The sequence below is a fragment of the Nomascus leucogenys genome, chromosome 9 (genome assembly GCF_006542625.1).
Source record: "Nomascus leucogenys isolate Asia chromosome 9, Asia_NLE_v1, whole genome shotgun sequence".
Lineage (NCBI taxonomy): Eukaryota > Metazoa > Chordata > Mammalia > Primates > Hylobatidae > Nomascus > Nomascus leucogenys.
The window spans coordinates 67,037,927-67,110,015 of NC_044389.1; the positions used below are offsets into that span (position 1 = coordinate 67,037,927).

Sequence of the window (72,089 nt, forward strand, 5' to 3'; positions counted from 1 at the left end):
ATGTATTTGTTTATGAATTTATTTACTTGTTTATTGTTCATGGCCCATTTGTTTAAAAAAAATTTACAATGAAAAGGGCAGACTTTGGATCCTAAGGGACATTTGGTATTTACATATCTACAGCTAGGAGCAAGGCACTTAAACTTCTGAGCCTTTGTTTCCTCCTCTGTGAAAAAAAATAGAGAGAAACACATCTCTCATATTAGGTTGTTGAGTGTATGATCTCATTTAATCACAGAAAGATGTCAGTTCCAATAGATAGATAATAGGTCCTTCTTCTTTGTCATTCTCTTTGGAATCTCAAATTCAAGCACATCGCCAAGTTCTTCTGATAAAATCAGCCTCCACGAGGGGTGACATGTCTCTGTATGGTGTTCTGGGTATGGGAAACCTTTGGGGGAGGACGCTTAAGGGAGCAGGAGATGACACAGTGGTAGATGGGCATAACTGGTATTGGGTGGTATCACCTCTACCTCAACCTGTGGCCTGCCCCACCCCAATATCGCAGAAACATTATCAGGCCCCGGCAGGTCCATGTGCATCCTGCCTGAGATCCATGTGAAGAGACAAAGTACAGTGAGAGATATTCAAACCTCTCCATACAAAAGTGAAACAAGAAATGCTAGGAGAGTGTTCAATTCAGATGCCAAAAATAAAAATGCACACCTAAAGAACTTTTTGAGGTTTACTCAAACTCTATTTTTTCTCTTCTTTCATCCTTTCTGTTTTTTCCTTTTCATTTTCTTACTGTAGCTTTCTAAAATCATAAGGGTGAAATTTGTAAACTTCTAAAGTCATAAATAGAGGAAATTCATTGGTAGAAGCTAAAACAATTCACCCTGACTCCCTTTAGTTTTCAATTACCCAAGAAAATCTAGTTTTCAATGAATAAAGGCTACACTTTCAACCAATTTGGGGTGTCTCCAGAGCAAGGAATTGTGCCGATCATCACCACAAAAATGCACAGGCAGAGGGCAGACAGGCAGATCGCTTTTTGGGGGCTCACAGACAAAGGAGGTGTTATGTGTAGTACAACCATTCACTGCAAAGGGATTGTTTAAGTGGAGATGACCAGTCGACACTCACACAAGAGGGAGCCTTCATACGTAAATAAAGGCTGGCTGCCACAGAAACCCCTCCATCTGTTGCTGCCTATTGCCCGACTTCCAAGGCTCTGGCTGCACTAATTGAAAACATGGATGAATTTGTGTCCCACATGTTCGCTTTTAGGAATCACTGAGAGTGTTTTCGGGTAGGACCAGCTCCAGGCTGACTCTCTGCTCTGCTAAGCCAAAGAGGTATCTATTCGGAGGCTTTGGGGCTTCTGTTCTCTTTGTATCATTGATTCCTGATACTTTTCCTCACTGTTACTCTCTCCTCATTTGGATGCTCTAGTCATCAACATGGCTAGGGATGTGTTAAGCAGCTAAGCCTCTTTCACTTTGGAGCCCAGTTCAAGGCAGGGCTTGAGTAGAACAGTTTCCTCTGCAGAGAGAACAAAAAACCCAAAAGCATGCATGGATGTGTGCACTGGAGAGGATACTGTTTTGGCATTTGCAGGGCATGCCCTTACTATCTTCTGAAGGGGTTAATGTGTTGCAAGTTTCAGAAAGTAATCAGAGAGGAGCAAAAGGTACTCAGCAATGGCAAACCATCTGCACGCAATGCTACTGGCCCCCATTTACATTTTCTTCTCCTTCCAAGCTGAGGCCAAACATGCAAGTGTCAAATCAGAGGCGGATGCAGAACATAAGCACTGTCATCTGAGTGTACACAGAAATAGATCTTGAATTGAACATTGTTGATGAGTTGGCTTTACTTCTCCTCTCCGTCTGATAGAGATAAGGCAAGTACAGTTGTCAGTTCCATTTTGCACCTAAAGGACACTGAGGTGCCAATATGTGAAATAACACATAGTCTCAAAAAGAATGACCTATGTACTCAGTTCCTGACTAATAACTTGGAGCTCTCTCTGTTAGATCACACAAGCTTTAAAATAGCCAACTGGCTTTACCAAAGAACTCTTGCATCCCCTATAAGACAATGAAATGGTGGGAGTGGGAGAGAATCTGAATTCATGTTTAAGCTGCATAATGCTGAGTCACATTCGGGATGTTTTGTGTTCGTGAATGGAGGTTTTTCTACTTATTTGCTGGAGGGTAACAGTGTGTTACAGAAGTTGTGTAAAGCTAAATCCAGAAATCAAAACTTTTTTTCTGCAGTATCCCTTCATGTTTTTGGTCAGGCCACCTGAACACATTCTTTCTTATATGAAATGTAAAGAATAAACTGCCGTTTGCACAAAAAGACTTTTGAAAATTAGTAAGATTTGTATAGAAAACAGAGCTAATTGGTTTAAAATACTAAAGGGTCTATTATTTAGCATCTGCTTATTCAGGCAATGATATTTATTGAACAATAAATCTAGGAACTTTTGCCACATTGGATGCATTCTAGAACACCTGGCCTTTTTTGCATGGCTGGATGAACTGACTTAGGCCACAGCCAGCTATCTTCTAAAAACTTCTAAATGAAAGCCAAAAAAGAATTAACAGGAATGTCGCAAGTCACATGCACGCAGCTGAAGAAAGCGTATTGTTTTGATTCAACTTGAAATCTACGCTAACTTAGCAATAAGAAGCTGAGCAGCAACACCTCATTTCTTAAAACATCAATGGTTTTAGGTTTTATTACAGCACTATTCACTTTTGTGGGACTTAAAAAATTGAAAACATTTTAAGCTTGCCCTCTAAACATGCTTATAGATTCAGAAGATATATTCCTTAATATTTAGTATGTTTGGCTCACATTCTATTTCCTGGGTAGACTTGCTTGTATATTTATTTTATCAATTGTTGACACCCATATTATAAGCTGAGAGCTGTTTTGAACATTTGTTTTTAATCCACCAATAACTTCGTAGACCCTTTAGTGTTTAAAGTATAACATACAGATGATATTGGAATAGTTTTTGGGTCCTAAAGCTTTTCAGGGGTTCCAGATCAGGATTTACATAATGGATTTTGGTTTTGTTAAAGGTACTCATAACTCTTGTTAAATTTCTGCATGTTTTTTCTTTAATTCAAGTTTACCAAAGATAGGGAATGGGGCTAATCCAAAGCTAAAAGTAGGAACAAAGTGAATAAAGTGTTTCTCTATTTTGATAAGGGCACTGGGTTAACATGTGAATGTTGGTGTTGATGTCAACATCCCAAGTCAAAGATAAACATGACTGGGCTGCTCTTACTTCAGATTTGGGTGACATTTTTCCTGGTTAATGAATATTTCTTTTCCTGCAAAAGAAAGGTTTTGTCTTAAGTTCCGTGGCTTCGGGCCAAAAGAGATCTTTTCTTCTATCTTTGCCTTTACCCTTTAACAAAAACAATGAAATTCCTTCTTTTTCATACTTATCTTTGTATTTTTGTTAATGTGTCCTTTTACTTTCATTTTATTATGAGTTTTGTACCTCCAACTTTTGTGGAGAAAAAATAGATTCACTTAAATTAATGTTTATTTTAGCCCTTTCTCTTAAAACATTTAAGTGAGTTTGTTATTGTAAAAGGTACCAGGTTCCTTGGGTCTGATGTTGTTAAGTGAGTGTAGCTTCATGTCTATGTCGCTATGGACATTGAAATTTGTTTTCTTTTGTTTGGCTGAGGTTTACTTTACCGCTGCCTGGTTGTTATGAGTGAAATAAATCCAGTCATTTGTTTCTGAAAAAATGTGGTTATTATCCATATTCTTGGACTTTAACACCACATTAATAAAAAATGGCTGAGTACACCAGAGTCCTTGCAATCATACTTGGATCTGGGTTCATACAGAATACTTTGCTGACTCCCTTCTTCCTACCAAGAGAAACTTAGGTGGTGTGAGAGATTCTCTTCGTTTTTAGCAGTGGGAGAAATTGGTCCTAGCTCAAGTTGTACGATGGAGCCATAGAGTAAGTACTAATTACCTGATGGAGCCAGGTACTATGCTAAGGACAGAGTCAGAGTGACCCAGAGTGTATAGCAAGAAAAGCTAAGGTTATGCATAAGACAAAACTATGGGGAACTGAAATTAGGAACCTGCAAAGAAGCAAGTTTGCAGAGATGAAGTTGGAAATAACATTGCATAGAAAAGCAGAGTAAGAGAGCTAGAGAGTGGCTGCCTGATGATTTCCACCTTTCCTGAGCCCTACCTTCATTTTCTACAATGTACTGTTCCCACTATTCTTTTAATAAAATCCCCCTTCGCTTGAGCTTTTTTGTGTGGGGCTTGCTTCCTTGCCAACAAATGTGCCCTGACTAAGACTGGCACTATCGTTAATTTTTAAGGTAACCCTGAAACATTTCTTTTTGCCTGAAAAGTAGAAATGTCTTAGAAATGTCTGAAGGCCAAAAGCATTCATGTTAGTGACCCAATTCTATGGGGAAAGAGAAGCTTTTCTTCTCCCTCCCACCAGTGACGCGGTCCCCCAACTTCTCACCCTGGAGAGTGCGTGAATGGTTGGGGGAGCAGGTTAGCATATCATTTCCCTGGGTCCCAACAAGAGAAGGAAATGGGGCTAACTAGCAAGTGACCCAGCTGATGAATTCCATTTCTGTGCAAACACGTCTCCTCTGGCACAGACAGATTCTGATTTTATTTAAATCCTGCTCAGAATTAAATCCCTGCAACATCAAGCTGAAAAGGAGAGCCAGTGTGAGATACAGAGGGAAGCGGGTTCCTAACTTGATAAGTCCTACTGAAATGGTGTGGAGTGAGATGACTGTTAAGTGTCTGTGAGAGGATGTGGCAGAGAGCAGCCCAGACGGGGCTGCAGGAACCTAAGGAGAGAAGTCAGAAGGGGTGGGGATTTTATTGTATTTGCTTTTCTTTCTGATCACACCTGTATTTGAGTCACCTGCCAGTGTAATTAGGCCAGGAAGCAGATTTTGTAAAGAAAGAAAGTCATAACCACTTCAGAAGGCGTGAAGGATTTTGAGTGAGTGTGGTCAAAATGTTCCTCTGGGCTGATTTGTCAATAGGCCCTCAAAAGCTATTGGATTGGAGTTAAAAACCATAAGAACTGGAGAGCAGGCTTTAAAATTGCCTGCTTAGTCTTAGCACCTTTTCATTCCTGGCCCTTTGCTTGTTCCCCTTCCTAGAGGTATTTCCTGTTTTTAAAAGGCTTCCAGGATACTTACGAAATCACACATCCATCCCCCTGATAAAATTCAGGGATGTGTCCAAAAAGTCATTCATATCTAGGCAGAAAGAACTGAGGCTACAGGTGAAAACACTCTGAGAAATATGCATTTTAACCTAAGACAAAAGTGACTAGAGAATAAATCTCCAGTTACAAGGATTCGAGCATCAGCAGGTTGCAGGAAGATATGTAAAGGGCAGGAGGACCCTCCTGAAGTTAATTTGAGGAGCTGTACCTCATCCAGTGAGGCTGCACCTGAGCAAACATTTGACTAAACTGGAGCTCATCTAACCCTGAGAATGATAGTGACCAAGAATCACAGGGACTGATCCCCCGATATTCACTCCTTCCTTACGAGGAAAAGAGACACACAGCTCCCACGTTGCCCATCATAGTGGCTACTCCTCAGAACGCCCAGTAATCGCTAAAGGAAGAAACAAAATCTCTAAGAACTTCACTATCAGACAAGCTCTAGGAAAATCACTAACTTAAATTCAGAATGCTGAACAAAGCCAGAGTACTATTAAAATATTTTATTGATATTCTTCAATTGGAAAAGATGTCAAAGACCATTGATTTTGAATAATGGGAAGTTCTTGGCCACACCTGGTCTTCTTGTCCATGCTACCAGTGATCCCATCTCCCCCAGAATTTCCCCCATTGTATTAGTCTGTTTTCACACTCTGTGAAGAACTGCCCAAGACTGGGTAATTAAAGGAAAAAGGTTTCATTGACTCACAGTTCCGCATGGCTGGGAAGGCCTCAGGAAACTTACAATCATAGCGGAAGGTGAAGAGGAAGCAAGGCACCTTCTTCACAAGGTGGCAGGAAAGAGGAGTGCTGAGCAAAAGGAGAAGAGCCTCTTATAAAATCATCAGATCTTAGGCCGGGCGCGGTGGCTCACACTTGTAATCCCAGCACTTTGGGAGGTCGAGGTGGGCAGATCACGAGGTTAGGAGATCAAGACCATGGTGAAACCCTGTCTCTACTAAAAATACAAAAAATCAGCCGGGCGTGGTGGCGGGCGCCTGTAGTCCCAGCTACTCGGAGAGGCTGAGGCAGGAGAATGGCGTGAACCCGGGAGGCAGAGCTTGCAGTGAGCCGAGATTGCACCACTGCACTCCAGCCTGGGAGACAGAGTGAGACTCCGTCTCAAGAAAAAAAAAAAAAAAAAAATCATCAGATCTTGTGAGAACTCACTCACTATCACGAGAACAGCATGGGGGAAACCATCCCCATGATTCAATTTCCTCCACCTGGCCTCTCCCTTGACACATGGAAATTATGGGAATTATGGGGAATATAATTAAAGATGAGATTTGAATGGGGACACAAAGCCTAACCGTATCACCCATCCATACCTACACTGCCATCACTTCCGCCCCACCACCCTAGCAATACACATCAGTGTCCTTATACCAAAATCAGAGTCACCATATTGCTAAAAGTCCATTTGAGGCTTGAAGTTAGGATGAGGCAAGGAGCCAAAGACCACGGCAAAGAAAAAAAACGAGCTAGTAATTAACACATATAATTACAAGAATGATTAACAAAAGAGTTACTATGCTTGCTAGTTTATTTTTGTCTTTGTTTCTCTTGACTCATGAGAGCAGAATCTGTTTGTTTCTGATGCAGAATAAGCCAGGTCTTCACAATATATGCTTTCTCCCTTATGACAAGTGTTCAAAAATTAATTTAAATCAATTAAATTAAGTGTGCAAAACTTAAAAATCTGTCACTGTAGTTTATGTTCCCAGTAGGAGGTTCAGCTTCATTGTTCAGGGACATATAGAATAATCCTCCATGTCATGATACCTCCAAAAGAGATTTGCTCTAATGCACTTTACACGTACTTCAGTATTCAATGGCATTCTGCTCAGAGAGGTTTACTTCCTCTTTAAAGATGAGGTGAATTTCTATGGTGCAAGGACAGGAAGAGTTTCCAAGGATAGGAAATTACTGGTTTCAGAAAGGAACAGACATCTCAGGGAGAATCAATATCAAGTCAAGGATATTTGGGCCTTGCTGTTAATTTGCATGATGTCTAGTACTGACAACCTCACAGTTTCACCCTTGTTCTTCCTATGTAAAATAAGGATACTTGGAGTTTTGTATGTATGTGTGATAGACTTTGCTGCCCCTACTTTCTCTGCTCATAAGCTAAAGGCAAAACGAGACCACTAAATACCTTTGACACAAAGTGTGGTTTGTTTCTGATGCCTCCTTTACCTCCGGATGGACACACGTTCTATCCAGCTCACATGACGTCAGCTACTTCCTACAAACATGATTTCCTGCATTTTGGCCATCATAATCACCAGACGATTTTATTCTCTTTACCTCCATATCCCTCATTGTTCAGATTGTTCCTACAAGAAAAACCTACACAACAAAGAAGGGAAAATCTGATACCAGCACGTTTAGCACCACAACTAGTAACCCCTGCAAAACCCATTCATAAAAAGGCTATTATTCCGCTTATAATCTGCTTTCATGATTGCTTTTAACTAACTCGAGGAGACGATGCACTAAGGTAGAAAGGTTTGTGATCCATCTGTTGAGTGTATAATTTCCTTTTCATTGGCTAGCACAGTCCAATAAAAAAATATTATTAGGTGCACTAACTCAATCAGCAAACAAATGACAGGCAGATGGCCTTCAAAAACAATACTGCCCATGAATGCCACAGAGCCACAATGTGGGCCCCAGCTTTTAGGCAGCCTTTGTCTGAAAACACTCCACTGGGTTAAGTGATGCAAAATACGACAGAAAGAGAGAGAAGCTGTGTGTAAATGAGGTAGAAGTTAACGGCCTCTGAAGCGCTCCATGAAAGGCTATGATAATTTTATTGGGAACAGAAAAAAATAAATAAAAGCACCCCACTTAAATAATACAGCCCTGTGATAGTGCTGAAATCAAATACATCACGTTTAGGTAATCTTTCTGTTCTAAAGCCTCATTTGGTCAGATTTTTTTTTCTCTAGAGGGACTTTATCTGACAGAATTTTCTCAAGGTTTGTTTCAGCTGAGTAATGCAATTTGGCGAGTAGAAGCTTTTGTATGAGATAATTTCACTGGTTGAATACGAGAAAAGAAGAAAAGAAGGGAGGAAGGAAGAAGGAAGGGAGAGAAGGAAAGGAGAGGAAAAAAGACAAGAGAGACAAGGGAAGACTTTTAAAAGATTTTGGAAAATTAATGAGGTCAGAGACTGGCATGGGTAAATTTAAAGTCACGAGGATACATATAACCAATACAGGTTGAGCATCCCAAATCCAAAAACCCAAAACCTATAATGCCCCTAAATCCAAAACTTTTTGATCACCAACATGAAACTCAAGGGAAATGCTGACCGGAGGATTTCAAATTTAGGATTTTCAGATTTGGGATGCTCAACCAGTACAATGCAAATATTCCAAACTCTGAAAATACGTGAAGCCCAAAACACTTCTGGTCCTAAATATTTTGGATAAGGGATGCTCAGCCTGTATAACCTTTGATGCTTGATAATCATGAACAGGTAATTAGCTTATATCCTGGACAATCCACCTATCATTCTTAGGGTATGAGCTTTGGCTTGTTTGGTCAATAATGGTAGTGGATATAGGTTGAATAATCCACACATCTCCCTGATGAGTGGTGGTGGTATGCATGGCTCCATGATAAATTGGGATCTACCATGGAATCTATGATAAATTCAATCTAAGTCCTTGACCTCAGAAGCAACTTAATTTGATCAGCACAACTATGTAGTTATATACGCCTCTTATAACCTCTAGACTGACATCTATTCTGGCTTTTAGAAGAAAAAAGAGAAAAAAGCAAATCATACCTGGTTGACATTTTAAAAGTTTTTCTCCTTGTAAAAATAATGCAAGCTTTGTCAAAAAATGAAAAATAAAGAAAAATCATCGATGAACAACTCCGTTAATAATGTGCAGTGTGTGCTGCCTGTATTTTTTCTTTGCATTTTTGCACATTTGAGAATATATTATTTTGCATTCTTTTTAAAAACAATTTTATATCAAAGTTTTTATAAATATTATTTCAAACAGCTGCATAATATTTCATTGTTTGTGTAGAACAGAATCTTCTTAACATCTTTAAGAGAACTATGTTGACCTGTATGTCTTGCTACTTGCTAGCTTTGTAAATTTAGGAAATTAATATTACCTTCTGACATCAATGTTGTGAAGACTGAATTAAATAATCCGTGTAAAGAGTTTAGTACATTGCCTGGTACATAGCAAGAATTCGATGATAGTAACTTGTCCATAAGAATTCTTGTTCCCATTTCTGATAATTGCCTTATGAAAGATTCTTAGATATGAAGGGCAAAAGATCTAAACGCAGTTAAGATTCTTAATGAATACTATAAAACTCTTCTATGTATATAATAATAATTTATGTTACACCGTAATGGAGGAGTGTCTTACCAAGCCCTTGACTACAATCAGAATCTTTTTTTTTTAACTTTAGCTTATTTAGTAGGTTAAAATATGATGATATCTCAGGCCAGGCATGGTGGCTAACACCTGTAATCCCAGCATTTTAGGAAGCCAAGGCGGTGGATCGCCTGAGCTCAGGAGATTGAGACCAGCCTGGGAAACATGGCAAAACCATGTCTCCACAAAAAATACCAAAAAATTAGCTGGGCATGGTTGCTCGCGTCTGTAGTCCCAAATACTCAAGAGGCTGAGGTGCGAGGATCAATTGAGGCTGTGAGTTCAAGGCTGCAGTGAGCTGTGATCATGCCACTGCACTCCAGCCCAAGCGACAGAGTGACACCCTATCTCAATTATTTTTTAAAAATAATAATAAATAAATAACACCACACACATACACACACACACACACACACACACACAATATTTTATTACTTGTTAAATTGGGTTTTTTTAATTTTTCAAAGAATAGTAAACATTACATTTTCTTTCTTTTTTGTGTGTAAATTGGTGAATTTTTTATTAGTATCTTTTGCTGTCTGAGTCACTTTAATTCCTTATTCAAAATCATCCAGAGCCACATCTATAGTATCTCTTTAGTGCCATCTCACACCCCACATTCCACCCCCTACGATGGCTCAAATATCCCTTTCCACCTACTCAGTCAATTTCTCTCTCTCTCTCTCTCTCTGTCCCTGCCCACCCCCCACCTCCCTCTCCCTTTCTCCATTAGATAGAGCTAAGCTCGCTAAGGCAATGTTGCTCAATCTTGACTAACCTAGAGAATCTTATTAAAATGTAGATTCTGCATTTCTAATAAAAACTCTAATAACACTGATGCTGTTAACTTTCAACTTACTCTGTATGAATCACTGCAAGTATCTTATAGTTGATCCAAGCTATTGAAGCCCATGAAAAGCACCTCCCTTCAAGATTTTCAATTTTTGAAGGAAAAAGCTGCAGATGAGATTTCTCCAAGGGAAAACTAGCTGATCTCCAAGAGTCCTCACAGAGTATAAATGCCCATGGTCCAAGGTCCAATGGTGAGGTCTGTAATTTCCCATTCTAGTGGCCGATATCAGGATTTTGATCACAAGTTATCAATTAGTTTTGATTTTAAAAGTTCATTGACACCCTAGCATCTAACGCCTTATCTGCCATGATCTATTTGCCACCACAGACCTCTGTGGGTTCTGGTATCTTGCTAGCCACTCTGATCTTACTGCCTGTTAGGATAAATGACCGTGACTAAGATGATTAAATGTTATCATCTGGCTTCTGCCATTCTGGAATCCTGGAAGCTGGAATTCCAGGAGCTCCATTTCATGGTAGCATCTTTTATTGTCAAGAAAGCCTGTAAATAAAGTTACAACTCAGCTTCTCAAAGATGTTATAGGCCCTCTCACCAGTGAATTCCACACTACCTCAGGGAAGGTAATATCCTCCACAGCCTGCCACGAAACAGAATCAAGCAGTAGGATCTGTTCTTGCAGAATCAACCCTTTCTTACACTGCCACATTTCTTGGGTCTTCTGACCCCTTCCACAACACTCTGCCAAGGCAGTTTCAGTGTCCCCACCTCACCATCATGTCTAAGGGCCAAGGAGCCATTATAGGATCATATTAGAATAAATTCCAGGTGTCCCTTCCAGTACCCTGAACCTCAAGTCATGGGTGAGTACTCCAATGTCAACACATTTTTCCTCTTGTCGGCCTTAGATTCTATCCCCTTCCCCCACCACCCTAGTCCAACAAGATATCCATTCCCACAAATGTTATCATGTTACTGTCCATGAGCATTAGCAAAAATGGGAGGGTCTTTTGGTGTGTAAGCTCTTTCCTCACAGAGTTGGGAGAGTATTTCTCTACTTTGGACTGTACCAAAACCTGACCCCTGTTATCAGTCTGGAGGCAATAAGGGAAGTGAGGGAAATTCCACAGCAGTGCCAAGGACATCTTGCAGGACACTTACCAGAGATCAGGTCTTTGCAAGGTCTCCAGGCAAGGGGAAACTATTATCTTCTTGTAAGAGGGGAGGAGGCTAATTCTGCCAGACTGAAGAATTCAGAGGAATCTAAGGGGTTTAAGATTTTCACTGCCTAAATATTCCCTAATGAGAGCTCAAGATCACACTTACTTACTCTTAGGGCCCTGACTTTGTCACATGAAACTTATCAAGGCTGTGAATTCAAGTGTTCTTTGCAGTTCAGCTACCCTTACAATGAGATACTGGATGTGATTTTCCATGGCAGAAGGAGATAAGGGTCTCTTTAATTATTGCCATAGAAGCTTTTGATTTTCATATCATACCCAGTATTTCCTCTTTTCAAGGTTTTTAAAGGAGTTAATAGATGCCAACCACCTAGATAACTCTTACAGTTACCATAGTCCCATAGCCTCTATACCACTCAAATGCCACAGCCTAAAACAAGCCTGTACCTTATCTCAATCCACTATAGATGAGTATCTTAGTAATTGTAGTGCTACAACATGCTAGGGGTTATATTATCACCACTCACTTAAAATCAGCAATGGACTTTTTGCTATAGTTTAACAAGTGGAGGATCCAGCTCTGAAATCCCATCCTAAGGGTCTGCTTTCTGGGAACTCTTTTGGTCTCAACTGACATTCTCTGAAAGCAGAGCCTAAAGAATATGATATCAGGGATCAGATGTATTAGAATGAATGAACAAGGAAGAAAGAAACGTATACACTATAATGCATTATTATACTAGCCAACACTACAGGTTACTGGTTCTTAGTTCCATGGAACTGCCTGACAATTCTTATAGAATGTGTTTGAAATAGCCCAAATGGAGAAAGAGGGAAGCATGTATCCGCCAGTTCCCATTCTCTGTTGGTTGAGGGTAGTCCCCTGGGTATTAATACCCTCACACTTCCAGACTGTATAAGCATGGGTGTGGAGCAGATTTCTATGGGCATCAAAGAAATCCTGGGCCATTTCTCTTGCCAGGATAAAACCCATTAGAAATGGAATAACTGTGTGTATGAGCCTGTTCTTGTGTTGCTATGAAGAAATACCCAAGACTGGGTAATTTATAAAGAAGAGTTTTAATTTTCTCACAGTTCCATATGGCTGGGGAGGCCTCAAGAAACTTGCAATCACGGCAGAAGGCAACTCTTCAAAGGGCAGCAGGAAAGAGAATGAGTGCAAGCAGGGAAATGCCAGATGCTTATAAAACCATCAGATCTCATAAGCCTCAGTCACTATCATGAGAACAGGATGAGGGAAACCACCCCCATGAGCCAATCACTTCCTAGTGGGTCCCTCCCACAACACATGAGGATTATGGGAACTACAATTCGAAATGACATTTGGGTGGGGACACAGTCAAACCATATCATTCCCCCCTGGCCCCTCCCAAATATCATGTCCTCACATTTCAAAACACAATCAATCATGCCTTCAAAACAGTCCCCCGAAGGCTTAACTCATTCCAGCATTAACTCAAAAGTCCACGTCCAAAATCTCATCTGAGACAAGGCAAGTCCCTTCTGCATATGAGCCAGTAAAATCAAACACAAGTTAGTTCCTTCCAAGATACAATGGGGTTACATGCATTGGATAAATACACCGTTTCCGAGGGGCAGAAATTGATCAAAACAAAGGGGCTACAGGCACCATGCAAGTCTGAAATCCAACAAGGCAGTCATTAAATCTTAAAGCTCCAAAATGATTTCCTTTAACTCCATGGCTCACATCCAGGTCACACTGATGCAAGAGGTGGACTCCCACAGTCTTGGGCAGCTCTGCCCCTGTAGCTTTGCAGTGTACATCTCCCCTCCAAGCTGCTTTCACAGGCTGGCATTGAGTGCCTGAGGTTTTTTCAGGCACACAATGCAAGCTGTTGGTGGATCTACCCTTCTGGGGTCTAGAGAATGGTGGCCCTCTTCTCATAGCTCCACTAGGCAGCCCCAGTGGGGACTCTGTGTGGGGTCTCCAATCCCACATTTTCCTTCTGAACTGCCTTAGCAGAGGTTCTCCATGAGGGTTCCACCCCTGCAGAAAACTTGCCTGGACATTCAGGCATTTCCATACATCCTCTGAAATCTAGGCAGAGATTCCCAAACCTCAATTCTTGACTTTCGTGCACCCAGAGGTGCAATACTACATGTAAGTCACCAAGACTTCGGGCTTGCACCCTCTGAAGTAATGGCCTGAACTGTACTTTGGCCCCTTTAGCCTTTGGCCCTTTTTTAGGCTGGAGCTGATGCAGCTGGGATGCACCATGTCCTGAGGCTGCACAGAGCAGGGGGGCCCTGGGCCTGGCCCACAAAACCATTTTTCCTTCCTAGACCTCTGGGCCTGTGGTGGGAGGAGCTGCCATGAAGGTCTCTGACGTGCCCTGAAGACATTTCCCCATGGTCTTGGTGATTAACACTGAGCTCCTTGTTACTTACGCAAATTTCTGCAGCCTGCTTGAATTTCTCCCCAGAAAATGAAGTTTTCACTTCTATTGCATCCTCAAGCTGCAAATTTCCAAACTTTTATGCTCTGCTTCCTCTTGAAACTTTGCGGCTTAGAAAGTTCTTCTGCCAAATATCCTAAATCATCTCTCTCAACTTCGAAGTTCCAAAGATCTCCAGGGCAGAGGCAAAATGCTGCCAGTCTTTTTCCAAAGCATAGCAAGAACACCTTTATTCCAGTTCCAACAAATTTCTCATCTCCATCTGAGACTACCTCAGCCTGGACTTCATTGTCCATGTCACTATCAGCATTTTGGTCAAAGCCATTCAACAAGTCTCTAGAAAGTTCCAAACTTTCCCACATTTTCCCGTCTTCTTTTGAGCCCTTCAGACTGTTCCTACCTCTGCCTGTTACCCAGCTTCAAAGTCGCTTCCACATTTTTGGGTGTTCTTACAGCAGCGCTCCACTACCACAATACCAAATACTGTATTAGTCCATTTTCGTGCTGCTATAAAGAACTGCCCAAGACCAGGTATTTTATAAAGGAAAGAGGCTTAATTAACTCACAGTTCTGAATGCCTGGGGAGGCCTCAGGAAACTTACAATCATGGCAGAAGGCACCTCTTCACAGGGCAGGAGGAGAGAGAATGAGTGCAAGCAGAGGAAATGCCAGGCGCTTTTGAAACCATCAGATCTCATGAGCCTCACTCACTATCATGAGAACAGCATGGGGGAAACTGCCCCACATGATCCAGTCACTTCCCACTTGGTCCCTCCCATGACATGTGAGGATTACAGGAACTACAATCAAGATGAGATTTGGGTGGAAACACAGCCAAACCACCTCACTGTGTTATCTTCTTTAGGCAAATAGCATCTACTTCTGGCATTGGTCAAAATAGGAAGAGCAGATAAAAAGTTAAAAGTACTAGATTTTAGTTTGAATTGCATGCTGATTAGGCAAAATCTGTCTGCAAAGCTTGTGATCCATATTTGTTTAGTCTAGATTTTGTCCTGATAGGAGCATAGCTTTCATAGTTTAAAAGGCTCCATTCTGCCATGATGGTCTTGGCTTTAGCTGCGTAAGCTTCTTTAGTAAATTGTAGGTTATTCTTTGAAAATGTTCAACTGAAAAGGCCTTTGACCAAGGTTTAGAAGGTTGTCTTTTAAAAAGAGAAACACCCTACTTCCTCCAGATATTTATTCCACTAGAAATGCTAACTGAAAGTTAGAGAGCATCCTTCTCCTTCTTTATTTTATTCTTTCTTCCTCCTTAACCTCCTGCTTCTCACTAAATAAGTTCTAACACTCTGTACTATGTGTCCTTTTAACATCTTAGGCTGAAATGAGACAGTTGAGCAAAGAGAAAATTTACGTCATCATTACTCACATCTAAATATGTATTATTAATATGTGCACATGGGAATAATCATCTTTAATTCCAAAGTTTTATCAGAACAAATGTGAGGACTATCAGAATTTTCATTAGGAGGAGAAAATAAAAATCGGCCTGGGAGACAGATCTGTGAGGTATGGATGTGCAGAGTCCCACATGAGCCTGACGCCTCTGAGCGTTAACACATGGTCCCCCATCAAAGGTCTGTATATGCAACTCAGCTGCTGCCCTGACAGAAGATTTGGTGTTGTTAACACACACTTCATTAAAATACCAGCTAAAATCCAAGTTCCAAATCCCACAGTTTGTGTTAGTTGATAAAACTCAATTGCTTCTAATTACTGTTAGTGCAGCTTTAAAATAATATTTTGTTGTAATAAAGGACTCAATATGACAAGTGAGAATTGGCCCGCTGAACTGGAAACGCCAGGCCAGAGGGAATGTGTGCACACACAGCATTCACTGCTCTGCCTGATTTGTTCTTCTGAAAGTTTTCCAAGCACCTAATAGAGAAAAAAATGACCAGTCTTCAGAAGGATTTTGAAAGGATGGGGATGTCTCAAACATTAGATACTGTTTGCCTCTCTGATTGGTCAATGCAGCTTAAGACGTGGAGCACAGAAGTCAAATGAGACAGGCAGGGTTGTGGTTTTTCGATGCTTTCACGGAGCATAGGCCAAAAATAGCCAATGTCCCCTCCTTGCAATATTTCTATTTACTTCCTCCATCTGCTTCCTAGAAGATTGTCAAGATTAGCACATTTGATAAGATGAAACATCTTCAAATATTAAAAGTTGTTGGCCTTAGCATTGGAAAAGAAAGGAGAATCTTCTCTCTCACCAATCTCTTCCCCTCACTGCAATCCAGAAACACTGGTCTTAAGATTTCTGCAGTAGGCTGAGCTACTTTCCACCTCTGGCTTTAATACCTGCTTCTGCCCCAAACCCCTACTCCCTCCACCCCACCCCTCTTAACCTAACTCCTATTCATCCTTTATGTCTCAGCTCAAACTCTAATCCTGAAGGAAGCCTTCCTGACCCTCCCTGTTTAAGTTAGTCCCTCATTGTATACACACTGTCATTACATCCTACATGTCTCCTTCAGGGCATTTTGATCAAAACTATGATTCTTTGCATAACTATTTGTATTATATACTCTTCCAATTAAGCTCAAAAGCATAAGCACCCCTCCATCCTGTTTGCAGCCATATACAAAGTACATAGAACCTAGTGACTAACTCCTAAGTAGATAACAAAGATCAAAAAATGGAAGTGACTTTTTAAAAGTATTGAGAAGACTAAGATAATAATATGCAGATCTTGGCTATGAACAATGCGAAATGTTTGGTGAGTGCTGGCTTCAGCAGCACATATACTAAAATTGGAACAATGCAGAGAAGATTAGCATGGCCCCTGCACAAGGATGACACGCAAATTCATGAAGTGTTCCATATATAATTGTTTTAAAGAAAAATTATTGTAATTAAAATGTTTGGTGAAACAGACCCCACTCAACAAGATAAAAAGGAGAATCTTCTCATCTGTTGGTAAAGACTTCAGAGGAAGTTATCAAATCCTCTTGGAGAAACCCAAGTTTGTAAATTGACAAGCCATTCTCTATTAGGAAAAACACTCCTCTCAGTGTTCTATCCCACATGAACAGGTGTCCCAGATAGGTTCATATCAGAAATATCTCTACTTCTACCCAGAGACATCTCACTGTTTAACTCATGCACAGCCATAAATTCCATTCTAGCTCTAAATTCTCATCTCATCTCATTTTGAGAAATGTCCCAGGTATAGATCTCCTTCATCCTTCCAGCAATAGAGAATAAAAATGATGATGGCAAGTAATGTTCATAACAATAATAATAAATTAACAGTGAGGTGGTATTCTTTGGTTGACCAGTTTCCATTCCACCTTCTCTGGCAGTAAGTTCCTGATATCTTTAGTGGAAATGAGAGTTCCCCAATGTTCCCCAGTGGTTCTCTGTCCTCTCCTGGATAGGATATTCAGATGCTTACTTCTTGGAATTTCAGTCTTGAGAAAAGTAGCAATAAGACAGAGAAGGTTTGAGTTCATTCATTTCAAGGCAAGCATCCTGGAAAGATTATTGGGGAAACCCTCTCCCTAGATCTTTGCCACCACCTGAACTGCCAGCGCTCCTTCCATAGTTGCACCAGAATGCCCTGATTAGCCTGTAAGCTGGCCAACATCCTTCCAATAAATATTTTGCTTCAACAGCCAGATTCTGTTCCTATTAGTTTCAAACAGTTTCAACCAAACTATTCTGATACAGTGATTATGAAGGTATAATAATGATGATAACAAATTCATGAGATTTTATAGAAATCTTGTTTTTTTTTGAGACAGGGTCTCACTCTGTTGCCCAAGCTGGAGTGCAGTGGCATGATCACAGCTCACTGCAACCTCTGCCTTCCCAGCTCAAGCAGTCCTTCCACCTCAGCCTCCCAAGCATCTGGGACTACAAACATGCATCACCATCCATGGCAAAGTTTTAAATTTTTTGTGGAGACAAGGTCTCGCTATATTTTCCAGGCTGGCCTAGAGCTTCTGGGCTCAAGCGATCCTCCCGCCTCAGCCTCCCAAAGTGCGGAGATTACAGGCAGGCGCCACCGCGCCCAGCCAGAAATCTTTATCAAAGTTCAAGTCATTGTAAGATTACTGTGTTCACTTATCCAGATAACTTCTCTGGAATTAAGTAATTTGAACTTAAACAGTTCTCTGTTACTTGTTTAACATATGAAATGCACCAAACAATTCTACAAAGACCAGAATTGTGATATAATCTAATCTCTATTCTTTGAATTTCTATTGTTGTTTTAACTTTCTTAAGCATTTGCTGTATTGAGGAATATATAATTTTTCTAAAATCATCCAAATGTTTCCCTATTGAAATATTTGAACGTTCTAGCTGGGTGCCGTGGCTCACGCCTGTAATCCCAGTATTTTGGGAGGTCAAGCTGGGTGGATCACCTGAGGTTGGGAGTTTGAGACCAGCCTGGCCAACATGGTGAAACCCTGTCTCTAATAAAAATACAAAAATTAGCCAGGCGAGGTGGTGCATGTTTGCAATCCCAGCTACGCAGGAGGCTGAGGCAAGAGAATTGCTTGAATCCAGGAGGTGGAGGTTGCGGCAAGCCAGTGTTACACCACTGCACTCCAGCCTGGATGACAGAGCAAGACTTTGTCAAAAAAAAAAAAGAAATAAAAGAAAAAGAAAGAAATATTTGAACATTCTAAAAAATTATTTATGTCTGTAAAATCAACAGCTTTCATAATCATTGTTAATTATTGTAGCACATTTATACATCAACTAGATAATAGAGTTTTATGATATAAAAGTCCTAAGAAAAATTTTACTGTCAGGTGCGCTGACTCATGCCTGTAATCCCAGCACTTTGGGAGGCCGAGAAGGGTGAATCACCTGAGGTTAGGAGTTCAAGACCAGCCTTACCAACGTGGAGAAACCCTGTCTCTACTAAAAATACAAAAGTTAACTGGGCGTGGTGGCACATGCCTGTGATCCCAGCTACTCAGGAGGCTGAGGCAGGAGAATCCCTTGAACCCGGGAGGCGGAGGTTGCGGTGAGCCAAAATCTCGTCATTGCACTCCAGCCTGGGCAACAAGAGCGAAACTCTGTCTCAAAAAAAAAAAAAAAAAGAAAAATTTTACTTACTTCAAGTTAAGTCTAAAATGCTTACTTATATTTAAAAGTGCGTATCTGTAAGCTGTATTAGACAGCTATGCTACATAACTAAGCACTTCAAAATTTAGTAGCTTAAAAACTACAACTACTTATTCTTGCTTATATATCTATAGGTCTGCTGAAGGTCAGCTGGTCTAGGCTGGTGACTGATTCAAGCTGTAGGATTAACTGAACGCAGCTCCTCACTGCAGGCTGGGCTCAAGTCTGCTCTGCAGGTGGGCATTCTGGGCCCAAGGCTGATGGAGAAGCAGCTGCTTACAGGAAGCTCTTCTCATGGCAATAGTAGAGGGGGAAGATGGCAAGTCTATTGCACAAGCACATTCCAAGCCTTTGCTTATATCACAAACAGCTACATCCTATTGTGCAAAGTATATCACAGGGCCAAGCCCAACACTGATAGGAAGGAGAAATATATTTTATACACATGGGAGAGGAAAGAAGTGAGTATTTCCTAAATAATAATTCAAACTGTCATATAAACTAGCAATGCATCTAAAAGCATACCTCACTTATTTACATCATATTGTTATGCTGACTAGATATAATGGCAACTTACTTGATCATGTACAAATTCAAGAATAGCAGAAGTGACATTGAAATTGGCAATTAGCTAATTGGCTATTCACAGTCTAAGGCTGAAGTTGAAACCACACAGTAGATTAGAGATGAATTCTTAGGCAAAAGCTGAAACATCAAGTCACTCAGTAACTAGCTCAAAGCTACATAGCTTTGTAGTGGCATAGCTGGAGTTTAAACCCAGATTTTCTCAACTCAAATTTCATGTTCTTAAGCATTAGGCTATAGTGCTGCACAGTAGGTATTATGTCTCCATTTTGGAAAAGAAGAATTGAAGCACAGAATATTGAAGCATGAAATATTTACTGTTTGCCAGCCATTGAGCCAGAGGGTTTGTGTTTATTATTTCATTGTATCCTTAAATCTCATGAGGTAAGAGTAATTTTCTAGAATTTACAGACAATAAAATAATTGTTGAGGAAGCTTTTAAAATGTACTTTTCTAAAGACAAGCAGGTAGAAAACTGAATTTTGAAACCAGTGCATTTTGTATAAATACAAAACACATACTTCTCTATTAAACCACATAGCCATCCCCAAACACTCAGCAACCAGTCGTGGAAGCTACACTTGAACCAATGCATCAAGACCCAGTGATTTCTCTATTATTGCCCCAGCAACCATATTTCCAAAACCGTAAACTGTCTTAATACATGGCTTAACAACCAGTGAAAGCATTTGAATTTAGGATTGTCCAACACATATTAGTTGCTATAAATATATGACATGTCACTTTCTTAATTCAAGCACCATCTGTGACTTTTTTAATATAAAGGGAAGATAAGTGATATAATATTTTTCAAGCATATTGTCTTTTACCATTAGGGAAAAAATTACATTGTAAAGGGGAAAGAGGTCTACATGTTGATTAAAACCTTCCATATATATGTTCCATTGTCCCCATGTATGGAACAGTGTTGCCTCCTGTCACTGATTAAAAAATAATAATAATAAAATCATGCTTTTAGGAATTCTTAGTCACTGCCCATAGAATGTAATCAGGATTCTTTTAATTGACACACTAACAATCCCTTTCAGGTTATTGTACTTTGATAGACTTGACAATGGATTCTTCAAGGAAATAGCACTTTTGTAAAGCTTTCAGCAAAGTATTATGAATATACCTTGTATTTCAAAATATAAAACTAAACTCTTCTACAATATTCTGTGCCGATTTTATTTGACTCCATGTACAGAGAATCTCAAACCAGAGAATTGGCTATCCTTTGGATAATGACTCATTGTGAATTATACAACCTGCTGATTAATTGAAATTGGAATGACTGAATCAAAATAAATCCAAAAACAATAGAAAACTCATTTGCTATCTCAACTTGAGGTGATCACATGAGAAAAAGTAATTGTAAAGTAGTTTTAATTGTTTTAATGCAATGAGCTCACTGTTAGACTGGGTAAAATACAGTCCCTCAAAAATTCATGTTCACCCAGAACCTCAGAATGTGACCTTATTTGGAAACAGGCTTTGCAGATACAATTAGTTAAGATGAGGTCATACTGGTTTAGGGTGTGCCCTAAGTGCAATGACTGCTGTCTTCCTAACAAGGCCACGTGAAGACAGAGGCAGAGATTGCAGGGATGCTGCCACAAGCCAGGAAACACGAGGAGCCACCTGAAGCTGGAAGAGGCAAGGAAAGATTCTCCCTGATATAGTTTGGCTGTGTTCTCACCCAAATCTCATCTTGAACTGTAGTTCCCATAATCACCATGTGTTGTGGGAAGGACCCAGTGGGAGGTAATTGAATCATGGCGGCAGTTACCCTCATGCTGTTCTCGCGATAGTCAGTTCTCATGAGATCTGATGTTTTTATAAGAGGCTTTTCCCCTTTTGCTTGGCACTTCTCCTTGCTGCTGCCATGTGAAGAAGCACATGTTTGCTTCCCCTTCCACCATTATTGTAAGTTTCCTGAGGCCTCCCCAGCTATGAAGAACTGAGAGTCAATTAAACCTCTTTCCTTTATAAATTACCCAGTCTCGAGTATGCCTTTATTAGCAGCATGAGAACGGACTAATACACTCCCCTAGAGCCTTCAGAGGAAATCAACACGTTTATTTCAGACTCCTAACCTCTACAATTGTGAGAGAATAAATTTCCATTGTCTTAAGACAAGAAGTTTGCAGTAATTTGTTAATGCAGACCTAAGAAGCTAATACAGCCTCAAAGCATAGATTTTATATATTTGGTCATATAAAAATCATTGATCCTGATTCTGTCTCCAAATGGAATCCCACATAACAATGGAGTTCCTGCCACATTGGAAATTCCATGTCCATCTTCTCTACCCATGTATTTCTAGTGCCTAGCGCAGCATTGGCACACAGTAGGCGTTTGATAAACATTTACTGAATAAGTGAATGAAAAATATATCTTTCCATGCTTTTGAATTTTGAACATAATTTGATTTCTGTGTGTTGCTCAAGTTTGGGGTCAGCTTATGAGAATACATTTTGTTTCTGACCAAGTTCACTGGCTTTTATTTAACAAGTGTCAGATCCAAGTCTTGATGCCTAGTGTCTCTGAAATTAACAATTGGAAAAGAAAGTAATAGTAGCAGTAGCAGTAGTGGCAGCAGAATCTAAAAAGAAAATCCAACCCTTTCATCTGCACATGTGTGCTGATCCTTTCACAATCCTTTTATATAATTTCTGAGTCATCAATAAAGCTGAAATAACCTAACCACAGGATATCTGGAATACAATTTTGACCAGCTGTGCCTATCAGACCTCTTCTTTAAAAAGTGAGCTTGTGTTGCGTTGTGTAATAAATTGTTACAGAAACCTTTCTAGAACTTAAAAATTATTCTGGCATCTGGCTGAAAGTTACTGTGAACATTCTAGAAGAATTTCAATAGGAATAGAAAGGACAGGGAAGTGAGTAAAGTCATTTCAGAACCATTCTTGAAGGGTAATGCTGGCGTTCCAGAGGGATTTCAGCGCTCAGCTAGAGGGCAGCAGAATTATTGCTGAAGTATTCCTTGTGGAGAGCTTTAACCTCATGGCCGAAGTATATTCAAAACAATTCTGCTGTGATAGTAAAAAATATATATCCATGCTGTGCATTCCCAGAAGAGCATTTTGGCCTGCTTATTCACATGAGCCAAGAACTGAAAAAGAGCTGAGGGTCAAATTGGTAAAGTGCTACCACAGAGATTTCACTCTAAATGCTGGTTGGGGAAGCCTCGTGGTTTCAAAAGGTTAGAGACATTAGATGTTTTACAGGGTATGTGCTGAAATGAATAATTCATAGAAAAACTCTCCTAAGTCTATTCAGGTAAGATTATTTGGTAAAGTAAGAGAAAATGCCAGATTAAAAAAACTCTTTTCTATGTGATCCTGCAAAGCCCTCTAAATTAATCCTCCATATGTACCCTGTGCATAGCACTGTGCTGGGTACTAGGGAGATACAGCAATTGTATCTCAAGCTAACTGAGCACATAGGACCTCCATATAGTCAACAAGTACTTATTTAACACCTACTACTAGGTGTTGAATACATTCTGAAACAATGTTCTTGACCTAAAACTGTGTAATCAAGTAAGAGAGACATCTAGAAAGAATAAACTGCCATCAATAGTGGAAAAATCAGCATTAAAAGTTTGTACAGGACAGATTGTGCAGGGCAGTTAGTAAGCTTCTCACCTACCTTCCTACTTCCAGTCCTATGCCTTTCCCGCCCACCCTCTCCATGGCTCAGAACTCCTCTCCATGGCTCAGAACTCCTCCCCATGGCCTTGCAAGGTCCTGTGTGTTGGAACTCTGATGATACAGCTACTCTTATCTCTCTCTGCCTCTTTTTTTTTTTTTTTTTTTTTTTTGAGACAGAGTCCTGCTCTGTCAACCAGGCTGGAGTTTAGTGGCATGATCTTGGCTCACTGCAACCTTCACCTCCAGCGCTCTTGCCACTCCCTCCCATTCAGCTTCAGCCAGTTCCTTTTGCCTCAGGCTCCTTGGCCTCAAGGCCTTTGCCTAGGAAACCACCTTAGCCACTTCACATCTCATCACATGGCAAGTTCCTTCCCATCCTTCAGGTCTCAGCTTCAATGTTACCTTCTTAGAAAGGCCCCATGACCCTATCTATAAAGTATATATTTCATTTTATTCTCTATCTCACCTCCTTTTTGTTGTTTTCTTCTTCATGCTTACTCACAATTTCTAAGTATTTGTTTATTTGTTTACTTAGAGACCTTCATACCAGACTGGCAGGTATTATACTATCTCTGTCTTGTTCACCATTACATATCCAGTGCTTAGCTCAGTGAGTACATAGTAGTTATTCAATAAAATTAGTATTTTACTAAGCACAGTAGTTGCTTAGTAAAATGTATTGACTGAATGACTTAAAGTGACCAACGTTGGCACTAGCCCAACTAAATAAAAATAAAATTCAAATCTCAATTATAAATTCTTTTTTTTTTTAGAGACTGGGTCTCACTCTGTTGCCAAAACTGGAGTACAGTGGTATGCTCACAGCTCACTGCAGCCCCAACCTCCTGGGCTCAGATGATCTTCCCATCTCAGTCTCCCAAGTAGCTGGGACCACAGGCATATACCACCACACCCGGCTAATTTTTGTATTTTTTGTAGAAACAGGGTTTTGCCATGTTGCCCAGGCTGTTCTTGAACTCCTGGACTCAACTATTCCTGCCACCTTGGCCTCCCAAAGTGCTGGGATTACAGGTGTGAGCAGCTGTGCCCAGCCCTCAATTATAAATTCTTATTCTCCACAAATTCTCCACAGTGCTCAAGATGGTGGTTTACAGGGAAATATGAAAGTCAGGTTCCAGTTAGAATAATGCTGTTTCTGTTTCTATTGAAAATTAGGAACTGATTTATGGTGATTTGATGGGACAGATTAACAGCTCTAGAGGGACTCCTTTCCAGTCTACCTTCCTTCCACCAGCCAATCCCCTTGCCTCAGGAGATCAAGTGATGATACGAGTGGGTCAAGTCCAAGGATATTAATTGGGATACTTAGTATCATCAAAATAATTTAAATAAATCACTGTTGGGGAAAACACTGTCTTCTTTTCTTAGTGTAATCCTATAATCTGAATGTTAAAAACACAGAGGATTAAGATTTGAGTATGGGGATAAGGGAAAGCAAATCAGGAAGGCTACTCTGCAATCTTGATGCTGGCTTCTGGGCTGCCTATTGCAAGCTAAAAGAGTTATGGATTCCATGTGTTATGATCTGGATCATTAGGAGACTCTTCTTAGGTTGAAGTAAAAGAGAGAAAGTTTGAGTCGAACTGCAGGAGTTTGAAGAGGGCATGATCTCCCCATACCATCCTTAGGATCTTGATATGGTTTGGTAGTTATTCTATCATGTAGACTCAGGACCCTAAATCCTGGGAAAATAACATCTTAAACAACCATCTTAACACAATATATTCCCCCCTAGAGACTTGTTGGTAGTAAATAGAAAATTTTTTGCTGATGGCAACAATCCCATGGAGAATGGCAGATTCTACTGCAATTTCTAGAGAGCTGAATGAACAAGGACAGCACAGATTCGGAGCTTGAATTTTAGAAAACACAACAGAAGATGAATGTGGGGCAATTAACAAGTGGGAGATTACTGCCATGTAGTAATATGGTGCCTCTCTTCATTCCAGGGATCTTCAGTAAAGTTATTAACCTCAAACAATTCATGAGTGGGTTTGAAAATTGACAAGTTAGAAGGGGATGAAGTCTATAGTTGCAAGGGTAGAGCTCAACCAAGATGACACACATGGAAGCAGCCCAGAATGAGAGGCACCAGGAGGAGCTATACCACCGGATTTGCACTAATCATGAGGAAGGGGCCAGACTTGTACAGACTGTGTGATAGCATGAGTCAAGTTTCTAAAAATCAAGCATTAGAGAAGTCTGTATGACATTTAGTTTAACTAGGCGGGGTCCTGCATGGGTTCCTTCATCTAAAGCACTCAGTTGTATTTTGGATTTAATCACTAACTTAAAACTGGGAAGAGTGGGCCTTCTACGAAATTGCCAACCTGTGAAGATAGAGAAGAATATAACACACACTGAGAATCAGGCACTGGGGCCTAGGTATTTCTTAAAGAAGCAAGTTATCCAAGTGATGAAGTAGCCAGCACAGAATGGTTACAACAGTTTACAGCCCAGCCCTTGAGAGTCATTGATTCAGGATATTGTACTTTTCTTCACGTTAACCTGGGTAATCAAGAGTTAGTTTTTATCATCTGACAGTTGTTAGAAATTATCTTTCCCTAATTATTTTTCTCTGATGTTTATTAAAATGCAGACTTTTGAGCCTCAAAAGGGCTTACCGAATGGGAATCTCTTGAGAATGAAGCCCAGGAATCAAAAGATGACACAAATTTTTCTAAGTTGATTGAAATTTGAAAACTATAGTTCTTTCCTTTTTATTCCCATAATGTGAGACATTTCTGTGCACACCCACTATCAATCTCACTTCCTATGACCAGATGACTAATGTGCTCCAGATCCTTCAGTTTTCCTATCCCTTGCTGTTGTCACTACTGTAACTTCTGCCAAACAAAGGATGCATCTTCATCTTCAATGGGGTGGCTCTGGATCGCTGGCCTAAAGTGTTGCGTAACGGCCTCTAACTACTCACATTCCTGCACCAAAGCCTGCACTTCTAAGTTTCCGACATTTACCTCCCAGTGATGGAGTTAGAAATTTATGTATGGGATTATATATGATCTAGCAATTCCACTTCTGAGTAGTGGTAGTGAAACTGAGTTTAAACGTCAAAATAATGGAAAGCAAAGATTTAATCAGATATTTGAATACACCCATGTTCATAGCAGCATTATTCACAGTAGCCAAAAGGTGGAAGTAGCCCAACTGTTCATCAGTGGACAAGGGATAAATAAAATGTGGTCAACAATGGAATATTATTTAACCTTTAAAAATGAAGATATGCTGATACATCCTACAACATGGATGAACCTTGAAGCCATTATGAAGACATTATGCTAAGTGAAATACACCAGTCACAAAAAGACAAAAAAAGTATCATATAATGTATGAGGTATCTGAAATAGACAAAATTATAGAAACATAAAGTAGAATGGTGGTTGCCAGGGGATGAGAGGAAGAAAAAATGGAGAGACAGTGCTTATTGGGTATAGAGTTTCAGTTTTGCAAAATAAAAAAAAAAAATCATTGAGACTGTTTGCACAACAATGTGAATATTACTACTGAGTGTATGCTTAGGAATGGTTAAAATGGTAAATTTTATATTATGTGTGTTTTATCATGATTAATCATGAATAAAAATAATAACAAACAAAATCAGTTGCCATTTGGCTTAACTTGTTGTCATTGTAAAAAAAAAAAAAGGCCTCCACACATCAGGCAGCTGTCATTATATGGCACCATTTTACCTGAACATGGCTTCAACTATCCTCTACAAGTATATAAGTTTCCTGTATCGGATAGAAAATGCCTCACCTGAGATTCCAACAACAATCTTCTCTAGCTCCCATTTCGATCATTTCCTCCCAAAGGTTGAAGGGCAATCCTCATGGGTGATCGTTGATGTCCTTTTCTAGATAGCCTAGAAGGAAGAAATTAGACTGATCAGCACTTTAAAACATTGAATGTCCTTCAAGGACAGCAACATATACACAGAGGCCATCACGGGAAAGGTAGGTACATTAATCATCTCCCCAGCTGGAAACGAAGGAGAAGAAATAAATAAACAGCTCATCATCATGATCAGGTATCAAAGGTTCGTTTTAGGTCATACCCCCATTAAAAAGAATTTCAATGCTGTCAGGAGCAATGTCATGAATCTCCTGTACTTTTTTTATGAGTAATTCACGCAGGGAGGAATCACCCTCCCTATGAGCTCCATAATGAGTGCCCCTGTCAATTTCTCTGCCTTTCCACTTTTGGTCATCTCAAAGCAAGGATAGAGAAGTGCTATACATTTACCCCTGCATTGAGTGCCTGTGTCTTAAATAAATATTAAGTGAAGTTAGTGCAACTGGTAAAAAAGTCAGTAACTTAGAAAATAATATTAGCATTTTGTTCTATGCTTGGATTTTATCACGTGAGGCTATCATTTTAAAGTTATTAAACATCTTAAAAATAGCTCACTTTTAAAATATGCATTTGTATAGAAATACTAGAAAATCCTGACAACCAAAAAGACTAAAAATATGAAAATACTGGCGGAGCCCGAGCACGGCCCGGCCCGAGTGCGGTGAAGAGATTGTTTTCTGAAAGCTGCGTTGGAGGCTGTGACAGAGCTGAGAGCCTGTGTGGAGCGGATGGTGAGGAATTCTCAATAACATGGCCCTTTGCCATTAGCCTTGCCATGACCACATTTTTCACCAGCGTCACTCGCTGGATTCAAGATGCAAATCAGGAGCTGGAAACTAGTTCCCAGGCCTCGGGGCCGGGAGGCGGAGAGTCAAGTGAAGTGCCAATGTGAAATTGCGGGGAAACCTTTCTCAAATGGGGAGAGGCTGAGGCCTCACAGCCTCCCGCAACCAGAGCAGAGACCATATGGCTGCCCTCAGCTGCACTGTGGCAAAGCTTTTGCTTCTAAATACAAGCTATATAGGCACATGGCCACCCACTCAGCCCAGAAACCCCACCAGTGTATGTAGTGTGATAAGGTGTTTCACCGCAAGGATCATCTGCGGAACTATCTGCAGACCCATGACCCTAACAAAGAGGCCCTCCGCTGCTCTGAGTGCGGTAAGAATCACAATACGAAGCTGGGCCACCGGCGCCACCTGGCCATGCATGCTGCCAGCAGCGGTGACCTCAGCTGCAAGGTGTGTCTGCAGACCTTTGAGAGTACCCAGGCCCTGCTAGAGCATCTGAAGGCCCACTCACGCGGGGTAGCAGGCAGTGCCAAGGAGAAGAAGCACCCCTGTGACCACTGCGACCGGCGGTTCTATACTCGTAAGGATGTATGGCGGCACCTAGTGGTGCACACAGGTCGTAAGGACGTCCTGTGCCAGTACTGTGCCCAGCGGTTTGGCTGTAAGGACCACCTGATGCGTCATGTCAAGAAGAGCCACTTGCAGGAGCAGCTCAAGATCAAGACAGAGCCCGTGGACATGCTAGGCCTACTCAGCTGCAGCTGCACAGTCAGTGTGAAGGAAGAGCTGAGCCCTGTGCTGTGCATGGCCTCTCGGGACGTAATGGGAACCAAGGCCTTCCCTGGCATGTTGCCCATGGGCATGTATGGTGCCCACATCCCTACCATGCCCAGCACGGGGGTGTCACACGCCCCTGATGCACAACACGCTGCCCATAGGTATGAGCTACCCTCTGGAATCCTCACCTATCTCTTCCCCAGCTCAGCTCCCTCCAAAATACCAGCTTGGATCTACCTCATACTTGCCCGACAAATTGCCCAAAGTGGAGGTGGATAGTTTTCTGGCGGAGCTTCCTGGCAGCCTGTGTCTCTCATCCGCTGAACCCCAGCCCGCCTCACCTCAGCCGGCGGCAGCTGCGGCCCTCCTAGATGAAGCACTGTTTGCCAAGAGCCCCGCCAACCTCTCTGAGGCCATCTGCGCTGCTAATGTGGACTTCTCCCACCTACTGGGCTTTCTTCCACTCAATCTGCCCCCGTGTAACCCACCTGGGGCCACAGGAGGCCTGGTCATGAGCTACTCCCAGGCAGAGGCACAGCCCCTGCTCACCACTTTGCAAGCTCAGCCTCAAGATTCCCCAGGAGCTGGGCGACCACTGAACTTTGGTCCTCTGCACTCCTTGCCTCCTGTCTTCACGTCTGGCCTGAGTAGCACCACCACTCGTTTCCACCAAGCATTCCAGTTGCCCCCACAGAGGCCCTCAGCTCAGTTTTTGGCTCTGTTAGGGAGCCTTAGTACCCACCCCGTCCGTGTCCCTCACGAAGGCTTCTCTGCTCTCCATCACATCACTTCCACTTTCTTGTGCCCCTGCGCCCGCCTCCAGTTTTCCCCTAGGATCCAGCAAGTTTTCTTGCAACAAATGATTAGTTCTTCTCTTCTGACTTGTGGGGCTCCCTGCCTCAGAGAGCACAGCCCTTGCCCAGAGCCCAGGAACCCCATCCTTGCTTCATCTCAGTTCTTCACGGGCTTCACTCTTCCCACTCATGGAAGGGAGGCAGCTCAGGGACCTCCACTGTGGGACTCTTGAGACACCTCCACTCTGATTCAGAAACACACTTCTACCTCTTTACTGTTAACTCTTAACAGATGCAGTCAGCAGTTTCTGGGCACTTCTCTCAGTAGGTGCCTCATGCTGACTTCTCCACTAGGGTTTCAGGACAAACTACCAAGGAACTGCCTCAGCCTGGTACCAGTCCTCCCTCATCCACCTTCTGTCTAGGTTCACTTGGTTTGTCATCAGGAACTGAGCAGGTCCAGGACTCAGGCTTCTGCTTCAGCCCAAGCCAGTACTCCTTGTTTGAGGTAAAGTCCTTAACATTTAGTTCCCTAGCCCTTGATTGGAAGCAATTTGGAGTGTGTTTCGATTTAGGCAGGGTAGCTTGGGATACCTTTTAAAAAACAAAACCGGATATTAAAATGTCTGGCAAGGTTAGAATCAGACTAGATGATTTGCTTCTAAAAATTAGTTTCAGTGAGTCCCAGGGACTAATTAAGGTTTATTTTAAAAAGCGTCTACCTTGATACGCAGCCACCTCCTGCATGCTGTGCATGTTATTGGGACTTGTATTATAGGTGATGGTATGTGAGAATCGAGCTGGGACTCGCTGTTGCCATCCTCCTTGTTGTATCTGGTTTTCATCACTAGACCCAGCAACCCTCCTCACTTTAACTGCCACCTTCCCTACACCCTCAGTTTACAGAGACCATTGGGCCTCTGGCTGCAGAATACAAAGTCCTGGGCTGTTAGAGGAGTCCTTTCCTCTCTGCCTGCCCTTTCCTGTCCCTCCCTCGAATTCTCTCTCCCTGTAAGTGATGCTGGGAAAGTCACAGGACTGGCAAAGCAACTGTTTAAACCCTTGTAACCGGGGCCTTGCCCCCACCTCCTGTCTTTTCTCCTTGCCTTCCTCACTCCTGTGTCCTCCCATCTATCCTGTCTTTCCTTTCCTCCTCCCTCAGTGTCCTTAGCACCCACAAGGAATTTTCCTATCACTGTGAACTTTGCTGGTACAGAGGAATAATATCTGCCTTCACCTTTTTTTTTGGACCATAGCTAGCCAGTCATTTCTTAAACCTCCCTTCCTAAAATCTGGGGGGCTGGGGGTGGGGGAAGCCTTAGTGGCCTGGTTGTTCAAAGGATAAGAATAGTTTTATCCTACACTCAGTACCCAAACTCACTTCAGTATGCTCACTGAGACCATGAGAACCTGAGGGGCATCTGCTCAGGACAGGAGCCATGGCATATGAAAAAGACCAACGAGGGACCAGGAAAAAAAGGGGTGATGTCCCCTTTCTCTGCCATCTCCAGCCTCTGTCAGCAATGAGCTATCCCCCTCCCATCCTACACAGTAGCTGGTCAGGGCTGAGTGCAGTCCTGGGGGTAAGGGGATCACACGCCCAGGTGTCAGCTCAAAGGATCTCTGCATCATCTTGAGGTGGGAGGCAGGGAAGGGAGCACCAATGAAGGTCCCCCCCAGCCCAACCTTTTACAAATGGCATTTTCTTAATTGCAATCCGGGAAGCAGGTGTGATTAGTTTTTTGCTCGTAGATATTGTCCTAAGTTGGAATTCTCCCACTGCCCTAAAACCTTCCCCAGTAGTCCTTTAAATTTCCCCTTCCCCTTTTGGTAGCTGTTTTCTCCATCCTCTCTCCACCTCCCCTCTCATCTAGGAGCTGTTTGTAAGCAAGATTTTTTTAACAGGTTATATTGTACAGGATCAATATTTTGCTTTTTAACAAGGATATTTATGTAATAAGAAACTTTGCCTTAGACAGGTGTTGGCCAGAAAAGTCCAGATTCCTCTGGGACCCCACACTGGCGTCTCCTGGAGCTCTCAACATGCTGTGGAAGGGATTGGCCATGACCTTCACCTCTGGAGAGCAGGGTCTATGGCGAGGGAAAAGGGTGCTCACCATGATAATCTAGCGCCTCCATGGAAGGGTTTGGAAAAATTCCAGTCCGATTTCTTTGTGTGTCAGCTGACTTCCTTAGCTGATTGTTCCCACTTGCACCTCTCCACCTCTGCATATTTGGCACTAGAACTCCTGAGACACCACTTCTCATGCTTCTCCTTCCCTACCAGCAGTCAAGGCTTTGGAGCCACTCTTTTGTAACTCCAGATTATTTAAAGAGAAAAATACACGACAGAAATCTTCTAGCACTTTGTAAACACAGTGAATAACCTCTTGGAGTATTTTTGGCTTTATATAAAACAAGGTTTTTAATTGTAAAGTATAAGTGCCATTAGAAAATGCACAGGGCATATCTTTGGTAAAGTAGATTTTTCAATGTTTTACAGAATTACATTTTCAAAAAAAGTTTTTATAATGAAGTTGTTTATTAAAAACTTCTGAATAATGAAAAAATATGAAAATTAACATTTACTCTCAGCTGCCCAGTGATAACAATGATCACTTATTAGCATCTTATTATACCTTACAATTTTTTTTAATAACAGAGACAAGGTCTCACTATGTTGCCCAGGCCATTCTCAAACTCCTTGATTCAAGTGATCCTCCTGCCTCAGCCTCTCAAAGTGTTGGGATTACAGGCATGGGCCACTATGGCCAGGCACAAAATTTTTAAATAATGCATATGTGCACACACATACACACACACACACATGCAAATAAATATGTTTTGAAAATTGATACCCTATTGCCCATCTTGGTAGGCAGAATTCTGAGATGACTCCAAAAATTTTGTGCCAGACACCAGAGGTATCCCAAAATAGGGCATTGGCCTCTAGAAACACCAGGAAAATATGTGGAGAGGTAAACACAAACCCATACCAAGCCCACTGAAACACCCCCAAGAACACAGCCTAATGATGCAGTGCCAGCAACACCCTCTGTATGTGGGAAGAATAGAAAATTGTATTGATATCTTTAAATGGAGGGATTATAGAAAAGACAAAAAGAATAAAATAAGACATATTTCCCTTCCTATTCCAGAAAGTGGGTTAGGAAAAGAGACAGTACCCATTAAAATTAGTCCTTTTTAAGAAAAAAAGAAGCCAGAGGCTTATTGTGGAGAAAGTAAAGTTCCCAGCTGTTGGGTTTAGAGATACGTATTTTTGACTTTGAAATTCCTTTAATAGGCTCCATCATTTTTTACTTACGTGTTTTTAAAGTGTGGCAGCTCAACTCCCACCCAACCTATTCCCCAAGCCTTAGCCAGCGGCAAAGAACATTAAAATAAAACCTGAATAAATAAACAAAACCCTGAACCTTTATTTTATGTGAAAACCAAAACAAGGTCAAACTCTTCCCTTCTAATAGAATGCCCAAAGAAGAAAATTTTTCTCACACTGTTAAACCCAGTCATCATCAGATTCCCATGGGCAGGAATGCCAAGTTTGTTAGTATGGAAAAGAATTTAGATGACTTTTCTCCTTTCTTGAAAATAGAATGATTTAAAGCCCAGGGAAAAATAGGTTAACTCCTGAAAATTTCTGACTCCTGACAAATTCTGTTCCCAGAAGAGTTTATTTTTACTTCCACTATTATAGTTGTTCACAATAAAAACTTTATCTCATTTTTGTTTGTATTCTCTTTAATCATGGAACATACATTCACATTTAATAATTCATTTTTCTCAATAGATTTATTCCTAAAAAGATGGTCTATATATCATCTTAAAAAGAAACCGTGCTGGAGTAACTAGTATCAAATTTTCTTCCTTTCATAAACAATTAAAGAATTGGGTAAAATATATGCAAGATCTGGTTCTGGTACTAGGTAATAATCAGCACATGACTGTGATCTTGAGAGAAATGATGTAAATCAACTGAGCCCTGCAATTACCCTGGATTCCTTTCTGGGGGCACTTCTCAGGCTAAAGTATATGGAAGGGGAAGACAAGTAGACTATCATGGCCTCCCTGAGTGGAAGAGATATTAAAGCTGGGGCAGCTAGAATTCATGGGGCAGCGTACTAGAAAAGAGATAGCTATCTAGAGAAAAAGTTCCAGAAATGTATATTAGGTCCTCTGAGGCCTATTGCTGAACATTAAGCTACACGTGTGCAGGTTGAAACCCGATGAAGCTAAGCTGACAATTACTAGGGTGCTATCAGCTAAACAATTCTCACAGCACATTAAGCCTGAGAGATGATAAAGTTCTAACAAGCCAGAATGGATAGTACTTACTGACTCTCTCAGGCACTCAGTACACACCCCAGAAGAGCCATGCCTGGGTAGTAGGAGTAAACCAGCTGTAGAGTAAAATCTACTTTATATCTGCCCTATCAAATTTTTCAGCAATTTTCAAAATGATTAAACTGAAAAACAAGTGACTAAACTGCTTACCAGAACTAAGTTCAGCACCCTTTAAAAGAAGACAATGAAAACTAGACACTCAGCAACATAAAATTCATGATCTTCAGCTCCTAGCCAAAAATTACTAGACGTGCCCTCAGAAGCAGGAAAATAGGATCTGAAACCCGGAGCAAAATCAGTCAATAAAAACAGAACCAGACCAGGTGCAATGGCTTACACCTCTAATCCCAGCACTTTGGAAGGCCGAAGCAGGAGGATGGCTTGAGCCCATGAGTTCGAGACAGCCTGGACAATATGGTGAGACCCTGGTCTCTATAAAATTAAATAACAACAACAAAACAACAACAACAGCAAAACAGAACCAGAGGTGGATGAATTAGAGCCAAAAAATTTTTATCAGATATTGTAAATATGGTTAAAGGAAAACATGAGCATGATGAGGAAAAAGACTACAATATATAAAATAAGAAATTATTTTTGTGTGTAATAATTCATTTGGTGGAGTTAACAGCAGTTTAGATAATGAAGAAAGAAATGTCAGTGAACTTGTAGACATAAAAATATAAGTTGCCCAAATTGAAGCTCAGAGGAAAAAAAGAGACTGATAACAAAAAGCTAAAAACAGAACTACCATTCAACCCATTACAGGGTATAGACCCAGAGGAATATAAATCATTCTACCATAAAGACACATGCACACAAATTTCTTTGCAGCTCTATTACAATAGCAAAGACACAGAATTAACCTAAGTGCCCATCAGTGACAGACTGGATAAAGAAAATGTGATACATGTACACCATGGAATACTGCACAGCCATAAAAAAGAATGAGATCATGTGTTTTGTGGGAACATGAGTGGAGCTGAAGGCCCTTATCCCTTGCAAACTAATTCAAGAAAATAAAACCAAATACCGCATGTTTTCATTTATATGTGGGAGCTAAATGATGAGAACTCATGGACACAAAGATGTGAACAACAGGCACTGGGCCTGCTTGAGGGAAGAGGGTGGCATGAAGAAGAGGAGCACAAAAAATAACTATTGAGTACTAGCCTTAGTACCTGGGTGACAAAATAATCTGTACAACAAACCCTCATGACATGAGTTTACCAATATAAGAAACCTGCACGCGCACCATAAACCTAAAATAAAAGTTTAAAAAACAAAAAAAGCTAACAGAATCTTAGTGAATAGCCACACATGTAACTGGAGCCCCAGAAGGAGAGAGGGAAAATGACTGGGGGAGAAACTTTTAAAGAAATATGGGCAATTTTTTTTTCAAATTAGATGAAAACAACAAACTTAAAAGTTCAATTAATCCTAAGCAAGATAACACAAAGAAAACCTCACTGAAATAGTTCATAAACAATCAAGAAAAAAATCTTAGAGTCACCCTGCATACAGGAGGTCACAGAGAAGAGTGATTACAGGTTTCTCAGAAATAGCACAAGCCAGAAGATAATGAAGTAGCATCATTAAAGTTCTGAAAGGAAAAAACAGAACTGCCAAACCTAGAATTTTAGAATTTTATATCCAGCAAAATACTTTGTAAAAATTAAGGCATAATATGGTCATTTTGAGCAACATAAACAAAAGCTGAGATAATTTTAACTACAAAAATTTGTACTGCTCTCGAACTACAAAAAAAAATATTTGAGGAAGTTTTTTAGGCAGAAGGAAAATAATTCCAGATAAAAACATTTTTAAAAAAACCCAAAAGTGAGAAAGAAGCAATATAGTCTATATGGTGAACAACACAGAATTTGAAATCCTGATGTTGATACGTTGATACTTACAAAGCATTAGTTTCCTTATCTGTAAAATGTAGATGTTTATGCCTTCATCATAGCAATGTTGCATAGATTCAGTGAAATAAAGATCATTTAGCACAGTGATTGGAACATAATAAGCACTCAATGAATCATAGCTATTACTATGTTATTGATAGCTATTAAATGTCCAAATATATTATTGTTAATAACTCTTGGTGAATAATTTGCACAGAATGCCATCTATGTAAAAAAGAGATAGGCTGATCAACATTAGGCTTTGTAATTTATGTTGGAAAAGGGTGGATAGTTAAATATGTTAGTATTATTGGTGCTTCACAGGGTGGGAAACTGAGAAGAGATGAGATACCTTGAGACAGGTCACAGAGAAGAGTTCATAGATGAGAGGGAAAGATTTCTCATAAGCAATCCAATGCTATCTTGTTGACTTGTAATGAAGAGTCTTACAATATCTCTGACTCCAGGTCAATATTGGCCTTTCATTGTACATCTGGAAGAGTTGTAAAATAAAAAATAACTATTTAGAATTTTTCTTGATTCTTAACTTTGTTTCATTGGGAGAAAACAAGTTACCTGCCTATGATTCTACAAAATAACCAGTGCAATGGATATTCTCTAGTACCACTTAAAACCACCACATATGTGGGAAAACATAGGAAAATGAGCTGTCTAGATTTGGAATAAATGTGTGAATGGATCAAATAAAACTATAAATAAAGTGCATTGCAGTGGTGAGCATAGACTCTGGAGCCTGACTGCCTAAATTCAAATTCCTATTCTATGCCTCACTAGCAGCGTAGCCTTGGGAAGGTACTTGACCTTTCTCTTAATTGTAAAGTGGGGAAATAATAGTATCTACTTCACAGGATTATTGAAAGATTGAATGAGTTAGCATGTAATATATTTGGGATGTATTTGTTGTTATATAAGCAATGATGAGAGAGTTGATTAAAAAGTTATAGGAATTATTTGCTAATAATGACACTGTATTACTTGCTAATAATGACACTGTGTACTTTCTCTTTTCAGAATGTATTTCAGGTTTGAAGTTACTATCACATTACTTAGAGGTAAAACATCATTACCACTGGTATTACTAGCATTTTATCATGAAATATTGATATAATTTGTGAAGAAAGGAAAACTTTCCAGTCTAAAGTTTCTAGGAGGCTCAAGACTGCATCTGGAGAGAAGCAACTACTCATCTACTAACAAGACAACCCTTAGTTTGGTTGCAGTAGCAAGCTCCACTCTAATCATTCAGCTGAACAAACAAAGCCCAGGATTTTGTTATTTTCCCAGAAGCTAGGTAAACAGCCACTTCCCTTTTAGTTCTCTTTTTAAAGTAAGAAGGCCCACATCTCTCCTAATCATCACTTCACTCTATATTCCTATTTTAAAAGTTGATTTTTCTAGATGTTTGCTATTTTAAGCCAATAAAAAAGTCACTGACAAATATGCTATTTAAATAATGTATGACAATAAATAATATGCTATTGCAAACATATAAATTTTAAAACCACGAATTAACCCAATGGTCAGTGGTATACTGTTAGGCTTATTTGGCTGTATGGATAGAAACCCACTCATGAAGGATACTGGATTTAGGCCAGGCTTAGAAACCAAGAACGTGCAGAACTCTAAAAACAGGCTATTTTTTATTGTCTCTTTCAAGAGCCACAGAGTTTCTCTTTATTTCATGATATCTCTGCTTCTCTGAGCATGTCTGATCCATCTTCTCTTCAAACTACCTGGCTCCTGTCTTCTGACAGTTTCCATTCCCTTACAACTTTGATTAAGTCATCAGCCACTATGGGCTTTACCTTACTAATAGCATCTCTGAAGTTACCACTCGGTTTGAATCTTAGCATATTCCCAGTTCGGTTCAAATTAGTGAAGGAAGAGGGAGATTTAAATATCTGATCAGCCCAGTCCCAGTTTACCTGATCAATTCATCAATCATCTGTAGATTGCCAAACTACAGACTGGTGGGTCAGATGTCCACCCTAGGTTCACGTGCGAGAGATCACATGGTACAAACAACTATCCCCCACTGCTACTCCATGTATTAGGCATATCTTTCTCAGAAGGGATTGTGGGCAAGCAGGCATCATAAATATATCTAGTAAGTACACTCAAAGAAAATGGGCCACATCCAGGCAACATTCCATAATGGACACTCTTTACTTGGTCTGCCCACTTTGAGAACCAGGGCTTTAAATACAAATGTCAGTTGAGTTAGCACAGGTCAGATATTTTGTAGCAATATTTGATAGGATTACTTTAGCACAAGAAGTAATACATGCTTCAAAAAGACTTCAGTTTGAAAATAACTAAAATCATACCCTGAAACAAATTATGTAAAATTAATTAAACATTCCATACTCATGGGTAGGAAGAATCAATATCATGAAAATGGACATACTGCCCAAGGTAATTTATAGATTCAATGCCATCCCCATCAAGCTACCAATGACTTTCTTCACAGAATTGGAAAAAACTACTTTCAAGTTCATATGGAACCAAAAAAGAGCCCGCATTGCCAAGTCAATCCTAAGCCAAAAGAACAAAGCTGGAGGCATCATGCTACCTGACTTTAAACTATACTAACAAGGCTACAGTAACCAAAACAACATGGTACTGGTACCAAAACAGAGATATAGACCAATGGAACAGAACAGAGCCCTCAGAAATAATGCTGCATATCTACAACCATCTGATCTTTGACAAACCTGACAAAAACAACAAATGGGGAAAGGATTCCCTATTTAACAAATGGTGCTGGGAAAACTGGCTAGCCATATGTAGAAAGCTGAAACTGGATCCCTTCCTTACACCTTATACAAAAATTAATTCAAGATGGATTAAAAACTTAAATGTTATACCTAAAACCATAAAAACCCTAGAAGAAAACCTAGGCAATACCATTCAGGACATAGGCATGGGCAAGGAATTCATGTCTAAAACACCAAAAGCAATGGCAACAAAAGCCAAAATTGACAAATGGGATCTAATTAAACTAAAGAGCTTCTGCACAGCAAAAGAAACCACCATCAGAGTGAACAGGCAACCTACAGAATGGGAGAAAATTTTTGCAATCTACTCATCTGACAAAGGGCTAATATCCAGAATCTACAATGAACTCAAACAAATTTACAAGAAAAAAACAACCAACCCCATCAAAAAGTGGGTGAAGAATATGAACAGACACTTCTCAAAAGAAGACATTTATGCAGCCAAAAGACACATGGAAAAATGCTCATCATCACTGGCCATCAGAGAAATGCAAATGAAAACCACAATGAAATACCATCTCACACCAGTTAGAATGGCGATCATTAAAAAGTCAGGAAACAACAGGTGCTGGAAAGGATGTGGAGAAGTAGGAACACTTTTACACTGTTGGTGGGACTGTAAACTAGTTCAACCATTGTGGAAGTCAGTGTGGTGATTCCTCAGGGATCTAGAACTGGAAATACCATTTGACCCAGCCATCCCATTACTGGGTATATACCCAAAGGATTATAAAACATGCTGCTATAAAGACACAAGCACACGTATGTTTATTGTGGCACTATTCACAATAGCAAAGACTTGGAACTAACCCAAATGTCCAACAATGATAGACTGGATTAAGAAAATGTGGCACATATACACCATGGAATACTATGCAGCCACAAAAAAGGGTGAGTTCATGTCCTTTGTAGGGACATGGATGAAGCTGGAAACCATCATTCTCAGCAAACTATCACAAGGACAGAAAAACAAACATCACATGTTCTCACTCATAGGTGGGAATTGAACAATGAGAACCCATGGACAGGGGAAGGGGAACATCATACACCAGGGCCTGTCGTGGGGTGCGGGGAGGGGGTAGGGATAGCATTAGGAGATATACCTAATGTTAGATGACAAGTTAATGGGTACAGCACACCAACATGGCACATGTATACATATGTAACTAACCTGCACATTGTGCACATGTACCCTAAAACTTAAAGCATAATAAAAAAATGAATAATTAAAAAAATTAAAAAATAAATTTAAATCGAAGTACAGGTGTAAGTTATAGCTGCATATAACATATTCCTATAATCACAAATGGGTACTAGTCTCTTTTAACTAATTTATTCTTGAAACCTGAGTCCTCTTGGCTCTGTGAAATTTTTGTATACTGTCATTTTTCTTTTGCCTTTATTATTATTGCATTTTATCTGCTGATTCATATGGACATCCCTAGCAGATCTTCTTAGGCTGACTACCTCGATGTGTCTAGGTTAAGCTAATGCAAGTGCCTTCTTAGTCTCTGAGACAATCTTTAAATTTTATCAATTGTATCCCTGATGTTCTAGATATGTTTTTCACCATTTACTAATGCAGAGAATCAAGCAAATGATGCAGATATGCCAACTGAAACATGCCATCTTTCCCTGCATTGCTGTATAATACATATCCCTGGATTAGCGGGTTTGTTTTTTAATTTATATGTTTTTTATTGTGCAATAGTTTAAACAGAGAAAAATTGCAAGAACTGTGCAAAAGAACCCCCAAATTCCTTCATTCAGATTATCATATTGTTAACATCATTCCACAAGCTCTCTCCCGCTTTTTTCCTCTCCTGCTCACCCCTTTACTCTCTACATATGTATGAATGTGTGCATACACCTATATATTTATTGATATTAATCCACTTTGTCAGTGAACATTTCAAGCATTTTCCCTTTCCCTTGGCTATTACATGATACTGCAATGACCATCATTGTACTTGTCTTTTTCAAACATGTACAAGAGTTTCTCTAAGGCAGCAGTTCTCAAAATGTCATCCATGGTCCTCTGAGGTCCCCAAGAGTTCACAAGGTCAAACTATTTTCATGATAACACAAGGACATTATTTGCCCACAATTGACATTTGTACTGAGGGTACAAAAGCTATGGTAGGTAACACTGCTGGTGCCTTAATCAAGGCAATGGCAGCAAGGGGTATTAATTATCATTGCATTCTTTGTCACCATGCACTTGTAGTTTTCCTTTTTATGCCAGTTTCCCCTTTAAAATGTCCATGAGGAAACTGCAAAACTTAATTTGATTAAATTGCAACCCTTGAGTACACATCTTTTTAACATTCTGCGTGACAAAATGGAAGGGAAGTGTGAAACACTTCTGCTGCATAGGAAGATGGTTCTCTCAAGAAAAAACACTTGTGTGATGGTTTGATTTGAGAGCTGAACCAGGTGCCTGTTTCATCAACACCATTTTTACTTGAAAGAATGACTAATTCAGACTTTGATATTTGAACAAACTGAGTTTGTGACTTTGAGGAAAAAAAACTGACAGTATTTGTTATCCATACAAAAATTCTAAGTTTCTCTTGAATATGCAGATAGTTAGAATATCTGCATAACCCTTTGAACCAATTCTTTTCAAATGACTAATTACTGATGTTACAAAATTATGCGTGGGTTAAAGAGCCCCTCAAAATACAAGACAGGCCAGTTTATTTTAATTCAGCAGAGTATTAAAATGTTTACTGATATGGTTTCACATTCTACATTGCAACTAAGCCCCAAAATATTAAAACATGTTGAGTTTTGATGTAGTATCAAATAAAATATCCACAGTTATCTGAAACAGCTATTAAATAATACTTTCTTTTCCAACTGTACATCTATGTGACGCTAACTTTTCTTTATGTGCTTTACAGGAAGCACATGGCAGCAGACTGTATGCAAAAGCAGACATGAGAATCCAGCTGTTAAGCCATGCCTCGAAGAGATTTGTAGAATGGTAAAACAATGCCACTCTTATTCTTTTGTGTCTTCTAGGGAAAATATATTTGCTTTTAAATATCATGTTAACATGTAATAAATGTGTCATTCTTATTCCTAAATGAATTAACAAATAAATCTGTCTTTTTAATTTTCCAACTTTAAATTCTAATATGATAGCTATAACTCATGAAACAAGATCTGTTTGGGGTTCTCAATAATTTTTAAGAGTATAAAGAGATACTGAAGACAAATGTTTGTAGATTACTGCTCTAGGTTATAAATATGAAAATAAATTTGGGAAGGTATAGGCTACACATATCTTTAACGTGACTAGATAATATCACATTGCTCCCCCATCCAATCTTGAATTACAGGTCTATGTACTCAAGTTGAGAGATGGTAGCTTAACTGAATTATCATAGTGCTTCCTTGACATGAACTAATTAGCTATTACATAGAAATTGTTTAGGCAAATTCTGGATACTATTTAAGAAGCTTTGAAACAATTTGGTCTCACTAAATGCCTTCTATTTTATTACTAAATTAAAGGAAAACTCAACTAGGATAACATTTTTCTCGAATAAATATACAGGTTAAATATAGCCAGAGACATTAAATTTTATTACAATATTTTATTAATAATCAAGTCACACAGGCATCCTCGACAACCAATACATTGAAAATACTATATATTCCTCCTGTGTCGTTACAATATATAATTATTCAGGGAGCCTATGCACTGAAAAAAAGAGGTGCAATGGTTTAAAACATGTGGCCTATTACCATGTAAAATAGGTTTGGGATTAATTCTACAACTGTTTGATATTTAAAATGAGTGTGTAATTCAGTATATTGAAGAGTTTTTATGTATATACAATAGGAAATGATTTAAGATTTCTTAACATTAAAACATAATGCAAGAAGGAGGTAGAGAGAAATTATATTAATTCTCCCAGAGCAAGACATTATAATAAGCTGAATCATACAATTTTTAATTTTAAATTTATGGGTTAAGAGGAATGAAAGCCCTTGGGACAAAATGGAATAAAATAAGATTTTGATCCCAGCAGGGAACTTTTTGGAAACCTCTCCTACGGGCATCGTATCAAGACCTTATGGAAGAAATGGCCTTTCAATCATATCTCCTGAAGTCATAGAGAATTTTATCATGTCTCATGTATAATGAAATGTTAATGTGATTTTTCTTGACTGATATTATTCAGAGAAATTCATTTTCAACACCAGTTCTCACTCATTATAAGACTGATTTAATGTGGTACTTATAATTAAAGCCTGTTTTTTAAAATAGCAACTGAATCCACAGGAAGTATGAACATTTCTCATTTTGAGGAGTTTTCTTTAGAGAGTAATATTCACTGGACTCTGCATTCATTGAACTAAACTTTAGACAGAGATAGAAAAGGGTTAAGTAGACAGTCTTCAACTCATCAGAACCCCTACCCATAGTTTTCCTATTTCTGACTCCACTTCAGGTTTCTAAAAGACATGAAAATATTTTAAGTATACATAGTTCTATATGAAAATTATAACCATTAATATATTTGTAGTAGTGAAAGAAGGTAGATAGACAGATAGCTTGATCAATCAATTGATTGATCGACTCACCCCAATAAACTGCCTAAAGTAGTGGCAGAGATGTCTTAGCTAGAAATATTCATCATAAGTTGGGGTTTGAGACTGTGCCCAGAGATAAGTTATCTGACACTTGAAAAACCAACTGTCTAGGAAGGAGCCCCAGAGTGCAATGTAGATAGATGAAAGAGTCTCTGCACACATAAATGAAAAAGTGACACATATCATCTACTTTCTGCAAGGTAAACCCAACAACTGGAGCTGATAGTTCAGGCTTGAGGCTATGACCTCATAAATCATACACACAACTGACGGAATAAAAACATTTGAGAAGCCATAGTTTCACAGCCAGAGCTTCACAGCTCACATCCCATGGGATTCTATGAAGACAATCAACTATTGGCAAGTCTGCCTACAAGCCTGGAAAAGCTGCTTAAACTGTCATCTATGGTTTTGGCCATATTGCAACAAGGCTGAGTAAGCCAAGAGCTAGAATACAGGCTGTATGGCTTCCCCCTCCCCTCTCATCTCCTTTTTTGTTCTCTGAGTAAATAGAGGTAGAAGACAGTTGAATAATCGTTTAAGAATGTCATTGCCGTTATTCTAATTTGTATCTTAAAATAATCTGGAGAATATACTGCCATCAGGGAAGAAATCATAAAGAACCTGGAATGTTTTATGTAGTACCTTGTTATTCAGAGATCAACTTCAATGTCACCCTTCAGGGGTTTTCCTTGACCACCCACTCCACTCTCTATCACATCATCTTATTTTTAATAGAGAAGGTATGGGCATTTGATATTGTTCTTGTTTATTTATTAGAGAATAAGAATAGTATAGGTGTTATAAATACAGATCCTGAGATCAAGTTGCTTGAATTGGAATTCTGGCTCTCCAACGTAATCATTGGGAGCAAGGCTCTATGCCTTAGTTTCCCCCTCTAAAATTTGAATAGTAATTTTTTCTACATCCTTGGGTTTGGGGGAGGATTGTGCTTGTTAATAAAAGTACTAGATCCTGGACAGGCACAGAGTAAGCACTTGATGAATATGGGCCTTAACTCTTTATTTGCTTGGTGTCTATTTCCCTAACTAGTCTGTTCTTCACTCGTCTGCCTCAGTGACCCAGTACCTGGAATGATGCCTGGAGCACTCATGAGACTTTCAGTAGGAATGATGAAAAGTTAATTAATGAGTCTCAGTTCGGGTTTTGAGATTTAAATCTAACTCAGTAGACTGTAAGAAGGCATGGACAGACAAAATTGAAAACTCAACAGTTCACAGTAAACACTGAGCTTCTGCTATACATGGTAGTCAAGAACTTTGACTGTATAATGCTGACAATGGCTTTCTTGCTTTAGTTGCTAAGAAATTACCCCAGTGGTTTTATGCTCCAAATACTCTACATGACTGATAACCTTATTTCCTGTGCTGATTGAGTCAAATCCATGCCACACCATTTGAGCCACCTCAGAATACATATTGAAACTCTATCTGTCACCTCAGGCCTTCCCCTAAGTGGGCTCTGTGCCACAGGAGAGGTAGCTCCAGCCATCCCTGGAGGGCTGTCCCAGTGGCCTGAGAGCTGCTCCTAGACCCCTACCAAGGTCAGCATTGACCTCAAAGAGCCTGGTCACAGACTTGTCCAACCAGCCCCACCCAGCTTTGCCCCCTCCAGTGCCTTGGCAGCACAGTGCAGGATGGGGCCCTTGGGAACTCCATGCCCTGACTATCACCAGGGACACCCCGTACTTCCTCCATCAACAAAGACCAAGTAAAAATTCCACTGCCATTATCACAGGTGTCTCTTGCCTGCAAGCACCACCTACTGGCCTGTAGAATGAACTACACAATCCAATATAATTCCTGCTGACAAAAGTAAGGAAATGAGATAATTTCCCAAGACCTCCACCTCCTCATCTTTGTAGGAGACAGTGAACCTCACCAAACACACAATGCTACCACAACCTACAAACAACTAACATTTTGGAAAACCACTATGCTAAGGCTGTCTATAACCAAGACATTTACACAGAGAATTGGCCCATTGAAATCACACAGAAGCAAAGCCAAATGAACCTACCCAACATAAGCAATAGTCACACCCTCAAGGAGGAAAGAAGAAACCCACCTAATTAAAATAAATTTTAAAATAAGAAGTGGCAGCTTCTACAGGAGAAGAAACTAGCACAAGAATTTCAGCACCATGATGAAACAGACTGTTGAGACACTCCTAAAAGACCACATGAGCTCTCTAGCAGTAGCTGCCAACCAAAATGAAAACTTTGAAGTGAGAGATAAAGAATTAAAGTTATGAATTTTAAGGAAGCTCAATGAGATCCAAAAGAAAGTGGAAAACCAAACAAAGAAATCAGAAAAAAAATTCAGGAGATGACAGACAAGATAGATATATATTTTAAAAACCAAACAGAACTTCTGGAAATGAAAAATTCACTAAGGGAATTTTAAAACACATTTAAAAGCTTTAATAAGAGACTAGACCTAAGCAGAAGAAAGGATTTCAGATCTCGAAGACAGGTCTTTCAAATTAACCCAGTCAGATAAAAACAAAGAAGAAAATAATTTTTCTAATCAACAAAACCTTCAAGAAATATGGGATTATGTAAAGCAACAAAACCTATAACTTATAGACATTCTTAAGAGGAAGAAGAAAAAATAAGAAGTTTGGGAAACATATTTGAGGAAATCAGGAAAATTTCCTCGGTCTTGCTAGAGAAATAGGCATCCAGATACATAAAATTCAGAGAACACTTGGAAGATATTATACAAGATGAACATCATCAAGACATATAGTCATCAGAGTATCCAAGGTCAACATGAAAGAACAGATCTTAAAAGCAGCTAGAGAGAAGCATCGAATTACCTATACAGGAAACCCCATCAGACAAACAGCAGACTTCTCAGCAGAAACCGTACAAGCCAACAGAGACCAAGGGCCTGCTTTTAGCTTCCTTACATTAAAAAAAAAAAAAAAAAGTACTAGTCCAAAATTTTATATCCTGCCAAACTAAGCTTCATAAATGAAGAAATAAAATCTTTCCCAGACAAGCAAACACTAAGGGAATTTGTCACAACTAAACCAACCCTATAAGAAATGCTCAAAGGAGTTCTAAACACAGAAACCAAAGGACAATAATCACCATCAAGAAGTGCTTCACCATCCTGTGAAGCAATTACACAATTGAGACTCCAAGGCAAATAGCTAACAATATTATACAGAAAAAAAACCTCATATATCAATGTTAACCTTGAACATAAACGACCTAAATGCTCCACTTAAAAGATATAGACCAGACTTTAAAAAACAAGTCTCAGTCATCTGTTGCCTACAAGAGAACCACCTAATGGCTAAAGCTGACCTCAGACTCAAAGTAAATAAATAAAAAAAGATATATCGCACAAATGGAAAACAAAAGTGAGCAGAAGTAGCCATTCTTATATCATATAAAACAGACTTTAAAGCAATAATAGTTTTTTAAAAATGGCATTAAAGGGCATTATATATTGGTAAAGGGTTTAATATAACAAGAAGATTTCGCTAGCCTAAATATATATGCACCCAACACCAGAGCACCCAGATTCATAAAAAAATACTATTAGACCAAAGAAAAGAGATTGATATCAATAAGATAATAGTGGGGGACACCCAACTGATAACACTAGACAGATCATCAAGGTAGAAAGTCAACAAGGAAAACTGGATGTAAACTGGACTCTAGACCAACTGAACTTAATAGATATTTACAGGACATTCTACCTAATAATTGCAGAGTATACATTTTTCTCATTTGCATATGAAATATTCTCCAAAATCAACCAATATTTGGCTCTAAAGCAAGTCTCAATACATTTAAAAAATTAAAATGATATCAAGTATCTTCTCAGATCACAGTGGAATAAAATTAGAAATCAATACCAAGAGGAAATCTGAAAAGTAAATAATTACATGGAAACTGATAACCTGCTTCTGAATCACATTTGGGTAAACATGAAATAAGGCAAAAATTTAAGAAATGTTTTGAAATGAGTGTAAATAGAGAAACAACATATCAAAATCCCTGGGATACAGTAAACACAGTGCTGAAAGTTTATAGCATAAAATGCCTATATCAAAAAAGATGGAAAGATCTCATATTATAACTTCACATCACACCTCAAGGAAATAGAAAACAATAATAAAACCAAACTCAAGTCTAGCAGAAGAAAAGAAAAAGATCAGAGCAGAACTAAATGAGACTGAGACCAAAATAAATCAAAACAAAACAAAAAAGATACAAAGGATCAATTAAAAGAAAAGTTGGTTCTTTGAAAGAGTAAACAAATTTAATAACTTCTAGCTAATTTAATAAGAAAAAAGAGATTCAAATAACACAATTAGAAATAATAAAAGTGACGTTATTACTGATACCATAGAAATTCAAAAGATAATCAGAGATTACTATGAACATCTGTATATGTACAAACTAGAAAACCTAGAAGAAATGGATAAATTCCTGGAAACATACAACCTCTGATATGATTTGGCTGTGTCTCCACCCAAATCTCATCTTGAACTCCCATATGTTGTGGGAGGGATTTGGTGGGAAGTCATTGAATCATGGGGGCAAGTCTTTCCCATGCTGTTCTCTTGAAAGTGAATAAGTCTCATGAGATCTGATGGTTTTAAAAAGAGGAGTTCCCCTACACAGGCTCTCTCTCTTTGCCTGCTGCCATCCATGAAAGACACGACTTGGTCTTTCTTGCCTTCTACCATGATTGTGAGGCTTCCCCAGCCACGTGGAACTGTAAGTCCAATTGAACCTCTTTCTTTTGTAAATTGCCCAGTCTTGGGTATCCCTTTATCAGCAGCATAAAAACGGATTAATACAACCTCTCAGGATTGAACTAGAAAGAAATAGAAATCTTGAACAGACCAATAATGAGAAACAAAACTGAATCAGTTAAAAAAAATCTTTCAACCCAGGACTAGACAAATACACAGCCAAATTTTACCAGACATAAAAAGAGCTGGTACCAATCTAAATGAAACTACTACAAAAGATTGAGGAGGAGGGATTTCTCCCTAACTCATTGTATGAAACCAGTATTACCTTGATATGAAAATCAGGCAGGGACAGAACAACAACAAAAAATGAAAACTGCAGGCCAATATTCCTAATGAATATAGATGTGAAACTCCTGAACAAAATACTAGCGAACTAATCCAATTGCACATCAAAAAGACAGTCCATCATGATAAGTAGGTTTGCAGGAATGCAAGGATAAGTCAACATTTGCAAAAAATGGAATTGATCACTGTTTTAGTCAGTTATCATGCTGCTAATACAGACATATCTGAAACTGGGTGCAATATAAAGCAAAGAGGCTTAATTGACTCGCAGTTCAGCATTGGCTGGAGAGGCCTCAGGAAATTTACAATCATGGCTGAAGGGGAAGCAAACACTTTTTTCTTCATATGGCGGCAGCAAAAAGAAGTGCAGAGCAAATGGGGGGAAAGTTCTTTATAAAACTATCAGATCTCATGAGAACCCACTCACTATCATGAGAACAGCATAGTGATAACTGCCACCATGATTCAATTATCTCCTACTGGGTCCCTCCCATGGCACATGGGGATTGCCAGAACTACAATTCAAGATGAGATTTGGGTGGGGACACAGCCAAACCATATCAATCACATTAACAGAATTAAAAAAAAAAAACCACAAGCTTATCACAATAGATACAGAAAAAACACTCAATAAAATCTGACATTTCTTCATGATAAAAACCCTCAACAAACTAGGTATTGAAAAAACATACCTCAAGATAATAAAAGCCATATACAACAAACCCACAGCCAATATTACACTGAATAGGAAGGAGTTGAAAGCATTCCCTCTAAGAACTGGAACAACATAAGGATTTTACTCTCACCACTCCTATTCAACATAGTACTAGAAGTCATAACCAGAGTAATCATGCACAAGAAAGACAAAAAAGGCATCCAAATTAGAAAACAAGAAGTAAAATTAGCCCTTTTCACTGGTGACTTAAAACCCTAAATACTCCTCCAAAAGACTTCTAGACTTGATAAATGACTTCAATAAAATTTCAAGATACAAAATTAATATACACAAATCAGTAGCATATCTATACACCAATAATGCCCAAGCTGAGAACCAAATCAAAAACTCAGTTTTATTTACAATAGCTACAAAAAGAAAAAATTACTAGGAATACAGTTAATCAAGGAAGTAAAAGATCTCTACAAGGAGAACTACAAAACTCTGATGAAAATTCATAGATAACAGAAACAAATTTTTTTTAAATCCCACACTTATGGATAAGAAGTGTCCATATTGTTAAAATTACAATACTACCCAAATCAATCTACAGATTCAATGCAATTCCCATCAAATTACCAACATCATTCTTCAAAAAATTAGAGAAAACAATTCTAAATTTCATATGAAACAAAAAAGAGCCCAAATAGCCAAAGCAATCCCAAGCAAAAAGAACAAAGCCAGAGGCATCACATTATCTGACTTCAAATTATATTACAAGCCTATAGTAACTAAGACAACATGGTACTAGCTCAAAAATAGGCACACAGATCAATGGAACAGAATAGAGAATCCAAAAATAAAGCCACATACCTACAACCAACTGATGATCTTTGACAAATTTGACAAAAATAAACAATGGGACAAGGATACCCTATTTAATAAATGGTTCTGAGAAAATTGGCTAGCCAGATGAAGAAAAATGAAACCTGACTCCTGTCTCTCACCATATGCAAAAATTAATTCGAAATGGATTAAAGACTTCAGTGTAAGACCTGAAACTCTAAACATCATAGAAGAAAACCTAGAAAAAAAAAACTCTTCTGGACATAGGTCTTAGCAAATAATTTATGACTAACACCTCAAAAGCAAATGCAATACAAACATTGAAAATAGACAAATGAGACTTAATTAAACAAGCTACTGCATAGCAAAAGAAACAATCAATAGAGTAAACAGACAACCTACAGAATGGGAGAAAATGTTTGCAAATTATACCTCGGACAAAGGACTAATATCCAGAATCTACCATGAACTCAAACAACTCAACAAGAAAAAGAAACAATCCCATTAAAAAGTGGGTAAAGGACATGAACAGACATTTCTCAAAAGAACACATACAAGTGACCAACAAACAATAAAAGTCTCAATATCACTAATAATCAGAGTTATGCAAAGTAAAACCACAAGGAGATATTATCTTACACCAGTTAGAATGGCTATTACTAAAATGTCAAAAACCAACAGATACTGGCATGGATGTGGTAAAAAGAGAACCCTTATATACTGTTGGTGAAAATGTAAAGTAGTACAACCTCTATGGAAAACAGTAAGGAGATTTCTCAAAGAACTAAAAATGGAACTATTATTCAACCCAGCAATCCCACTCCTAGGCAGGTACCCAAAGAAAAAGAAATCATTATATAAAAAAGACACCTGCACTTGTATGTTGATTGCAGCACTAGTCACAATAGCAAAGTCATGGAATCAACCTAAGTTTCCATCAAGGTTTGATTCGATAAAGGGAATGTTATATATACACATCATGAAATCACTATGCAGCCAAAAAACAAAGACAAAAAAAAATTAAATCATGTCCTTTGCAGCAACATGGATGGAGCTGGAGTCCATTATAAGTGATATAACTCAGAAACAGAAAATCAAATACCAAATATTCTCTCCCATTATAAGTGAGAGCTAAATAATGGGTACATATGGACATAAAAATTGAAAAAAATATACTGGGCACCCCAAAATGGGGGAGGATGGGAGAGCAGTGGGGGTTTAAAAAATTACCTATTGGGTAAAATGTTCACTATTTGAGTGATGGATATACTAGAAGCCCAAACCTCAACATTATGTGACATATCCACATAACCTGCACATGGACCCCCCGAATATAAATTTTTTAAGTCTTTCTGTCTTCTTTCTCCTCTACAGTTTCTCTTGAAATTACATTTTTGTGCTTTGTGATTATTTATTTTAATTATTATCTTCCTTTTAAAAATCATTTATAATTATCAGGCTTACACTAAAATGTCCTAGGACTATTAAAAGGTGTGTAGCCAAGAACAGAAAACCAAACACTGCATGTTCTCACTCATAAGCAGGAGTTGAACAACGAGAACACATGGACACAGGGAGGGGAACATCACACACCAGGGCCTGTTGTGGGATGGGGGACTAGGGGAGGGATGGCATTAGGAGAAATACCTAATGTAGATGACAGGTTGATGGGTGCAGCAAGCCACATGACACAAGTATACCTATGTAACAAACCTGCACGTTCTGCACATGTATCCCAGAACTTAAAGTATAATAAAAATAAAAAATAAAAGGTGTGTAGCCTGTGTTTTACCCAGACAAGCTTTCAGTAGAACCATGAGCTGCTTTCAAATCCAAGTTGTCCTTTTCTCAGTCAGTTGGAAGAGGTAGGTTTTTAATAACTCTAAATTAAATCACGAGCTCAGATGCAGTGAAAACTGGTGTTGAAGATAGATACATTTTCTCAAACAACCGGACTCAAGATAATCACCTTAACATATCTTCTCCATGCTCAAGTGGCTCTATGAAATCTTTTATTCACTAGTAGACTTGATTGAAGATCCATTTCCTCATTTATATCAGAGATTATTGTGGGAGGGAGATTTGTTGCATAGGTGTGTTTGAGAGGGTCTCAGAAGGCATAAAAATGTGGAACAGTCATAAATCCAAGGAAACTGTAGATGTCTCCATTGATAGAGGAAAAAATGCCAGATGGTTGTGGGGAACAACACACGCCACAGAGATCTTTGAAAGAGAATGGAACCAGGATGGGAGAAGCTTGGGTCTTGTTAGGAAAGTAAAAAGTCAGGTAGGAAATAATTGCATCAGTGAAACTTCATAACTTTAAATGAACTTACAATGTTATTATCACTCCATAAGGACGAGCAAACTCTCCTCACAGCTGCTATCAATATCTCCTACACTCTGATCTTAATCATATGTTTTTCTGGATCATTCCTTAATTGATTCCTGATTTGTTTACTAGACATTTATTGAAAGCTTACCATGTGCCAGGAACCAACCTAAGCACTTGAGATACAATGATGAGCAAAATTAAGCACAATCCTACCCAAAGAGAGCTCAGAGTTTGTTAGGAGACAAAGGCTACATAGCTCAAACAACCAGTCAATCACATGCTAAAAACCAAAGCTGTGATATGTGACACGACTGAGAAGGAAATGGTATTCTGAGAGCATACAACAGGGTTTTGGCAGATCAGGGAAGGCTTCCCAGGGGAAATAAGCCTTGAACTTAAAAATGAAGGAAGAATGGATGTTAAGTGGGTGAAAATGGGGGCAGGGAGCAGGTGGCCTTATGTGCTAAAGGAACAGGATGTGCAAATGCTCTGTGGCAGGGGAGATTGCATGGAGTACAAGGAACTAAAAGAAGGCCAGGTTCACTAAAGTCAACAGGGGAAGAGGGAATGGTGTGTGAGATGTGTAGGGACCAGACTGTTCAGGGCCCTGTGAGTCTTGTTAAGGAATTTTTACTTTATTCTAAGAGTAATGGGAAGACTTTGAGGGGTGATATTGTATTATACCTCCACTACATGATTTTACCGTATTCCAGCTGCCACCCCACACACTTAATACAACGTAAAATTGAACTAAATGTGGGAAACATAGTAGAAAAGCAACTAGGGAGATCTGAACAAATTGCAATTGGAGATCCACAATTGAGATTCCTGTAGACAATGAGAAAGCATGGGAATGAACCTGAAACTCAAGGCAAAACTCTGTGGGTCAAAACAACCTGGATGTTATCCCTGAATAAAATTCATAGAGTTCCCATAAATTGCACCTCCAGACTTCCCTCCTCCCCATCCTTCAGCCATTTGAGGATTTCCTAATGTTCTGGCCCTTCGAATGTCCATCACAATTGCAAAGGTAAAATGAATGGTAATAAGAAATTGATTTAAGGTCTGCCCTAGGGTAAAATAATGATTCATTGACGTTTGCAGCATTTTATTGTAAGTGTGGTAGAAATGATTATTATCTTTAATGGTTAACTGAGTAATTGATTATTGATAAATGAGTACTCTATTCAAGCCAGGATCCATCTTACATCACCTGGAAAAGGATGATGTTCCTACTCTTTTAATGACCATTAAGTGGTAAATAAGGAAGTGGAAATGTTTCATAACTTACATATTAAGTATCTTTGGTCATTTAACCACCTCTACAATGAGAGCAATAAGGCAGCTGGGGGTAGATAACCGACATAAGAAAAGATCAATGGCTGTTTTTCAGAGTTTTATTGGAAGTGCATTATGGATTGTCTTGCTTTTAACATTATTACTTCATTGAATAACGATATATGAGTAGACTAAGGGGAAAAATTAGAATCTAGCTATGCAAGGCTATCTGTGTGATAGGATGGGAATTACATAGTAAAACGGCCTCCAGAGAAAACTTCAATCCCACCCACTCCCTCTATACAGTGCAAATAGATTGGAAGTTGGGAAAACAAAATGAATGAAGTTTGTCTTTGTGCCCCACTTATCTCCTTTTTGTCGCACCCCTGTCTACCTTCTGATGTCCCTTCATAGTTACCCACTGGACCCCTGTGCTGCTCTCCTACTACCCAAAGTCCACTCCCACTCACAACTGCTGCGTGTCACTGAGATGCATAATTCACATAAATTTTCCCAAGTGCCATAAAGATCTCTCCTGCAATCACAATCCCCTTTCACAAATCCCATTTCTTCAGTATTTTGATCTCAGTCAAGCCTTAGAAAGAAAGCAACCTAATTTAACCAATTTATACTATGTTCCATTAATCTGCTTTGAGGTGAATTCATTTTAGTAAAGAATGCCAATTATGTATTTAATACATTTCTAATGAGAGGACTTTCAAGTGGCTTAACAAAGTGACATGCGGTTTTATGGAACTCTGTGTTGAGGCAGGTGACACCCTTGCCAAGTGTGGCTGTCAGAGGCAGGGTGAGTGGTTAGGAAGAGCACAGACTCTACAGTAGAATTGAGTTCAAATCCTGGCTTTCCTCCTATTAGCTGGGATACCCTCTGAGACTCAAATTCATCTGTAAAGTGAATGCTACTGTCTCATAAGATTAGAGTAAGGATTAGATAAAAATAATATATGCCTGGTGCCTAGTACAGCAGCTGGCACATAGTAAAAACAATCGAATTGTCATTATTATATTTATAGGGGCAAGTGAGTGGTTAAGGCATTCTAACCAAGGACCAAGGGGAACCACTGATAATCATCTGTTTTGTTTTGTTTTTTTCTGATACTTTCAAGGAAGAAATGAGTGGGCTGATCAAGACCTTAGGAAGAAAGGAAAGAGGTGGGCATCTGAGCATCATGTTTCACAGAATAATGATCCCTGACTCCAAGTTTAATTTGAAACTTATTTTGAGAACCATAAACTTTTAAAAGGCACTCTCCTTGCTTTGGCATTAGCTTCAAAAGCAAAGCTTTAATACTAGCCTATTAACATCTTCAATATAATTTGAGAGGTCATTCATGTCTTCTCATGGATATTTATGTCCACTATAGAATGATTTTAGGTGAAGTAGCATAGTTTCACTTTTCATAGGTCATGATGGTTACAATCACCAAGAGAGCAGTTTCTTTTAAATATTTTCTCTTACAGTCATATTCCACATATTTCTGCCTATCACTGTCTTCTAATACTTTTAAAGATTGACAATATTTCCTAACCATGTACCTAGGCCCTGGAAAGTTAAAAATTTTACCTCCTTCTGTCGTTTCTTTCCCTGGATCCAAAACAGAGTACCAGCGGTTGTAGCTTTGGTCTATTCTTCACCCTAAGTCCTCCCTTCAATCACTCCTGAGGCCATGGCAAATATATAAAAATAGTTTGATTGGGTTTGGAAAATATCAATCTAGTGTATCTTCTCTTAAACTATTTCTGGAAGAAAATTATTTATAACAATGTTTCAAATATACCATCTCTTTTTAAAGTGAGAGGAGGCAGAATCTAGCCATAAATTCATTACTTGTAACCCTTGACCCCAGAGCTTCAAGCCATCTATATATCATACAGTAGAGAGTCAAAGTTCAGAGTCCCTGTAAATCATACAAAGCAGTTACTCCTCTAATAGTCTATTGAAAAGAGCCACCAATCTACTTTAAATGAAAAAGAAGGAAGTCCTTACTTACCACAGCCCCATGGCCATGCAGACTTCTGCACTGAAGGCATAGGGAGAGGCAGTGGGAGAAATATGGAGTTAGTGAGAATGTTGTCAGTTGCAGGGAGAGTGGATAAGGGCATTGCATTAAGGTAATTGTATAATATTGCATTTCCTCCATAGTATTTACTCAAGGCAGTGGTATTCCAGTTATGTCCTATCTAGCCTAAGGATTCTGTAGAGTGCCTAGCACAAGGTCCAGGAAAGGGCTAAGCAGTTGTAGTGAGGGATATCCTACAACCAGGACAGTTCTACATATATCACTGGGCATCCATCTATATGCGTATATATATGATCATACTGGAAAAAATAATAAGAGTTCTAGTTCTAAAAAATTTTTGAAACTCATTGACACAAGGTTCTGGAGGATTATTTATATGCCTCAGTAGCCAAAAGATAAAGAGAGAGAAAATACATAATGGTCTTTGAGGCGTCTTTAAAAATTACTGTCCTTTGGCCCCTGTCAAACTGGAAATGATAAACATTATGTAAGAATAGCTGACATGTATCAAGTGCATATCATGATCCCTGTACTTTGTTATGGGTTTTGCATTGATACATCTCATCATATCACAAAGAGACAGGTTACATTACAAACCCCATTTTCAAGTAGGAAAACAGAGGCTCAGGTGGCTAAAATGTATCCAAAGTTGCACAGCTAGAATAAGACAGAAGTTTGTCTTATTCACATATCAATTCAATGAAGGTGTTTGGTAAGTGGTCTGCCACTAGTTAATTCATGAACACAGGTTTTTTTTAATCCTGCAGCTCTTTCCCTAGAGCTTCAGAGGACTTGACTGTATTTCTCCAGCTGGTAATAAGGTTCTGGACAGCAGAAATATAGCAGATAGTAGAGGATTGCATAGGAGGTTTTTAAGTGCCAGACCTGGAGTGGGATGCATCATTGCTGCCCACGTTTCATTGGCCAGAACTCAGCCATGTGGATGTGTCCAACTCTAAAAATGTTTGGGAAATGTATTCTAGCTATGTGCCCAGGAGGAAAGGGAAAATCGTTACTTGCCAGTCTCTACTGCAATAGAGGATTCAAACTCAAGGAACTTTAAATCCTCCAGAGGCCACCACACTACAGAATTAGCTTGTCTTCAGAAATAAAAGAATCATTAAGAACTGTCATCTCTAGGGGTCACCATTGCAAATTCTGAAGAATCCCTGAGAACATGGCAGATGTAGATTCATTCATTTATTCATGCAACATTTATTGAACATCTACTATAAGCCAGGCAGTTATTCACTCATTCATTTACTCAACATTTATTAAGCACTCACTGTGTGCCAGACCTATAATGGGGGCTGCAGCAATAAACAAGACAGAAACAGTCCCTGCCAACATGGAACTCACATCTCACAAACTGGAATTGTATTGCTCACATAAGGCACTTTACTACTGTCTACAAAGTCATGTACCACTTTGTGTTTTATGCTCTTTCAGCTTCTGTTGTTTAGCTTGAATATATATATATGGAAATGTAGGAAAACACACATTTTCTATACTGAGTTCCTTTTAAAAGGAAAAGCTCTTACAATGTTTGTCTTTGTGTCTTCAGTACCTAACATAGTATCTGGCATATGCATAAATTCTCATGTCATGGAAAAAGTACTAGACTAGGAATCACACAGTTTTTATTTTGTTCTTATTGTGCCATTCAGTTCCTATACAATTTAAGCATGCTTCCTCGCTGCAAAGTAAAACATTCTGAATAAAACAATTTTGCAGATATTTCCATCTTCAAAACATAAACTTAACATTTTGAATGCAATTAGTCTAGTAGAAACAACGTTGAATCAGGGGTCAGCAGATGTGGACTATAGCCTTAGTTCTCCAGTTCCTTGAGGAAATCACCAAAAATCTTTATTTTTAAAAAAATTTTTTCACCCAAAAATCTTTAATCCTCAAGTCTATTCACTGGCAAACAAAAAAAAATTGAGAATTAAAAGTATCCCTTCAATATCTAATATTCTATTAGTATTTATGATACTAATACTGGGTACTAAAAGATCAGATGCCTGCCATAGAGCTTAATTTCCTACAGGAAATCCTAAACAAGGACCCCTGAAGATCTGAGAGAGGGAGAACACCTTCGGTGTGTAACAGGAGTAATTTTCTCTCTCTACCTGGTCATTTTTAATATTTTTTATTTTCTCCAAAATTCACAACCGTTTTTGCTTTAACTAAGTGGGTTGGTATTGAATAACTTCGTATTTCAGCACAGTTTACTCTGCTAATTCACTACTTACTAGTGTATTAAATACTGGGGTCTACTTGAGGACAGAGGGTGGGAAAAGGGAGAGGATCAGAAAGCATAACTACTGTGTACTAGGCTTAGTACCTGGGTGATGAAATAATCTGTACAACAAACCCCCATGACATGAGTTTACCTGTATAACAATCCTGCACATGTACCCCTGAGCCTATAATAAAAGTTTAAAAAAAATAGTTGTATTACTCTGGATTCTCGTCTTTCCTTCCCCCAAATTAGAAACTGTGTCAAAGCAAGGTGACTCATAACAGCCTAAACAATGAAGTTGTCTCTCCCTGTCTTTAAAAATATATATATATTGACAGCAGTTTATAAACTGCATACTCTCACAATGCAGGGAGAAGGGAGACTGTTTCTCAAAGTATTTCCATTTATCATTATATTATATTATTTAAGATCTTAATCAAAATGATAAGAAATATGGTCTTCGTCACAAGGGAAAAAATTTACTATCTCTGGAAGTCAAGAGATTATGAACTATTAAGATTCATAAAATGTTTAGTTCTGTACTGAAAATTAACAAAAACAGTTGTTAGTGAGACTAGTTCTATTTGTAATGTTGTTTAATGAAATAATATTTGTAGTGCATATGAGGGCCTTGAAAGAAATGTTTTAGTTGACATAAGATATGACTGTGGTTATTATACCAATACAGAGGAGATGTAAACATTTGTCTGAAAATGTCCACAATTAGGACAACAAAAATCACAAAACTAGGGTTCAGTGTTTCTAATCCTGTGTAGAGAGGATTCCTTTTTAAAATACAATTAAGCCTAAGTCAGAGTTAGACTGATTGCAAATTCTATCCATTGGCATTGCTAGAACATGGATTTTGATTTGGGTTGGGGAAGGGGGCTAGAAACATTCTTCAGTAAAGAATGAAGAATTAAAAGTCTCAGAGCCAAAGGTTTGTGATACCTTCATTCATTAGTTAAAAACAAATCTCTTGGAAATGAAAGACCGCAATTCAAGCATTATTTGCTCCCATCCTAATATTCTCCAGGTCCACTTTGCTGGCTGCCTGGGAGCCTGAATGATGCTAATATTCTCTGTCCAGCAGTGGCTGCATTGGCCCCAAGGTCCTGAGAGAAATGGGTAAGTCAATAGCAGTAAGCACACTCTACATGTGTAGTTTTTTCTGTAAGTACATAAATCCTGCAGAAACCAGTACCTGCTCTTGTGCCTTCAAAACCACACTGGACAGAGCCTTATTCTATAAAACCTGATAGGAAGACTTGGATAATTCATTTCTAAATCAGTGGTTTCCAAAGTATGAGAACATGAAATGATCAACTAGGCTATAGAAGGAAGATGCTTAAGTGGGAGCTAAATATTGAGTTCACATGGATACAAACAAGGGAATAACAGAAACTGGGGCTTGCTTGAGGGTGGCAGGTGGGATGAGAGAAAGAATCAAAAAACTCTCTATCAGGTACAATGCTTATTACCTGGGTGATGAAAGTATCTGCACACCAAATCTCCATGACATGCAATTTACCTAAGTAATAAACCTGCACGTGTACCCGTGAACCTTATATTTTAAAAAGGGACGAAAATAAACTTCATCCCCTCCAAAAAATAAGAAAAATCGAGTTTTACTAGTATCTCACATGTGGATGGCAACTAGAACATATATATATATATATATATATATATATATATATATATATATATATATATATAATGATATAGATATATCTGTATCTATAGCATTAAAAATTATGCATGTATTGGAGGGATATCAGTCAGGCTGTCAGCAACAAAAAGAAGGCATCCTCAGTTGAATAAACCAAGGCAAGTTTAATATAGGAACAATTGACAAAGTTTGGAGCACCAAAATATAGTAAAAGCAACAAGAGACAGGGCATACAGGATATGTAACAGCAGGGAGGGGCATAAGGAGGGAGTGGACACTCAAACCAAAGACAGAGTTACAGAGAGGGCATCCAGCAGGACTTGTGGCCTTTGGTAAGGGACCCAGATAAGACAGGGAAAAAAGTACTCTGGCCTCACTCTCTCCTATCCTCCAGGTTTCCTGCCAAACCCAGTTGGAATTCAGAAGCCACAAGAGCCCACTGATGCAGTCCATATGGGTCAGCCTCCACATGTAGCATACAGGGGTACACAGAGCTATCCATCAAAGATGTGCCCCCCACCCAGTTATTTTTCCTAATAGAGTTACTCCTTATTATAATTTTACAATGTTAAGATACCACTATTCTAAATAACTTCACAAGATATTATGACTGTGCTAGCAAAAAGCTAAGTTCAGAAGGCTTAGACTGCCTAGATCTAGACTTAATGGCCTAATCCAATTAGGCCTTTTCTAATGGGAAAAGTCTGTTCTCCATACAAAAAGGAAGAGTATACCACTTGGGTCATACGTTTGCTATTTCTGCTTTGAATTATCAGGCTAATGTTCACTCACTGGATTTTATTTATTCATTCACCCATTCATTTTTTTATTCATTGTGTCAGGCTATGTATAAGTGCTGAGAATAAAAAGATAAATTTGATATAATCTCTGGCCTCAAGATTCCATAATTAGTGAAAGGAGACAGATATGTAATCAATATGTACAGTTGTATTGTAATTATGCTGAGAGATTAGAGCTGGCTACAATGGGTTTACAAAGAAAAAATGGTCAGTTGTACTGGAGATTGAGAGATGGTCAAGAATCATTTTATGTAAACAAAATAAATAAGTTCTAGAGATCTGATATACAACATTGTACCTAGAGTCGACAATAGTGTATTGTACATTTAGAATTTTAAGATAATATAGCTCATGCTATAGTCTTACCACAATAAAACAAAATTAATAATAATAAAAAGAATTGTTTCATATAGGCATTGGTTTGGGAACACTGAAGGAGAAGACAGACAAAATATTCTAGGCAAAGAGAATGTATATAGCAAAATGATTTGATAAATTTGGGGAACTAGAAATATTTTGGCACAGTAAAAATGGGGGAAAGAACACAATCAAATTGAAAAGGTAACCAGGCCAAGATTGTAGAAAAGCCTTATTAACTAATCTAAAAGTGGAATCTTTTATCTATACTTCTCTATTGGATCCTTAGTTCGAGTAACCCTAACTCATTTTACTTGAATCAGGTACTTCAGCTGGGAAATAAGAACTACTAATCATATGCCATCACATAGAATCAATGGAAAAACTCATTCTGAACCACAGTATTAACAGCTATCCCTATTTTATGGTGAAGGAACCAACATTAAACCACAATTTTTCCTAAGGTCAGTTTTGGATACTGTGGAATGGCATGTTTTTTCAAGGGTTTCTGGGCTATTTCAGGTAACCATGTGGCTAAAATAATCTGGTTTTATCATTAGAAATAAAATTAATATATCAACTAGCCATGCCACAGATTATCAAATACAGCCTAATTATGACATGGCATCAAAGATCTCTTTCCTTCTTACATGTTTCCTAGTTACTGAAATGCACTCCTACCAAAAAGCTCTCAGTCCCACCACAAAAAGAGCAGAGCCTGAACATTTTCATGGACATCCGTTATTTTCATAGTAGTACAGTCCTGACGATTCAACAATTCCCCAGTTAGTTGACCTATACACTTATGGGAACATTGGCTTTAGCAAGTTCTATTTCTGAAAACACCATAGGCTAATTAATTTGCCTTATATGTACTAACCCTGATTTTCATCCTGCCCCAATCAAAACAATATCTATTAATTGCATAGAGCAGTTTAGAGTGTGCACTGGCTATTTGACAACTCAAATGCACAAAGAAATTCAATAAGGATGGTTTGCAAGGAACAATGGAGTGAAGAATAAATTCTGAGAGCACTGCAAGTCAAAGTTGACCTCTTAAAGGAGTACATCAAATGAATGAACAATAAATTTTCCACAAGGCAAACCAAAGCATATTTTATAAAGCAAGAATTGTCTCTGCTGAATACTCAACAAGGCCCCTAATGGGCCCAATTCTTCGCCAATATAACTCTCACAGACGGGATTTGCTCTTTCTGCAACACTTTCACTGGCACTAATATTTCATTATGCTATTCCCGATCAATATTCCTGCCATGACTGTCTAAAGGCACCACTGAGAAGGAAGTATCTGGAAGACTTTTCAGCAGTTGGATCCTTCTGAGGACAAAGTGAGGTGTTATATTTCCACTTAAGAATTCAAAGGTAAATAAAGGAAGACACCTTTCTACATCTAGTTACTCTCTTTGAGACAAACCAGAGGAGCTTGTTGTTATAGACAAAATTCTTAACCACAAATTTCTGAGGGGTTTTCATAATGTCATATTCTAACCCTTTCAAGCTAGAGTTGCTTCTAAAGGTCAGAATAATTATGTCCAGTCCCCAGCCCAAGTATCAGTGGTTATAGTTGCTGGACCACCCTGAGCCAACAGGAATACAGTGAGAGGCATGGCAAATAGGTAAGGAACAGCTTCTGTCAGTGAGATCAGATCTGTCTTCTCAAGAAACAAGGAAGAGCCGGGAAGACCTGGTGTTATACTAGGCCTCCTAAAATTGTTACTGCCTTCTCTCAACCTCATCCAGGCTCCATCACAAAGAGAGTTGCATGTAAGATTAGACGCTCAGAGTCTCTCCATTGCCTTTTGATTCTTCATTCTCAGCTTATTTTTGGTCGTAATCTATGAAATCAGTGAAACTGAAGAAGTTGCAGATTAATTGCTTGTGAACTGATTTATGATCTTTATTGCATTGCACCAGAGAAGTAATTGTATGCATATAACTTCCTTTTACGATTACCTCCACATGATTTCAAAGCAATTCACTGCTTATGGGAGGAGGCCATCAATAAGTGACACTTACATATTCATTCATTTCAATATGAGAGTTTTTTAAAGGCTCAGGGGAATAGTTCAGTGCTATTGAAAATTACTTTTCTTCCATCAGGATTTTTCTAACTGTTTTTGTTTTTGTTTTTTTAGAGAGAAAAAAACATGGTGCTATCAAAATCTGGTTTTATTTAACTTTATTTTTACTCTTATTTTATTTTTAAATAGATTATATTTAAGAGGGTTGAAATGAGAGGCTGCATTTATGAAATGCCAACTATATGCCAAAAACTGTGCTAACTTGTGTATCTATGTTAATCCTTGTATTCTTGCCAATGCCATAATTACTTTGCCTTTATTTATTTATTTATTTATTTCAATAGGTTTTTGGGGAACAGGTAGTATTTGGTTACATGAATAAGTTCTTTTGTGGTGATTTCTGAGATTTAGGTTCAGCCATCACCCGAGCAGTGTATACTGTACCGAATGTGTAGTCTTTTATCCCTCACTCCCCTCCTACTCTTTCCCTTGAATCCTCAAAGTTCATTGTATCATTCTTATGCCTTTGTGTCCTGATAGCTTAGCTTCCACTTATGAGTGAGAACATACGATGTTTGGTTTTCCATTCCTGAGTTACTTCACTTAGAATAATGGTCTTCAATTCCATTCAGGTTGCAGAAAACATTTAACTAGTGAAGAAACTCAAAGAAGCATAAGTATTTGCCCAAGGTCAAGCAGCAAATAAGTGACAGACAGGGTAGTGTTTGAACTCACATCTAACTACAAAATCCATCCTCTTTCCATGACTTCACCCTGCACTCAGCTTTTTGGGATAAAATTCCATCTGTTTTATATTCTCAGATTGTGGAAAGGTTTTTCAACTTTGTTGAAATTACCTGAGACTGTTTACTATGCCCCAACAGTCTTTTGTAGCATATATTCTCTAAGCTATTTTTTCTTCTTCTTCTTTTTTTAAACATGACTTATATGGGGAAGCCCTAGTGCCCATCAGAATCTGTAAACCACGTATTCGTGATCTTGCTTGACCCTGACAATTCTCCCAAGTCAGTTCTACTTCAGGGAAGGGGCAATAAAATCAGTAAACTTCATCACAAGATATTGTGTTGACCAGTTTTTTTTCAAACTTCAGTGATTGCATAACATCTACATCATTTTTGCTATATCTGAATGGTACTATACTATTTTTTATTTAATATGTTCTAATCAATTTAAACCTGACTCAATTTTTCACTTAGCATTGTTCTAAACAATAAAACATGAGCTTAGTGTATTTATCAACATTTTTCTAATGCATGTTAAAATACACGAATAACTAATAAAATAAAAAATGTTTGTCCATGCACCTTCCAAAGTCACACTTTGGGAAGCACTAATGTCAAATAATTGGCTGTGCTTTTCCACTTGTATCCATTTGTGTATGTGTCATTTGTTCATGGTCTCAGTTCATATATTAATTAATTAATTCATTCAAAAAACATTTATAGAGTACCAACTCTTGTGTTAGACACTGTTCTGGACACCAACAGCATGCAGAGAATGGTTTGGGCCAGGGAGAGAAGAAAAACATGGAGCCCAGGCAAGGGCTGCTAGCTTATTAAAGTAATACAGGAAGAGAGGAAAGGAACTGAATGCACTCAATAATAATAAGAAAAGGATTCATTTAAGAGACATTTCAGAAGTAGAATTGATAGAACTCCATGTTAACTTCAATTCACAATGTGGGTTAGGAAAAAGGAGGTAGAAAAATGGCTCTAAGGCCATTCAAATATTTTTACTGCATTAAATTATAATACTTTCTGATGTCTTTAACAATCCTGAACACAACTGTAAATGCATAAGTAATGGAGAAACATAAAGAGGTGGAATCTTACTTAAAGCCAGATATAGCATTTAATATATTTAGCAATCTATGTGGTATTGGCCACAGAACAATTGGAACAGATACGAGAAGGTCCTGCCGGCCTCTGGCTGAGCTAGGAGCAGGGGAGGTTTGGGAAAGGGTTAAGGAGTAGGAGGCTCAGGGTCTAGCTATTTATCCAGCAGTATGGAAATATTTCAACATTCTACCCATGGTTGCAAACCTCTGGATTATCATCCTTGCTTAAGCCCATTCATGGCCCTCACCTCTCTCAGAATGTGGTCCAAAACTTGTCCTTGTGCCCAAGGTCTAGACTGTGTACCACACCTGCCTTATCCCAGCTCCCAACCCTCATCTTATCCCTGCTTCCTCCCACCTAAAATGCCAAGCCCTTAAATATATCATGTCTTCTACTGCAAGGCCCTCACACAAGTGTGTCTGTCCTTCAGTCTGGCACACTTTCCTGCCCCTCCTTCTGGCACACTCCTAGTCATCCTTCTGGCCCCATCTTGGATGGTATCCTCATGGAGGTTTCTCCTGACCTTCAATATCGAGACAGGTTTCCTCTTTACATGTGGTCACAGTACCCTGTCATTACTTGTTTCATGTCGGTTTTCTGTAATAGACTCACTAAGCTTCATGAGGGCAGGAACTAGGCCAGCCTTGTTCACCATCCCTCCCCAAAGCTTCATCTACAGCTTGCCATATCAAAGGAACCGAAAAGTAGCTATCCAAAAAGATTTTCCTATGCAAGAAGAGAGAGATAACAGTGCTTATTCATTTACTATTGTTGATTAGGGAGAGCTTGGGAGCATTTCGATGGAAATAGAATACTATATGCCAGATACTGACCTGAGAATTTATTTTTATCTGATTTAAGCTTTACTATAACTCTGAAGAGTAGGCATTATTATTCCTAACGTTTTTAGATGAGGATGCTGAGGCTTGAAGAAGTAAAGAAACTGGCTCAGAGTGACTCAGCAACTAAGCAGCTCAGTGAGGATAAAAAATTCTGCCCCACTACTGCTTCCCAAGCATGGTTATTAAACTCTCCCTGGCACATGACAGCACCACAATTGCCAGCAGATCGCAGATAACAAGAGAGCTGAGGAATTTTGCTAGATGCCCTTATAGTAAGAAGGGACAGCTGGTACCATGGCATGAAATGAGAATACCCAAATCAGCCAGTCAGGGACAGGGCTATTTCAGTAATAGATGCCCATCAAATAGTGATCCTGACCCAACAAAAAGATTCATTTATTTTGGAGAAACTCTGTTTAATAAGGAAGTATGTGTATAGTTTAGAAGATTCTCATTAAAATCAGCTAACTTTTTAACAGTGCTTTAGATATCTGGCCAATTTGTCTCTTCTGAGCACTTTCTTCTCTATCCAGATCAATAAAGCATTGCAGTGCTTCAGACTACACCACAGTTTGGCTAAAAATGTTTAGTCTCCTTCCAAAGCTAAAGGAGACAAAGATTCAGCAAGATAGAATCCATTGATAACCAATCTGATTAGCATGCTTTTTTGTGAAACTGATAGGTATTGATTCATTTACAACCAATTAGAGGCCTTTTGCCTGGGAAAAATCACTCTTATTCTGGCAGAAATGAACCTCATAAAACAGGTGGAAACAAAAGTTGTAAATTGTGTGACTGGTCTCCACAATAATTAATAAAATGCCTCATGGTTCTAATTTCTGCCCTGGCATTTCTTGTTTGTGCAGCTATAACTTTAGTCACTTAGTAGATTTTCCTAAGCCCCATATTTCTGGTGAGCATCTTGTCTCATGAACAAAAAATGTTGCTTTTACAATACAGCTATATCATAAACTTCAAACAGTCCTCATTGTCTTCTAATTGTCTGTGAGAATACAACATTAAGAAAAGTTTTATGGCCAAGTGCGGTGGCTCACACCTCAAAGCCTGGCACTTTGGGAGGTCAAGGTGGGTGGATCACCTGAGGTCAGGAGTTCAAGACCCCCCTGGCCAACATGGTGGAACCCTGTCTCTACTAAAAATACAAAACTTAGCCAGGTGTGGTAGTGCACACCTGTAATCCCAGCTACTCAGGAGGCTGAGACACAAGAATTGCTTGAACCTGGGAGGCGGAGGTTGCAATGAGCTGAGATTGCACCACTGCACTCCAGCCTGGGCAACAGAGCACGACTGTCTCAAAAAAAGAAAAAGAAAAGAAAAAAAAAGTTGTATGATGTATTATTAAAATGTCTGCTAGTATAATAAGGTGAATGTGTCCAGTGACCAATAGTTCTAAGGTCAGGATTTATACAGAATATAAAAATGATTTATCTATTATCACCCATCCCATGCTCCCATCTGCAGATACAGCCTGGGGAATGTGTGCCCTCTCAAAGCTTCACATATGTTCTTCTCAAAAAAGGGGAAGAATCACTTTATTTAAGAATCTCTTTAGAGTATCTCAGATAGAAGGAATTATTTCAATAACTTTTTTTGAAGAACTGATTATTTTTATAAAGAAATTGCTTTATCTCATAACTACTTCAATCAATGCTAGTTCATAGAAGATATTTAACTGAATTAATAAGAAACTTTTTTTAAAAAATTAAAAATTGTAGCACAATTTGTTCAACTGTTCTTGGGGGATGACCTCCCAAATGCAAGTGTTGGATCTTGCTGCAAATAAGCCTTTTTAAAAACTGCTAAACACACACACACACACACACCCGCACACACACACGCACACAGTAAATGACTTCCTTGCAATGCAGAGATCATGTTTATGAAACTGTGGCTTAGTATAGAATTTCCAGGCGGAGCATATAATATACATGCACTTCAAAAAGGTACGTAAATCAAACAATTTAGATGAGAGGAAAAATTACACGCTCTGGCAAACTGTGATAACAACTATTAAAGTGGCTCTGATGATGGCAAAGACACTGATGGCAAATATGTTTCTAAAGAGCATGACCAATATTGCTTTATGAAATGTGAGAGTGAACAAAATATTATTTCCACATTAGCATTATTTATGTGATAGACTGCAAATGTTATCATAAATTCATAAATACCATGAATAGACAACTGGCTTTCTTCTCTATTAGCCCAAAAGTTTATATATATATTCAATTTACTCCCCAGATTGGTATCTTTTCATTGGAAAAATGATCATCTTTTTTTTTGAGAGCAGGGTATTTATCACTTTTCTTTAACTGTTATATTTCCACTGTGTAATGGACTGCCTGGAAGATAATAATTGCTTCAAAAATATTTAATTAATATACAAAATAATTAGATACCATTAGTATATAAAAAAGCAGGGGTACTTGACATTCCCCAAATCCACAAACATGTTAAGTTAAAACATCCTTGTTAACAAATCCACTTTGAGATTCCTGAAACTAATAAAATACGCAGACTATTTTGAACCAATATTAGAGGTCATCTAATCCAATCTCTTTATTTTACAGATGAGGAAATCACAGTTAGAACAATTAAATGTCCTTCTGCAAGACAGCTGGGATTAGAACCTTGAGCTCTCCATTAGATAGTATTATTGAGTTGCTTTCTTTGTATGGTTCATCCCAGCCTCTGATTTACACTTCATGTTGAAAGCAAGCAGCATCTCTTGCCTGAGAACAGTTTCTGTTAAGCAAGGTAAACACACACTAATTGAGCCTGAATAGCTGATGGACTGAGAGAGAAATATAGAGTTTGTGATACAAAATCCAAGCAGATGCCCTTTCTGAGTTTTCGTTATTTGCTAAAGTAGTTGGTCACCTAATCCCATAGAAATGTATTTACCGTTTTGGTTTTGATAAGCTCTCAGTCATTATGGGTCTTGGTTCAGCTGACAGCCCTAGACACCGTGAGGCAGAAAAACACTCCAGAGGTGCAGCAACACTGTTTTAGACCTTCACACAGCAAACCATGCATTTGTACCCAAGAAAAAATCAGTATAAGGGTCTCTCTTTCCTTGCATAATGTATTCTTTTATTAAAATAATCACCGTGTATCTCCAATAGAGATTTATGAACAGAAATTTTTATGTCACACTAACAATCCAAGAAGAAAAATCCTAATTGTTGAGTTTTTTTTAAAAAATCCATTTGAATGCTGCTAACTTATTATTAAAATACACAAAATTTTTCCCCATTCTTGCTTCTTTTCCTCACTCATACTAAAATCCTCAATGTATCTTAAACCCTCCTAGATTAATTAACTCTGTTAAATTTGCAAACAGTCCTCAGGGTAGATGACGTATAAGTACCTAGGCTACCATACACATGAAGCACACACATACCTTTACAATCCTTTAAGGAAGGATGCCATGATTTCTAATACACTACTAATAACTTATATGTTTCACTTACTAAGTACCAGACATTCTTCCAAACACTTATATCAACTTATATAATCTTCCTAACAACCTGGTACTATTATCATTTCCTTTGTACAGATAAGGAAATTGGAGCTCAGAGACATTAACTTACTAAAAGTCAAATACAACAAGTAAGTGGTGGAGCTGAGATTTAAACACAGGTACTCTGGCTCCAGAGTTTGTGCTGTTAAATACGTTGCTATCGTTCTAAAGTTTGATTTTAAATTGCTATTTTTACTCATATTGTGGACTGCTCATCCTTTGCTCTTTTTTTCCTTAACAAAGAATTTTCTCAGGATTCTAATCTTGTAATTAAGGTAATTGTTTATATTACGTAAGTTATTTCTATTATTAAGTAAAATAATCTGTGTGCTATATAAAACACCAAGATTCAGGTTGAATTCCCATCCAAGGGGCTCATGATATAGACAAATGAGGAATTTCTCTAGATCCCCATGGAGTTTGTGGCATGGTGAGTCTGTGGACTGTTTGAACACCAAAGGCTTTTTTTTTTCAAGTATCGAGGATGAATTAAATAATAAAACATGACCTGGCATGAATTACAGTATCTGAATTCATTTCTCTAACTAGTGTGTTTGTGGGCCCAAGGTTGAAAGCAATTAGGTGTGAATTATTACACCATCTTCCATGCCCCGGACGGTTTTATGATGATTATAAAATTTTATTATTAATGGTTCACTGTTTTTGGAGGAGTTGTTAATTTAAACGTATATATTTATATTGTTAATTAATGAATAGGACAAAAATAGTTGGGTAAAATCTTTCCGAAGAGCAGAATCTATCTAAGAGTGAAGAAGACCTCACTGACAGCAGGGGCTGTGGCTGAATCCTGACCCCAGAGAGAGGCAGTGTGCTGCAGTTCCACCAGGGATACCCGGGCTATTAGAGTGGTATGATGCCTTACAGACTACCTTGTTCAATTTCTTTGTTTTAAATATTAGGAAAAATAAGTGACCTGCCTGGGATAACACCATAAGTTAATAGCAGAGCTGAGTTGGCTCAGTCAAAGACACTTGGATCCTGACTCTCAGTGTGCAATGCTTCTCATTTTAAACAATTTAGAAAGATGTCACTGAATACTTAGGAAGGAATAAATAAAATTGTTGGAAACTGGAAGACAAAAATCATAAAAAGGAAAACAACAGTTACTGTTTAATTGAGCTACTCTAAATGTCAAAATATGGCTTGATTGTGAAATACTTTCCTAAGAATGCATTTTCTAGTGCATTCTTGTGTTGGAACCACATTCATGTGTTGGAACCACAACTAGACAAGCCAGCTGATCCTAGAAGCCATGTATGTAATGACTAGCAGGAGCTCAGGTAATAGCCGCACATAATTTCCCCCTGTGGGCCTCCTCTTGCCGTGATTTTCAACTCCTCTCCATCCCTCATCCCCAAATTCTCTCTTCCTCCTGCTCACTGAAGGGTAAAGATATTTTCTTGGACAAATTCAGTCAAAAAGGAGTAATTGAAAACCAATTGAATTTTTCCCTGGGCTAGGCAAGAGAGAGGAAGTGTAGTGCTTGGTAACTAAGTTTGTTATCAAATAACTTGGTGCTAGAAGCAACCATGTAGAACTGCTGGTACATTGAGCAGAAGTCTATCTTTCTAACTAGTAAAGCTGAGTCTCATCTCTGTTGGGATTCTCCACAGAGTCTTAGGCAAGTGGCCAAAATGAATTTTTTTTGAGAACATAGGTGTATGAGTGTCTATTTTTTTCTTCTCTTAGTACTCTAAATGTTTGCCAAGTGAAGCCAGGCCAACAGTCATGATCAGTTTGACCTAACCGAGCAGTGATTGACAGTACCCTCCAGTTTGGCTCTTACCTGTTTCTGATTGAGTTATTGCCTGAGCTCCTGGAAGTCTGACCTGAATCTTCTCAGCTTACTGTAACAGTCTCTTAATCAGAGATAGAAACAGCTCATAAGAGAATAAACACATTTTCTAGAAATGAACATGCTTTACTTCAAGTTCTGTATTGTACTTTGTTGCTATTGGAAATAAATTCACTCACTTGGACAATGGCATCATCCAAATCACTTCAGGCTCTCTCTAGTCCATCTAAGTCCAGTGTAATATTATTTCTGTAACATTAGATTGCTTTATGTGAGTTCTATAAATACCATGGATAATTACAAAACTGAGCAAATCACTCTATTAGGCAATGCCCTCCCTCAAATAATTCTATAAAAGAAGCAATGTTTTGTGATGTCTCTCTTTCTTCTCTCTAGGCACCCATTCCTATGCTGAGTTGGGGGAATGACTATTTATTGAATTACAATTGAGTTTCAAAATGTGAAACTCTTGTATCATGTCAAATACTCCAAAGATGTCTCTACTTGCTCCCTCAAATAAAACTCCAACACTTCATATTCCCAATACACAAAATTGCCAATAATCAGTGGCTGGCAAGATGGCCAAACAGGAACAGCTATGGTCTGCAGCTCCCAGCAAGATCAATGCAGAGGGAGGGTGATTTCTGCATTTCCAACTGAGGTACCTGGGTCATCTCATTGGGACTGGTTAGACAGTGGGTACAGCCCATGGAGGCCGAGCCAAAGCAGGGTGGGGTGTCACTTCACTCAGGAAGTGCAAGGGAATGACCTCCCTGAGCCAAGGGAAGCCATGAGGGACTGTGCTCTAAGGAACGGTGCACTCCAGGCCAGACACTACACTTTTCCCATGGTCTTCGCAACCTGCGGACCAAGAGATTACCTCAGGTGCCTATGCCACTAGGGCCCTGGGTTTCAAACACAAAACTGGGTGGCCGTTTGGGCAGACACTGAGCTAGCTGCAGGAGTTTTTTTTCATACCCCAGTGGCACCTGAAACGCCAGTGAGACAGAACTGTTCATTCCCCTGGAAACATTGCTGAAGCCAGGGAGCCAACTGGTCTAGCTCAGCAGATCTCACCCCCATGGAGGCCAGGAAGCTAAGATCCACTGGCTTGAAATTCTCACTACCAGCACAGCAGTCTGAAGTTGACCTGGGATGCTGGATCTTGGTGGGGGAAGGGGCATCTGCCATTACTGAAGCCTGAGTATGTGGTTTTCCCCTAAAAGTGTAAACAAAGCCTCCAGGAAGTTCAAAATGGGTGGAACCAACGGCAGCTGGGCAAAGACACTGTAGACAGACTGCCTCTCAAGATTCCTCCTCTCTGGGCAGGGC

At 38.9% G+C, this 72,089-nt stretch overlaps 1 non-coding gene and 1 pseudogene across 1 annotated transcript; both read left to right on the plus strand.

The window, feature by feature from the left end:
• Positions 1-16,790: 16,790 nt before the first annotated feature.
• On the plus strand, positions 16,791-16,897 carry LOC115836868. Its single transcript, XR_004031860.1, has one exon. It is a non-coding gene; the product is annotated as a U6 spliceosomal RNA (small nuclear RNA).
• Positions 16,898-28,077: 11,180 nt separating this feature from the next.
• LOC100600703 lies at positions 28,078-29,897 on the plus strand (annotated as a pseudogene).
• Positions 29,898-72,089: the final 42,192 nt, after the last annotated feature.